The sequence below is a fragment of the Hakea prostrata genome, chromosome 1, assembly GCF_041222555.1.
Source record: "Hakea prostrata isolate BN-2017 chromosome 1, UWA_Hpros_2, whole genome shotgun sequence".
NCBI lineage: Eukaryota > Viridiplantae > Streptophyta > Magnoliopsida > Proteales > Proteaceae > Hakea > Hakea prostrata.
Genome location: NC_142600.1, coordinates 77,746,253 through 77,818,341, shown reverse-complemented (window position 1 = coordinate 77,818,341; position 72,089 = coordinate 77,746,253). Strand labels below are relative to the sequence as shown.

The 72,089-nt window shown below is 37.9% G+C and overlaps 4 protein-coding genes, 5 non-coding genes and 1 pseudogene across 9 annotated transcripts in view; 3 read left to right on the top strand and 7 right to left on the bottom strand.

The window, feature by feature from the left end:
* Window positions 1–1,288, bottom strand: part of LOC149030264 (uncharacterized) — a 2,038-nt gene extending 750 nt beyond the window's left edge. The window contains exon 1 of the mRNA XM_089144858.1: window positions 1,211–1,288. Within this exon, the coding sequence (XP_089000984.1) occupies window positions 1,211–1,288 (78 nt within the window). The remainder of the gene's footprint in view (window positions 1–1,210) is intronic.
* Window positions 1,289–6,345: 5,057 nt separating this feature from the next.
* On the bottom strand, window positions 6,346–6,417 carry TRNAG-UCC (transfer RNA glycine (anticodon UCC)). The gene has a single exon. It is a non-coding gene; the product is annotated as a tRNA-Gly (tRNA).
* Window positions 6,418–9,901: 3,484 nt separating this feature from the next.
* TRNAG-GCC (transfer RNA glycine (anticodon GCC)) lies at window positions 9,902–9,972 on the bottom strand. The gene has a single exon. It is a non-coding gene; the product is annotated as a tRNA-Gly (tRNA).
* Window positions 9,973–23,516: 13,544 nt separating this feature from the next.
* On the bottom strand, window positions 23,517–23,588 carry TRNAG-UCC (transfer RNA glycine (anticodon UCC)). Its single transcript has one exon. It is a non-coding gene; the product is annotated as a tRNA-Gly (tRNA).
* A 4,461-nt stretch (window positions 23,589–28,049) lies between these two features.
* Window positions 28,050–28,120, bottom strand: TRNAG-GCC (transfer RNA glycine (anticodon GCC)). Its single transcript has one exon. It is a non-coding gene; the product is annotated as a tRNA-Gly (tRNA).
* A 900-nt stretch (window positions 28,121–29,020) lies between these two features.
* Window positions 29,021–29,092, bottom strand: TRNAG-UCC (transfer RNA glycine (anticodon UCC)). Its single transcript has one exon. It is a non-coding gene; the product is annotated as a tRNA-Gly (tRNA).
* A 3,391-nt stretch (window positions 29,093–32,483) lies between these two features.
* LOC149030258 (ATP-dependent RNA helicase fal1-like) lies at window positions 32,484–36,584 on the bottom strand. The gene is made up of 7 exons (XM_089142547.1): window positions 36,427–36,584; window positions 36,272–36,320; window positions 36,030–36,167; window positions 35,106–35,339; window positions 34,331–34,370; window positions 34,151–34,251; window positions 32,484–34,080 (listed from the first exon to the last, which is right to left on the bottom strand). The coding sequence occupies exons 1-7, from the start codon at window positions 36,492–36,494 to the stop codon at window positions 34,063–34,065; spliced, it is 648 nt and encodes a 215-aa protein (XP_088998673.1). The 5' UTR covers window positions 36,495–36,584; the 3' UTR covers window positions 32,484–34,062.
* A 4,072-nt stretch (window positions 36,585–40,656) lies between these two features.
* On the top strand, window positions 40,657–42,735 carry LOC149030257 (fasciclin-like arabinogalactan protein 10). Its single transcript, XM_089142546.1, has one exon. The coding sequence runs from the start codon at window positions 40,731–40,733 to the stop codon at window positions 41,991–41,993; it is 1,263 nt and encodes a 420-aa protein (XP_088998672.1). The 5' UTR covers window positions 40,657–40,730; the 3' UTR covers window positions 41,994–42,735.
* Window positions 42,736–46,304: 3,569 nt separating this feature from the next.
* Window positions 46,305–47,098, top strand: NEET (2 iron, 2 sulfur cluster binding protein). Its single transcript, XM_089152649.1, has 2 exons — window positions 46,305–46,673; window positions 46,817–47,098. The coding sequence occupies exons 1-2, from the start codon at window positions 46,426–46,428 to the stop codon at window positions 46,920–46,922; spliced, it is 354 nt and encodes a 117-aa protein (XP_089008775.1). The 5' UTR covers window positions 46,305–46,425; the 3' UTR covers window positions 46,923–47,098.
* An 11,418-nt stretch (window positions 47,099–58,516) lies between these two features.
* LOC149030255 (xyloglucan galactosyltransferase XLT2 pseudogene) lies at window positions 58,517–61,854 on the top strand (annotated as a pseudogene).
* The last annotated feature ends 10,235 nt before the right edge of the window (window positions 61,855–72,089 follow it).

Genomic DNA, 72,089 nt, shown 5'->3' with positions numbered 1-72,089 from the left:
CAAGAGCAAGGAAGGAGTTATGCTGGATAAGATCAAGTTGCCAGACCATATTTATCAGATCAGAACCATTAGCCCCACAAGGAAACATTTAAAGAACAAAATGCAACATCTGAACGAACTAAACATCTAAAGCTACATAAAAATTCTAGGGTACCAAAGGCAAAGGAAATTATAATTAAAGCTTAAAGTAAACTGGAAAACAGACTGGATAGTCTAGAAAGATGGGATACTTTCTTTTAACCACAAGCTCAAGTAGGTCATTCCAATGGCCTGAAAATTAGGTAGCTAAATGAAGGCACAGGTGGAAGTAAAATGAAGCGAAGTGGATTCTGGTTGACATAACTTGAAACCCTAAAACCATATAGATTCAAACCACTCACATGGTTGCATGGGCAGGCCAAGTAACCTCTGTGGTTCAGAATCTAGCAAAAAGAGAAAACCCAAAAAGTTGCAGAATTTACTTGTAAATGCATCTGTAGACTAACATTTATGAGTATTCGTGTAAACCCAAGTTGGGACCAGTCAAAATTTAGTAGAGTTTATCACCAAAACGCTTTTAACAGTCAAACTCGTTGCATACCAGAGAATACAAGGAAATACTTGTCTAACTTGATCTTCGGAGGTTTACTCGACCAACCCGGTCGAGCACATTCTTGCAGGAACATCTGATTATCTAGACTGAGTATGATTTTGCAGCAACAGGCGGCATTGTTGGGCCAAACAGAAAAGCTCCTCTGAGGAGAGAGACATTGAGGTCTTCAAGAGAGTGCCTCACTGCTAATAAAGCACTGAATCTATTCATCTTTGATTCACCTTCTCCTTTAAATGTTAGTTTACACCCGCCCCCAATATTAGTCCTTCATCATAAGTTTTCGCGGCTACAATCACCATCAACGAGAAAGAATCTTCCATTGTGGAAGAGGAGGTACTCATGAGAAAAGAAACAGAGAATGAAATATTTACTAATACTTCCCTAATATATATGAGTTAAAGCATTAATCTCAACGAAATCATTAAAAGATTCCCAGTGTATTTTAAGATGCGAGTCAAGTTCTTAACAAAACCAAAAAATCAACAAATTCTTGGAGAAATATAAAAACCAAAACAGTTGTGTTTCGTTTTGTTTAACACTTCAATAAACGAAGAGATTCTAAAAAACAAAAATACCCAGAACTATCGAAAGATTCTTTCATCTTCCATCACCACCGACACCGACACCCCTGCTGCTGCCGGTCTCTTCCCTACCGTTAAGCCCTTCTGGCAAAGTTTTTGAAGGTGGAGTCGTCATTGTCGGAGGTCTACGTGGAGTTTTTTTTTTTGGAATGTCCGGCACCGGTGTCTTTGGAGTGAGCAGGGAGTTTTGTTTGTAAATTTGAAAACATTAACTGAAGTTTTGTAAAATAAAAAAAACTTATATTTCAATTTAACCCATTGGTAAAAATAGGGGTGTAAATAGATAATCGAAATCCGCTTCGGCATTCGTCAAGGGGTATCCCTATTTGTCTAATTACTAATAGGATGCTGATATGATGTACCCCTTGCTTATCGATTATTATCCGTCTGATTAAGTTACTTATTTAGATTTATTATTCTTATTTTTATAATTTTTTTTAATAGTGATATGTGACTATTCTTTTATATTTTCTACTAAAATAGCTATCAAAGTTGTTAAATTCTTAAATTTCAAACTAGTCCTCACAAATAAAAGGGTAAAGATGTAAACAGGTAGTCGAAAATTTGTATTCAATCTGTATTCATGCTCATTTAGAAGAATCTAGGTAAGAAAATAAATATCCGATTATCATCCGAATCCGACAGAATCTGTCCAAAAACCGATAGGATATTATTCGAATCCGTCTGAATATAATAGGATGCGGATATGGTATTACCACTCTTCGATCCGAATCCGGTTCGTTTACACCCGTAGGTAAAATGGACATTTTAATTTCAAAATTAACTGAAAAGGACTTTAGGTGACTTGTAATTTCTCAAATTGACTAGTGTGGGCAACATGTAATTTCGACCACCTAAGTGGGCAGACTAGAGTTTAGGTCCAACTTAAGTGGACAACATGAAAAAACTCTTCATTTTATCTTGGAGATGTAAATTCATTATTGATTTGGATGGTAGAATTAATACATGTAGAACCCTTAAGGCGGGTATCTTTAATGCGGCTCAAGCCTATCATATAATAGTTTGTTGATTCAAGATATACTGATGGTTTCAATCTTTGTTTCAACTTTTACAAGCAAATTTGTACATAAGTTGCTGTACAATTTCCCAGTCCATCCCAAACCAATAATCCAACCAAGTTCATGCCCTCTACCAAGAAAGTCCAAATCATTTGGAGGGCTTGACTCATATCCTCAAGAGAATATAAAGATGGATTGGGACACCAACCTAATGAAGAATACTTGAACCCTTCGTAGGAGCACTCCCATGAGGATGAAGCTCGGGAAAGAGCATTACTGGGGAACATCTAGAGCCATTACTGGAAGGGGCTCGAATATCTAACACAACATCCACTTTATACGAGATTCTCGATGCCATATCAGTGTGAATGACACGTCAAATAAAGAATTTGCTATACTATTATGGTAGTTGAATATCAGACTGAGACCTATGCCAATTAGAGTCCGATGTGTTAGGCTAAAACAAGATCAATACCAACGTGGAAGATCCAATGGACTTTCTACCACATGTTACTCTATATAAACCCTCTATCTACCTCAGTAGAAGGTACTAAATACAACTAAACTAACTCGCTACAATTTACTTTTGCTTGCTTTTTGCTCTTTCGTTTTTGTAACTTCTCAATTCTAAGCACTTAATCCCTCGTTTAGTGGGGATGGTGTTGCTTTATTAGTCTAACTTGACTATCGAGGGTGGCTACCTGACCACCATAGTTAGCTTGCTCTCACTATTTGTTTTTGTAAATAGGTTATAAATCCCTGAGGTTCGACTGAGGTTCATCGAGAAGGTTAGATTTGAATGTGACACAAGCAGATACTTAATTTTTAGCTTATCATTTTCCTTGAAGTACATGTGATCTTCTATCATCAAACATAACAAAACCGTTTAATTAATTTAGTTAATTATGGGTTAGACACCTATCTTAAGCTAATATGTCACTACTCCATCCTATAATACCCTTGTGCACCCTTGTAACCTGTAAATACTACGTGTACTTCTTCCTAGGCCTGCTAGAACAGCTGCAAAGGCTATCACTACAGTTGAATAGGCCTAAACCTGCCTTGGTTGGAACATAAGCTATGATACTATAGTTCGCACTGTTTAACAAAACTCATGGACTAAGATTACAAAGAACAATTAATCATGAAGAGGAAATGTGCACTAATTTCATGTTTCCATCTAACATGGCCCTCCTAGCAAGCTCATCAACTACTGTATTAGCTAACGAGAAATATGAGAAAAAACACAAAATTGAAGCTGAGACTGTAACATAAAGATATCATCCAAAATGGGTTGAAGAAAAAGATGAGCTAAGTAAGCATTTCTACTCAATGGACCAATCACCTCCATGCAATCAAGACTTCAAAATGATCTTATCCAACCCTTTCAGAATAACCTCTTGTAAAGCTCTTCATATAGAAAGAGCTTCCCCTTCTCTTGCACTGAAAAAAAGTTGCCTTCTCTGCTATAACAAAAATAGGGCAGCTAAGTTCATTCCTACATATCACTCCAATGCCACCAATTGACTCTCCTTTTTTCCAAGAAACATCACAGTTTACCTTAAGCCATTGTTGCCCAGGAGGAACCCAATTTTGCTACCGTGGTGAGTGAACATACTATTGAGTACTGTTGGGCTTTCTTACTTAAGATCTCACATACTCCTCAATTGCCTTTTATGCTCTATGTAAATGTCAATTGGGTCTTCATTTTTCCCAGAAAAAAACCAGATTATTTCTTGCCAGCCAAATATTCCAAGCTATGAAACCAGCCATGCTTTTCAAATCTGATAATTTTTCTTTACCCATATGTTTCCAATCTGCCCAAGATTCTACCAAATGCCTTAGCCCAAAGTCTTGGTCTTCAAGGAAACGTAGCAATAGAAAACTACCATACCAAATTACCTGTGCAAAAGGGCAATGTAGTAGGATGTGCTCTAGGGTTTCCACAAGATGATTGCACCGAGGATAAGAAGAGCTGAGAGAGAGAGTTTCCTTATAGTTAGGCTTTCTCCTGAAACTATACCTCCATCACAAGCCCTCCACAAGAACATTTTAACTTTTGGCAATATCTTTAAATTCCAGATTTCCTTCCAAACAGATGGTGGGGTCATCTCCCATCGACCTTGTGATGAAGTAGAAGGCTGCATAGCTTTCTTTTTGGTTCGCTCTTCAAGTAACATTCTATATGTTGACTTAACTGAATACTTGCATCTTTGAAAGCCCCCCAAACCAATTTTGTCATTTGTTGCAAACTAAGGGAGATGAATTTTAAGGACAGTTGCAACTTCATTTGTTGTAAATAAAGCTTCCAGCAAGACTTTCTTCCATTTTCTTGTAACATGATCTATCAATTCCGAAATTTTTTGATAGGAAAGGTTAGTACCATCAGAATGTTGAACCTTATAGCCTTCCATCGATGGAATCCATTTATTACTCTAAATATCAATATCTTAATCATTACCCACCTTCCATATCAATCCTTATTTCACCACTTTAAGACCTTACAAAATGCTTCACCATCCCCATGAGGGGATGCTCCCAACTGTGCTTCTAATACAGAGGTGCTAGGAAAGCAATTAGTTTTCATCATCAGAGCCCATGCATTCACTATTAAGTTCTGCAAACAATCGCCGTGTTGCTCGAGATAATAGAGCCTTATTATGTAGCACTGTGTCTTTAATCCAAACATCTATTAGCTTTACTTTGGACTATTTTATCCCATGCAATCCAATGTACTGCTTTACCTTCACTATTACCACCCTAAAAGAAATGAGAGAGCTGCTGTCTAGTTTTTTGATGAAATGACTTAGGGATCTTGTAATGCATTCCAACATAATTACTCACAGGTTGGGTTGAGGCCTTGATAAGAATCTCTCGACCAACATGTGTGAGATTGTGCGCATCCTGATAAGTTCTTTGTGTGTCTTTCCTCCAAATCATGAAACACCTAAGCTTTGTTCACTCCCACATCCATTGACATTCCCAAGTATTTAGTTGGGCCCTTCTCATATCTAATCTTTAGAATGCGCCCAAACCACCTTTTAATTTTGGTAGGAGTATTAACACTAATTGTAAGCATTGATTTTTTTATTATTGACTTGCTGTTCACTAGAGTCCCCACTCACCACACTAGACTTTATGTACGCTTCCAATTATTCTTGTTTTGGAGATAGAAGACATGCTTTGACTTGACTTGGCTATCTAAAACAAGAAAACACATTTTGTAGAAACACTTCTAAATTTTAAAACACATGCACTTGCATTGCAATTTACTCACTAACTCCACATCCTCAAAGATCCATAAAACCAAAATGAGAAAAAGGAAAAACTATTTCAGAAGCCCTGTGCTCCTCCTATATTTACTTGGTGAAAAAACATAAGTAACAAAATGCACCAGCCGGGAATCGAACCGGGTCTGTACCGTGGCAGGGTACTATTCTACCACTAGACCACTGGTGCACAGGTGCTAGGAGTTAGCTTGATAAATGTTCCCATTCTTAAACTCAATTATAGAGGCAACAATTGAATTACTTCCAGTGTTTTCAGAACCCAAACCCACCAAATTTAGAGGGTTCATTCATTCATGTTCTAGGAAATAGGAAACCTGTTAATTTCCTATTTACAGAAAAGCTTCTAGTGTTCATATCAAATCTGAAATTGTTGGGAGGATCGGTTCCAGCTCCTCCGGGTCTTAAATTCAGATTTTAACAAAGGTTCAGTAATAATGTTGTTATGATAAAACAGGTGATCTCCATCCATGGAAACCAGAAAGAAGGTCATTCAGATTTCAACCTCTTAAGTCAATAGCTTCTTCCCACATATGAAGAAACTAATCTTACGAGTAAGATTGTTAGATGAGTAAGATTGTTAGATGGGGTGCCACTTTGTCACAGAAGCAACATTTCCCAGGAAAAATAAGAAACCATTGGCATATCCTGGTGGAACATGTGGGTGCGTGAGATGGAATTGGGTTCTTGTTCTGGGTATTGCTCTCTGACAGAAAACAGGTCATGAGGACAATAGCTAAGAGGCATCACAGTAGTAGGTAATAATTTGAACATGAGGGAAAGTGCTACCTATGTATTATTCTCTCAGAAACTTCTTATTTTCAGGTAAAAGTTCAGTTGCACCAAAAGACAAAAAGAAACATGGTTGCGTCTGCCGGGAGTCGAACCCGGGTCTATTGCTTGGAAGGCAATTATCCTAACCGTTGGACTACAAACGCTGATGTGCTTCTTCACCTTTTATTTTAATTTTTGATTACTAATCAATTAAGTGAATCTAAACTTTCCATGTTCAGTTTCACACAGATTGAAATATGAAATATCATCTGTTTCAAAAGCAACCCATACCTCAATATTTATTCAAGCTTCGCTTTGATTAGCACTGCTAAAAAGAAATGACAAGTTGCCATTTAAAACAAGTCAGCTCTGTTACTTTCAAGTATAACAGCATTTGGTCTTAAAAGAGAAAAAACCTAGATAGGTAGTTCCCTCTGCTGCAGTTTAAAGTTTTTTAGCTATAATTTTGACTGGTACTGAGCATTAAAAGCTTATCCTCACTAATGTTCATGTTGTGAAAGTTGTGATTATTACAAACACAACAGATGGAGTCCTGCTATAGTGGATGCTATACTTATCTCATTATCTCATCTTGTTCTTTTCCAAGTTTCCTGCTCTAGTTTGGTCTCATAGTTGTAATAGGGTTCTGTTGTTTTGGTTTATTCCTTTCTCTGGGTAGAAAGAGGATTGTACTCAGATTGCTTCCTATAAATAACATCTGAGAAGAGGCAGCAACCATCGGTTGTTGATCTCTTTGGCAGCCTCACTTTCTTTTCTATATTCCCTTCTTCACTCTTTTGATTTTTGTTTTTAAGTTCTGAAATTTTGCCATGTGATTAAGGATGGGCATTGGCATAATGGTAAAGTTGCTCACTTACGATCAACTTAACTGTTCATGGTCTGAGTTCCGAAACAGTCTCTCTGTAAAAGTAGGAGTAAGGCTGCATACATTATGACCCTCCCTAGACCCTGCAGTGGCAGGTTTCATGCACTAGGTAAACCTTTTTTTATTGTTAAAACACATACAACGACTCCATCTTGTCCAACTGAATGGATTGATTACATGGATCCTCGCCCTCCAATCAGCTTTACTCAAAGTCGTACTAGATACCTAGGTGTCACCTTGACAACAATGAGTAGAACTTTTCAAACATATTCACTATAACAGGCAAGTGATCAACTCCAGGGCAGCTCTCCTATAATTCTAGCTGGATACTGACTCTCTTTCAACAAGTCTACAGTGTTTTTGATATTTTGACTAGTCCATTCTCTTACATATATTTCTTATCTGAAACTATTCTCATACCTGAATCTTAGACCCATCTTATGCTAATATGTCACTATTCCATCCCATAATACCTCTGTTGTATTTCAAATTGCAAGGGCAACTGAATCCCCTTAATAGGTTTCTCCCCCTTTTTTTCTGTCTCATACTAATCCTTTCATAAGCACTTGTTCCACTTGTACAATAGAAGTTGCTTTTAATTGCCAAAAAGAATCAAACAAGAAAATGAGAAAAAAGCAGTTCTCGTGCTCTTGAGCAGATGAAACAACAGAAAGCTCTGCTAGGACGTGTGCTTGTGAAGTTCTAGTTGTACAATATCAGGCATAAGAAATCAGTACTCGTGCATGTGTGGAGGGGAAGAAGATGAAAAGAGAAGAGAGGAACACACAGTCGGGATCAGAATATATACCCAAAACTCTGATCCCCATCCTTAATTATAATACATCATATCTGTTATTAGTTTATTACAATTAAAGGTAGCTTTACTGATTGGCTCCATATTGATGGTTGAAACTCAATGTTTTTGTTTTTGAATATTTACTTACAATCCTTTTGGCTCTGTAGCCTATAAATACTACACCTTCTGCTTACCCCAGAAAAAATACTACACTTTCTTCCTAAGCTAGCTAGGACAGCTGCACAGGCTATCACTGCAGTTGATTAGGCCAAAACCTGCCTTGGATGGAACATAAGATGTGATACTAGAGTCCACACCCGCCACACTACACTTATTTTACGCTTCCAATTGTTCTTGTTTTGAAACAGTAGACATGCTGTGACCTGTTTTGATTCTCTACAGTACCTCAGTTTGGAAAAACCAATTACAAACAAATTAGTTCTTCATAATCATTGCTCAGTATTAACATGAGATCATGTGATCCCATTGATCATGTCACTCCTGTGAACATGTTAAGATGAAAATGCACCTCAAACACTTAAAACTTCTTGTTCTGGAAGAGGGGTGGGGCTGTTTGTGTCAAGGGATTTGTTCAAGCTCTCCTAAGAATTTTTTTTCTATGAAAAGTACGAGGTGATCTTCAAAACGAATGAGAATATCAGTACAGTAAAATAAGCACCTAAACGAATGCATATTGTAAATCATAGATCATCAGGTAAGAACTGGCAGTCCACATTTGATCATTCAGAAAAAGATACTACACTTTTAACTTCTGTGCATTGAGGGAAAATTGTTCTGCACTTACCAAGTTGATGACAAACACAATGCAATTCACCCCAACCCAAAAAAAAAAAGAAAAGGAGAAACCTACCACAGGAAGCTGATAAAGTTCCTTGATATGCAGACCACAGAAGAACAGAAAGCTAATCAGAAATATGTAGTTAAAACCATAAAACTCAAACATCACCCCCTACCTCAACACAGAACAACCAAACCCCCCCCCCCCCCCCCACCACCACCACCAAAAGAAGAATAAAAAACAATAAAAACAAGTCTCTTCAATAATTTCTTATTGCTTATGGGTTTATTAATTACACTAACAAAATCAATTCCATGAAAGAAAAGAGAGCTCCAAAATTAACATCAAACAAGAGTATACTACCAGGTCAAGTTCCTATCAATAAGAAACTAGGAAAGGAAAAAATGATTGACACAACAACAACCAATAATTTTTTGTACCAACTAATGGGGTTGGCTACATGGATTCTTGCCTTCCTGAGAGATGCCATACTGATAATGAAGGTAAATCATCATTAAGAAAATAATTACTCTCTTTTTGCCAAACCGATGAGGGGATGCTCCCAACCGTGCTTGTAATACAGAGGTGCAAGGAAAATAAATAGTTTTCATCATCAGAGCCCATTCACTATTAAGTTCTGCAAACAGTCACCATGTTGCTCAAGATAATAGAGTCTTATTAAGTAGCTCTGTGTCTTTAATCCCCAAACATCCATTAGTTTTACTTTGGATTATTTTATCCCATGCAATCCAATGTACTACTTTACCTTCACTAGTACCACCCCAAAAGAAATGAGGGAGCTGCTGTCTAGTTTTTTTGATAAAAGGACTTAGGGATCTTGTAGTGCATTCCAATTGTTTTTGTTGTGAAACAGAAGACATGCTCTAACCTGTCTATCTAAAACAAGGAAACACATTTTGTAGAAACACTTCTAAATTTTAAGACACACTTACACTTATATTGCAATTTACTCACTAACTCCACATCCTCAAAGATCCATAAAACCAAAATGGGAAAAAGGAAAAACAATTTCAGAAGACTCCATTTTAAACAGCTACAAACACCATATTTTGGCAAGACACTGCCTTTCTGTTTGTACAACTATAAAATTGTTCATAAGAAAGAGAATAAGATATAAGCCCTGTGCGAAAAAACTAAGTCAAAACATGCACCAGCCGGGAATCGAACCCGGGTCTGTACCGTGGCAGGGTACTATTCTACCACTAGACCACTGGTGCACTGGTGCTAGGAGTCAGCTTGATACATATTCCACTCTTAAACTCAATTCTAGAGGCAATAATTGAATCACTTCCAGTGTTTCAGAATTTAGAGGTTTATTATTCATTCATGTTCTAGGAAACCTGTTTCCTATTTACAGCAAAGCTTCTAGTGTTCATAGTCCTTGGTCATATAAAATCTGAAATTGTTGGGAGGATCAGTTCGAGTAATAATGTTCTTATGATAAAACAGGTGATCACCATTCATGGAAACCAGAAAGAAGGTCATTCAGATTTCAACCTCTTAAGTCAATAGCTTCTTCCCACATATGAAGAAACTAATCTTACGAGTAAGATTGTTAGATGGGGTGTTAATTTATCACTGATGCGTCCAAAATCTGCTCAGCCCTTAGATCTCCTCTTGATGACCTGCAAAACGAAAGCGTCAGATGTGGCCCGACCGCTGGGGTCGGGAGTCCACCTCCGAAGGCTAAGTCAGTTGATGAACTTAATCACAAACGGCTCTGCTAGAAGCACAGAGCTAAGGAATGAAGAACTGGGAAAGGTGATCTAGATAGCAGATCGCTAATAGTTTAGGTCTATCAGTATGTATCTGAACCTGAGTCTCAGATAGTATTCTTTTCCATCCCCTCACCTTGTATGGTAATGAGGTTTATATAGAGTGTACCTTCGAATCTCCTTCGTTGGATGCACTTGAGCCTTCTTCGGGTAGTCGTTGGATCTTAACAGTTAGATCCGTTGAGCAATAGACTTCTACTAGTTTGGACTAGTAGAGGACTCTTGAGATAACCTTTAGGTTATGTGATGATTATCTCTTCGATAATGATTATCCGCAGCCGTCAATTCGAGTCTGCCATCAATCCATAAGTAGGATTAGGGCACGCTTGCAGCCGAATAAGCTTTCTTCTTAAGCAAGCCATCTTCTGGATCCGGTTCGCTCGGGAGCGAGTCGGTTCTCTACGTCTCGACCGGGGTCGAGGGTCGGACCAGGTATGAACCCGGTCTGATCATAATCTCTCCGTATCACTAGCCCCCCAGACCAAGCGTTCGGTCGATCCCGAGGGCTTGGTTTTTAACTGGGTTCGTCGTCAGGTGATAATCTCTGCTTGCTTCATTAAATGTCATATCACATTTAATGCGATGGTCACTTTTCCTCCTCGAGCGTTGTGAGTGTAAGGCCACGTATCTCCTTGCAGTTGATCTATCGTGGCTCACGTCATCCAAGCGACGGTTTCCGAACGCCTATTTCGGATTAGTGAGTTCAAACTTTCAAAACGTTTTTCAATCTTGATCGTTGATTTTGAATCAATCTCGATCGTTCAGATTCCCGAACACTCGTGCGGGAGTTTTAAAAGCGGTTCGTTGTCTTCGTAGGTTTCATTCTTCCTGTCTGAAATTTGAACATTTGTTGTCTGCTTCGCGCCTTCTTGCTCTCAAGCTTCCGCCTCACTGAATCAGTAAGTTTACTGGTCTTTTTCTTTTTGTAGTTTACTAAAACAAGTAATGGCGGACGATAGGGCTTCTCTGGTACCCAGTGTTGGTAATAGCAGTGAGGCTTTTGCTTCTCCTACTCCCGAACAGTTGGATAGTGATAACAAAACCCTAACTGTCCTCTGGCGCGAGTTTGCTGAAGTTTCTCAAAAAGGTTTAGAAAGAAAAACCGAAACTTCTCCTGTCCTTCTCGAGTCTGGATCTTCCAAGATTGTCGAGTCTTCTAGGCAGCCTCAAACTTCCGGGTCCGATGTGGACCTGGCTCTGTTCCCTCTATTTACAATGAGGAAACCCTTCTTTCAGCTGTCCAAGATTTTGATTTTCCTTCCTCTTATCAAGTTAGGGCTCCCCACCCTGATGAGAGGGTTGATTCAACCCTTTCGGGTGAATTTTCTCTGTATATAGATGCATTGGAAAGCGGGGTTCGCTTTCCCTTTTTTAATCCTTTGTTCTCCGCAGTTCTGAATCATTGGAACATTTGTCCCGGAATGCTCCTCCCCAACAGCTGGCGTCTCATCGTCGGCTTTAGTGGGTTTGTGTTTTGAACTTGGCATTACGCCATCTCTTTCTCTCTTTGTACATTTTCATGTTCTTTCTATCTCCCATCCTCTCGGATGGGTTTTTCTGTCCAAACGCAATAAGGCTGAACTTGATTGGAGGGGCAGCATCCTTGTCAAAGGAACTTGCCCTTCTAACCACAAAAGATGGCGCGAACGATACTTTTTCTGTCGAGCGCCTCCATCAGATCTTAACTTCCCAACCACTTGGAGGAGGTGTACTTCTTCCGAGAATAACCGAGGCCTTCCCTTATCCAGAGAAGACGAGGCGGCTGTCAGGAAGATCAAATCCATTCCATGGTATCAAGAGATACATGGACTTGAAGTGGAGTATAACTCCATCCTTCAGTACTGTGGCTTGGCTCATTGTGAGCTTCTAACCACCATCCTTTAATTTTACTGAAGTGATATGTCTTTAATTCTGACTCTTGTCATTCTTCTTTGCAGTGCCTCCAAGAATGAACCCTGAGAGCCTGCGGGTGAAGGCCGCTAGGGCCGTTGTGACAGCCGAGCAACGATCGCCCAGAGCCTTGACCGTAGATCAAGAGGCTTCTATTCCCTCTCGACCCCTCTTATAGGGGTATCAGGAATATCAGGCCCGTGGCTAATGCTTCGGGTAAAGGGAAAAAACCGATGGTTGAGAGGTCTAATATCTCTTCCTCCACCCGAACCAAAAGGAGGCATGACACAATTGATGCTTCCTCCAATAAAAAATTCAAAGCTACAACGGATTGTGAGGAGGTCTTCACCCCCCAGTGGACCCTGAAGCTGACCGACAGGGTGACTCGGGATCCCGAGAAAGCCGCAGAATGGAGCTCCCCGCCTCTTGCTCCTTCGATCACCAGGAATTTGAAGCCCTGGATGACACCTCCCTTGTTAGTCAATCTACAAGGTACTGGTCTTCTTGCTTACTTATTTTTTCATAATTTCTTATGACTTCTTCTGATATTTTCCACCTTCCCAGGAATGCTGTGTTGAGCTTTTATCAACACATGGAAGCATTGAGCCGGGTTGGTCGCACCAGCTCCTTGCTACAAACCTGTGAAGAGAATTTGGCCAAAGCCAATTCTGAAATAGACCAGCTGACTGCAGCTGCCGTGGAGCTGCAGAAAAAGCATGAGGAAGAAGTGATCTCCCTCAAGGAGGCCCTCGAAGCTTTGAAGATTCGTGCCGCTGCTGCCGAGTGCGAGGTCAGGAAGCAAAAAGCAGCTGCCACGTTGTTTGGTGACAAGGCTTGAATTCAAAAGTAGGGAGCTCGAAGAACATCTGAAGTTGGCGATCCCTAGCAAGCCTGAGCATATAAAGCCGAGCTTCGGAAGGAGTGTGTTCGGAAATACCCGAACAGCGTACCTTTTTCCGAGCTGCTAGGTATCTACAACATTCAAGCTTATCGTCAGGGGCGGAAACGACGTTTGGGAGCGAATTCTCGGATCAATCCCTCGCCTTCGACACTGCTCCCCTTTCGTGAGGTGTGCCACAAAGAGGTCTTCGCGAAAGTTGGTATGGATCTCCCGGACTGGGCTCAGGAAGAAGATGATCCTTTTCCAGCTGACCCTCAATATGAGGCATACCCGGGCGACGAGCCGGCACTTCCAGAGGAGAAATCACAAGCCGAGTCTCAAGTTGCTGCTGTAGAGGACTCAGCCGATGCCATTCATGAGGAAGGCTCTTCTCATGATCCTGAGAAAAGTCCTCCCGACCAGGGTCCCTCGGGCAACAATGAAGAAAAGGCTTAGGGAGTTATCTTTTTGTAAAGATTTACCCTCTATTTAATGAATAGACATTTCTTTTTCATGTTGGCCTTTATATTTCCTCGTCTCCTGCCGAAATCTTGCCTTGAATATCAAAGTATTAATGATAAAACTTATCACTTAACTTTACATTCCTCGCCGAATAATAATCTTGTAGAAATATTGTGAAGATGCGTTTCGGAAAGATGCATTAATCTTCCCCACTACTTCATTTATTGCAAAGTCCGCACGTTTCCCTTCTGCGAGCTTCAAACGTTTTCTTGCTTTTGTATACCATTCACTGTTTCCAATGAATCGGAAATACATCCATTATTTTAATGGCGGTGCGACGATTGGAGGTATCTCTTGCATCAGGTGCTCGTTTCCACATGTTTCCATGTGGCATCCCTCCGACCGTTGATCTTGCTTTCTGCGGATTTCGAAGCGTCATTTTGATCTAGGTCGTCGGTTGTCCTTAGCCTTCAACCGTCGTCTTAATACCTGAGGCTATTTAAAGCCTTCATGGGTACTCTCCATCTATCCTGCCTTCTGCAAGTTAGATTTGCTAAAGTGCTAAAGCGACCTTTCGTCCTTCGGCCTGCTTCCGTATTCCTCGTACTCCAACAATAGCTCTATCAACTTCTGAACAAGTGAGTTTCTTAATTACTCATCTCTTTCCCCACTTCCCCCCTGAGTAAACTGCACAGTAGTTATACTTGGGGTTTAGTTATTTGGTTTTGTCGGAAGTGATAAAAAACTAGGGTTTTCCCTCTTGTTGTCGTCGTTTTATTTCTGTACTGATACGGCTTGTTTGTTTGCATAGTGGCTCCCAAGATCAACCCGAACTTTATCAGAGCAAAATCGTGCAAGAAAATCGTTCCGTCGGTGGTGGTTGGGGCCAGTGAGGTGGTTTCAACTAGTGAATCCTCCAAGCGTAAGGCGACTGCTGCCGGTGAATCTTCAAGTCAGATTCCCGCAGTTTCTATTGATGCTGTCCCTGCGCCTCCTTTGCCCGAAGTGATCGCTCGTCTTTCCCAGGAAGATCTTGATCACTCCGTTGCCGATGGTGCTGCCGACGCCCCTGCTGGTGAGACTGTTGGTGCACCCCCGAAAGAGACTCTTCGAGCATCTGAGGCAACTATGTTGGCGTCTGATGAAGGTGTGGTCCCAGCAGGTGCTGCTCCTATTTCCCATTCTAATGCTTGTTTGTTTGACATCCTCCTCCTCTCCTTCCGAGTCGGAGGATTTTGCCATTAGGAAGCGCAGTCGGTTGACAAGTGATGCAGCTCATCCTTCTCTTGGTGTAGCTCATCCTTCTCATCCTTCGCCTGAATTAGGGTCAAACGAGTTTGACAGAGCGTTGGAATGGTGTACTGCTGCTCGAATGACTTTTGAGAGCGCAGTTCTTTCCAAACTTCCAGATGAAGTCTTTACGAAGTCACTGGTGATGTAAGTCTTTCTTCATTATCCTCTGATTCTGAAAAATTACTCTTCTGCTCCTTCTTAACTCGGAAGTTGTTTGCAGGAGTCTTGCTGGTAACTTCCACAACCAAGTGGAAGTAGTTTCTAGGCTCAGTAGGTTGAGCAATGAAGTTTCTAGGCTTCGGGAAATCTCTAAAGCTAAAGATGTTGAGATTGCTCGCCTTCGGAATCTAGATTGGGAGGTGGTAGGAGAAAAAAATTCGATGATTGGTCGTCTTCAGTCGGACTTGGATGATGCCAGGGAGAAGATCCGGCGATTGGAGCAAACAGTTGGAAAGTCAGGAGCCAAAGGATCAGAAACATTACCTGAAAGGCAAGCTGTCGTTCCTTTGCCCGAATCCCTTCCAACTGATGTTCGCAGAGCCTGCGTCTTCAAGTATTTACACAGTAAGCCCTTTGTTGATATACTGAATGCTTATAACTTGCAGGCGTACCGGGATGGTGAGAACGAAGTATGGGAATCAATATTAAGGAAGGATCCTCATTTTGATACGACTCCCTACAGGTCTGTTTGCCATCCTGAAGTATTTACCGACCTGGGAATTCCTCCTCCCGACTGGACCAAGGATAAGATTGATCCTCAACCTTCCGATCCAGATATTATGCATTATCTGGAAGATTCTCATGTTTATTCTCCCCTGGAAGAAGTCAATTATGACGAGCTTGTCCTGAATGCGAGTTTGGTCGAGGACCATACTTCTCCTGGACAAGCTGGACAAAGAGTATGAAATTGCGGAGGATTTTATGCATACCGAAATATTTTTTGTAATCCTCGCTTCTTCTCTTCTTTTCCTTGAATCCACACCAATGGTTGACTCATATGTTTGTTCTAGCAAAGTCGCGTCGATCTTGTATAACTTCTTAACAGTCACCTATGATGACTTTCTTTTTTGACCGAAGATTGTATCCAGCTCTTGTAATTGTTTTGATACTGGCCTCTTTGGATCTTTTGAAGAAATAAGAAATTAACTTTATCTTGAACTTTGCTAGCCACTTGAATCGCTGTTGCATTAGGTCTTAGTTGTTTGAAACAATGCCTTTACTTAAGGATTTCCGGAGAAATACAATAAGTCTGAGAAGGAACTCACTCGGGTTTTAAACCGATGCCTTTACTTAAGGATAATTCAAAAATTCAATAAGTCTTGAAGGAACTTACTCGGGTTTCAAACCGACGCCTTGCAAAAGGAACTCACTCGGATTTTCATCCGATGCCTCGACTTAAGAAAGTCCGAAAAATTTCCATAAGTGTTGAAGGACCCACACGAATTTTCATCCGATGCCTTATGGTTGGATCTTGTTCTTGAATGTGGTGTATGATGCCCCCCAATCAAAAGATAGTTTGTTGAAAGCCAAAAATTGCATTGATTGAGTTGAAAATGATTACATCGCGAACAAAATTGAAATCATCCTCAAGGATAAAACTTTTTGAGATGCCTAGCATTCCACGAACGATCCAACTCTTTCTAGGTGTTGATGTTCTTCAGCCTGTAAGCTCCTGAACCAACCGGTTTCACAACCATATAAGGTCCTTCCCAGGAAGGGTCCAATTTTCTTTGGTGACGTGGGTCGGAAGCTAGGGTGTTTCTCAACACCAAATCTCCGGCTAAGTACCGACGATTCTTCACTCGAGTATTATAATGAGACGCTATCCTTCTTTGATAATGTTGAGTTCGTGCTATTGCCTTTGCCCGAACTTCGTCCAACAAATCAAGACTATCAAGCAGTCCTTGTTCATTTGCTTTTTCCTCGAACTCACGATCCCGTAATGTCCCCGCCATTATCTCCACTGGTGCCAATGCTTCGGATCCATATGCCAACCTGAATGGAGTTTCTCCTGTGGGTGTTCGAACCGTAGTTCTATAAGCCCACAAGACATTATGAAGTTCTTCGACCCAAGAAGCTTTGTCGCTTCGAGTCTTCTCTTTATTCCTTCCAATAGCATTCGGTTAGTAACCTCTACCTGTCCATTGCTTTGGGGGTATGCCACCGAGGACATACGATGCTCGATCATATATGTTCCACAGAATTGCTCAAATTGTGGACAGTCGAACTGAGTACCATGGTCAGTGACGATAATCTTTAGAATTCCAAAGCGATATATGATTAATTCAAGCACGAATTTCTCCACTTTTTTCTCAGTAATTGCCGCCAGTGCACTGGCTTCTACCCATTTTGTGAAGTAATCAATTGCTACTATCGATATTCCCGTCCGCCCGATGCCTTGGTGAATTTGCCTATGATATCAATTCCCCACATCGCAAAGGGAATGGGATTTAGAATTGAAGTCATAGTTTCCGCCGGGCGCTTCGATCTCAGTAGCATGAATTTGACAGTTACCACATCGACGAACGTATTCCATAGCAGCCTCTTGGACCTTAGGCCAATATAACCCAAGTCTCAGAATTTTGTGAGCCAGGGCTAGTCCACCCATGTGAGCTCCACAAATTCCTTCATGAACCTCAGCCAAAGCTGATTTTGCTCCTTCGGGGCCTATACATCTCATAAGGGGTCCAGCATAAGATCTTTTGTATAGCCTCCCATTCTGAATGACAAATCTAGCTGATCGAATCTTGATCAACCTTGCCTCTATTGGATCCTCGGGTAATTTGTCATCCCTTAGATACTCGATTATCGGATCCATCCAAAGAACGTTCCGCTTCAATATAAGAAATTTCTTTCTCATGATAACTTGGAAAAGTTATCTCTTCAATGTAGACCGAAGGGTCTAGATTCTTTTCCTTGGCATTGGCTAGTCGGGATAGCTCATCTGCCACTGAATTTTCATTCCTCGAAATCTGAGATATCTTCAAATTCCGAAATTGGTTTTGAAATGCCTGCACTATCTCTTGATATTTCTGCAAGCGTGGTTCTTTAATACCATACTCCCCCTGGACTTGGTTGACTATAAGTTGAGAGTCACTATAAATAGTAACATCTGCAATAGATTATGCTTTTGACAACCGAAGTCCTGCTATCAGAGCCTCATATTCTGCTTCGTTATTACTTACTTCAAATGCAAATCTCAAAGCATATCGAATAATAAATCCTGCTGGACTTTTTAATAGAATTCCAGCTCCTGCTCCGTCTTTATTACTCGAACCATCCACATATACCTCCCAAGTGGTTGGTATAATGGGATCCTCAATGGTGGGTTCCACCGGTGCAGTAGTTTCTACTACAAAGTCGGCTAATGCCTGAGCCTTGATTGCAGTTTTGGGCTTAAAGCTCACTTGGAACTCGCTGAGTTCAACCGACCAGGACACCATCCTTCCAGACAAATCAGGTTTGTTAAGAACTTTACTAAGAGGAAAAGTTGTAAATACCTCAATTGGATGAGCTCGAAAATATGGCCTTAGCTTTCTCGGCGGCCATCATGAGAGCCGAGCCTGCTTCTCAATCTGTGAATATCTTGTCTCCGCATCTAGCAACACGTGGCTTACATAGTAAATCGGCCACTGTTTTTTATCTTTTTCACGAACAAGTACTGCACTGACCGCTGAAAGGGATGTCGCTAGATATAGCTGTAATATTTCCCCCTTCTCTGGTCTGGACAGGATCGGTGGTTGTCCAAGTGCTTCTTTTAACTCCTCGAAAGCTTTCCCGCACTCTTCAGTCCACTTTGCTTCCTTACTCGCCCTTCAGGTCTTTAAGTGCCTTGAAGAAAGGCAAACATTTTTCTCCGGACTTGGAGATGAATCGGTTTAAAGCAAAGAACTCTCCCTGTTAAACACCGCACATCCCGAACAGTTTTGGGAGCCTCCATATCAATCGAGCTTGTATTTTGGCAGGATTAGCCTCAATTCCCCTCTCGTGATACCATGAAGCCCAAAAATTTGCCCAAGGAGACTCCAAAGGCACATTTTTCTGGGTTTAGCTTCATTTGATATTTCCGCAGTACTGAGAATACCTCAGTTAAATCTGTAATATGATTTGCTTTTGTAAAGCTTTTCACTAGCATGTCGTCAACATAAGCTTCAACATTCTTTCCTAGCAGCTCTTTGAAAATCTTGTTGACGGCCCTCTGATATGTTGCTCCTGCATTCTTCAGGCCAAAAGGCATGACCTTGTAATAATAGCTTTCACGATCAGTCATGAAAGCCGTATACTTCTCATCCTCCTTATTCATAAGGATCTGATTATACCCTGAGTAGGCATCCATAAAACTTAAAGTTTCATATCCTGCAGTTGCATTTATCAAGAGGTCAATCCGAGGCAACGGGTAGCAATCTTTTGGGCAAGCTTTGTTAAGATCTGTGTAGTCTGTACACATCCTTCACTTCTCATTCGCCTTTTTTACCATTACCACGTTGGCCAACCAAGTTGGGCACTCAATTGGTTCTATGAAACCAGAATTCTTAAGTTTTTCAACTTCGCTTCGAACGGCTTCATATTTTTCAATGGAGAAATTTCTTCTTTTTTGTATCACTGGTTTCGCCTTAGGATCTATCCAGAGTTTGTGCTCTGCAATGGCCTGATTGATTCCGGGCATGTCCTCAGCAGACCATGCAAATACATCTTTATTCTGTTGAAGAAATAACTTCAACTCATCTTTAAATTCTTCCAAATTGTTCGGACCCGATATAAGTAATCTTTTTCTCATCCTCGGTACACAGCTGGATTTGTTCCAGCTTCTCCACTTTGGTTCGGGTCTTTGCATCTCTGTCTCTTCCCGATCATCTCGAACTTTTATGGGCAGGGCAGTTACCTTCCTCGGGCCCTCCTTGTCTTTTAAATAGGCAATGTAACACTGCCGAGAGATCTTTTGGTCAGAGGAGACTTGACCAATTCCCATATCAGTCGGGAATTTTATCTTCAGGTGCTTTGTCGAAACAATAGCACCTATCTTGGATAAAGATGGTCGCCCGAGGATCATATTATAAGTGGCGGCAGTTCCCGAACCACCAAAAAATTGATTCGGACGGTTGTTTCCTTAGGAAAACTTCCAATGGATAAATCCAACTGGACCGATCCTTCCGCCACCGCAGATGACCCCCGCAAAACCATATAGATGTGTGGATGAAGGTTTCATCAAGTCCCGATCCACCTTCAATTTTTGATACACTTCGTAGGAAATTAGGTCACCTGCAGACCCTGTATCAATCAAAACTCTATGCACTTCCCGTCATGCAATCTCTACCTTGATGACTATAGCATCATCATGAGGTAAACAAACATCTCTTTCGTCTTCCTCGCTAAAGGTGATAGAATCTTCACCATTCAGCTTCTTCCGCTTCGCATCTCTCCGGTTCCAACAAATTTGGATTTTGTTTTCGAGACTCCGGAGTGATTCGGGCTCTGGTCCCCCGAAGATGGTAAGGATTGGTGACCGAGTAGCTTCAATCACCTCCTTGCCCTTCTTAGACTTCGGGGCCTCCCTTGATCGTTCCGAACTAACCGAACATTCCCTTTTAGGAGCAGCCGCACGTGGCTCACGTGGCTCCTCCCTTCTTCTGCTAACGAAACTGGACAGATGTCCCTGAGATATTAATCTCTCAATATCTACATTCAGATGACGACAGTCATTAGTATAATGACCATAGTCCTTGTGGAATCGGCAATACTTTTCTCGATCCCGCTTTGCTCTCCGGGTTTCAAAAGAATTTTAGGCGGCAACTTTAAAATATTTTTTCTTTTGAGGATATTTAAAATATCAGCCCGAGGAGCATTCAATGGAGTGTACTCACTTTTACAGGGGGACCTTTGGCGCCAAGCCTGAGATTTTCCAACCCGATCACGGACATTTTTCTTTGGCTTCTACTTCTGCTCAGGAGCCTTCTATTCCTTATTGGAGACTTTATTATCTCTTTGGCGCGCATCTAGAATCTCCATGACTTCAGCCTCGCTTCGGCATCTCTGTACCAACTCAAAGATAAGTCGCAGGCATATCCCGTAGTAATAACTCCAGGAGTTTCCGATTAGTGAGTCCCGTGAATAGAGCAGTTTTGGCAACTTGTTCATCCAAATTTTCTATCTCCATCGTCACTTTGTTGAATCTTTTCAGAAACTCTCTGATTGATTCGTTCTTTCCTTGTTTGACAGTAAACAAGGTTTCTTCCGTTTTCTTGACCTGTATTCCACTCTGGAATCGCCCTATGAATTGGCGCGCCAATTCGTCAAAGTTTACGATCCTTCCAGAGGAGAGGTTCGAAAACCACTTTTGTGCTGCTCCAGGGAGAGATGAACCAAAAACCCCGCATAAAATTTCATCGAATTACTCGAAACGCCATGGTCTCGTTGGTAATAGTCGATGTGAGCTGTTGGATCTCCGGAGCCATCAAATGTTGAAAAGGTAGGCAAACGGAAGTTACGGGGAAACTGATATCCCGCAATTGGCTCGGCAAAGGGAGTCTTCCGAATGACTGAGTAAATATCTTCAGTTATTCTTCCCTTAGCCAACTCGCCCTAATTTCTCATTGATGTTGGCCAATTCCCGACCAACTGCGGTCGGGTGATCTTCAAGAATATGATCACGACCTCGATTAACACGATCATCCCGTGCTACTCGATCATCACGAACAGCCCGTCCTTCCCGAGCATTCCGCTCGTCGCGAACTGCTCGATCATCACGAACGGTTCTTCTGACAGTGGGTGAGTGAGTTCTTACCCATGTATCCAACCTTGTATTTGAATCAGTTGTACTCTCTTGCGGTCTGTCGAACCGATCGTCTCGCCTCGGTTGATCATCAATCCTCCTAAGTCCTCGGTCCCCTTCACGAAAATTCTGATCGATATTCCGGTCTTCAGCAAAATCTCTCGGTCACGTGGCAATGCACGTCTCCCCGAATCGCGCTACGATCGGGTTCTTGTGGTAAAACCACTCGTCCGGTGAGCATGCGAGAGTGCTTGGCTCACCTCCAAGAGTTGAATCTTTACCCGATCCAATTGATCTTGGAGTGTATCGGGGAGGAGGATTACGTCCTCCCTGGCCACCATCTACCTCGATAGGATTTTGGCTTTCCTGGGGAATATTTGGATTATTCACTCCAGGGATCTAAACACCGGAATTGCGTTGTGCAGCGGCTGCTGATCTAGTCACCATGGCTTTTCAAGTTGTTTCCCACAAACGGCGCCAATTGATGCTTCCAAAATCTGCTCAGCCCTTAGATCTCCTCGTGATGACCTGCAAAACGAAAGCGTCAGATGTGGCCCGACCGCTGGGGTCGGGAGTCCACCTCCGAAGGCTAAGTCATTTGATGAACTTAATCACAAACGGCTCTGCTAGAAGCACAGAGCTAAGGAATGAAGAACTGGGAAAGGTGATCTAGATAGCAGATCGCTAATAGTTTAGGTCTATCAGTATGTATCTGAACCTGAGTCTCAGGATAGTATTCTTTTCCATCCCCTCACCTTGTATGGTAGTGAGGTTTATATAGAGTGTACCTTCGAATCTCCTTCGTTGGATGCACTTGAGCCTTCTTCGGGTAGTCGTTGGATCTTAACAGTTAGATCCGTTGAGCAATAGACTTCTACTAGTTTGGACTAGTAGAGGACTCCTGAGATAACCTTTAGGTTATGTGATGATTATCTCTTCGATAATGATTATCCGCAGCCGTCAATTCGAGTCTGCCATCAATCCATAAGTAGGATTAGGGCACGCTTGCAGCCGAATAAGCTTTCTTCTTCAGCAAGCCATCTTCTGGATCCGGTTCGCTCGGGAGCGAGTCGGTTCTCTACGTCTCGACCGGGGTCGAGGGTCGGACCAGGTATGAACCCGGTCTGATCATAATCTCTCCGTATCAATCACAGAAGCAACATTACCCAAGAAAAATAAGAAACCAATGGCATATCCTGGTGGAACATGTGGGTGCATGAGATGAAATTGGGTTTTTGTTCTGGGTATTGCTCTCTGACAAAAAACAGGTCATGAGGACACTAAGAGGCATCACAGTAGGTAGTAATTTGAACGTGAGGGAAAGTGCTACCTATGTATTATTCTCTCAGAAAAATGATTCCACAAAATTTCATGTAAAACTAGAACTCCCATGTAAGAAGCTTTTACGTTTTCTGCTGGATTATATATTTATATGATAATCTGCAGTCAATTACAAACATAACAGTGCAATCAAAGCAACAAGAAAGGCGAGACACATAGGCTAGAAGCAATGAATTGCATCAACAAATACCAAACAGTTTGGTCTTTTGTTGCAAATATATATTTAAGGCCTGCTATTTTACTTATAATAAATAGGATTAGCTTTGCATCACATATATATCTCACAGATATTACTTCAGTAAACTGTGTTCTTGTAAGCTGGGTGCTTTCCCAGACCAAAAAATAATCAACTGCGTCTGCCGGGAGTCGAACCCGGGTCTATTGCTTGGAAGGCAATTATCCTAACCGTTGGACTACAAACGCTGATGTGTTTCTTTTACTTTTTGGAGATATTTGATGATTAATCGACTAAATGATTCTAAACTTTCCATGTTCAGTTTCACACACATTGCAACATCATCTGTTTCAAAAGCAACCCATGTCTCTATATTTATTCAAGCTTCACTTTGATTAGTACTGCTAAAAAGAAATGACAAGTTGCCATTTAAAACAAGTCAAAAAAAACTAGATAGGTACTTCCCTCTGCTGCAGTTTAAAGTTGGTTAGCTATAATTTTGACTGGTACTGAGCATTAAAAGCTTATCCTCACTAATGTTCATGTTGTGAAAGTTGTGATTATTACAAACACAACAGATGGAGTCCTGCTATAGTGGATGCTATACTTATCTCATTATGTCATCTCATTCTTTTCCAAGTTTCCTGCTCTAGTTTGGTCAGGTTCAGTTGTTTTGGTTTATTCCTTTGTCTGGATAGGAAAGGGGATTGTACTCAGATTTCTTCCTATAAATAACATCTGAGAAGGGGAAGCAACCATCAGTTGTTGATCTCTTTGGCAGCCTCACTTTCTCTTCTAAATTCCCTTCTTCACTCTTTTGATTTTTGTTTTTAAGTTCTGATATTTTGACAAGTGATTAAGGATGGGCATTGGCACAATGGTAAAGTTGCTCACCTATGACCAATTTAACTGTTCATGGTCTGAGTTCAGAAACAGTCTCTAGATCTGTAAAAACAAGAGTAAGGTTGCATACATTATGAACCTCCCTAGACCCTGCAGTGGCAGGTTTCATGCATTGGGTAAACCTTTTTTTATTGTTAAAACACATACAACGACTCCATCTTGTTCAACTGAATGGATTGATTACATGGATCCTCGCCTTCCAATCAGCTTTAATCAAAGTTGTACTAGATACTAGGTATCACCTTGACAACAATGAGTTGAACTTTTCAAACATCTTCACTATAACAAGCAAGTGATCAACTCCAGGGCAGCTCTCCTATAATTCTAGCTGGATAGGATACTACCTCTCCTTCAACAAGTCTACAGTGTTTTTGGTATTTTGACTAGTCCATTCTCTTACATATATTTCTTATCTGAAACTATTCTCATACCTGAATCTTAGACCCATCTTATGCTAATATGTCACTATTCCATTCCATAATACCCTTGTGCACCTGGTCTGTTGTATTGCAAATTGCATGGACAACTGAATCCCCTTAATAGGTTTCTCCCCCTTTTTTTTTTCTGTCTCATACTAATCCTTTCATAAGCACTTGTTTCACTTGTACAATAGAAGTTGCTTTTAATTGCCAAAAAGAATCAAATAAGAAAATGAGAAAAAAGCAGTTCTCGTGCCCTTGAGCAGATGAAACAACAGACAGCTCTGCTAGGACGTGTGCTTGTGAAGTTCTAGTTGTACAATATCAGGAATAAGAAATCAGTACTTGTGCATGTGTGGAGAAGAAGATGAAAAGAGAAGAGAACAGAGGAACACACAGTAGGGATCAGAATATATACCCAAAACTCTGATCCCTATCCTTAATTATAATACATCATATCTGTTATTACAATTAAAGGTAGATTTACTGATTGACTCCAAATTGATGGTTGAAACTTAATGTTTTTGTTTTTGAATATTTACTTACAATCCTTTTGGCCCTGTACCTATAAATACTACACCTTCTACTTACCCCAAAAGAAATACTACACTTTCTTCCTAAGGTAGCTAGGACAGCTGCACAGGCTATCACTGCAGATGTATAGGCCAAAACCTGCCTTGGTTGGAACATAAGCTGTGATACTAGAGTCCACACTCGCCACACTACACTTATTTTATGCTTCCAATTGTTCTTGTTTTGAAACAGTAGACATGCTGTGACCTGTTTTGACTCTCTATAGTACCTCTGTTTGGAAAAATTAATTACCAACAAATTAGTTGTCCATCATCATTGCTCAGTATTAACATGAGATCATGTGATCCCATTGATCATATCACTCTGTGAACATGTTAAGATGAAAATGCACCTCAAACACTCAAAACTTCTTGTTCCGGAAGAGGGGTGGGGCTGTTTGTGTTTAAGTGATTGTTCAAGCTTTCCTATGAATTTTTTTTCCTGTGAAAAGTATGAGGTGATCTTCAAAACGAATGAGAATTTCAGTACAGTAAAATAAGCACAGAAATGAAAGCATATTGTAAATGATAGATCATCAGGAAAAACTGGTAGTCCACATTTGATCATTCAGAAAAAGATAGTACACTTTTAACTTTGGTACATTGAGGGAAAATTGTTCTGCACTTACCAAGCTGATAACAAACAGAATGCAATTCACCCCCCCCCCCCCAAAAAAAAAAAAAAAAAAAAAAAAAGGAAAACCCACCACAGGAAGCAGATAAAGTTCCTTGATATGCAGACCACAGAAGAACAGAAAGCTAATCAGAAATATGTAGTTGAATAAAACCATAAACTCAAACATCACCTCCTACACCAACACAGAACAACCAAACACCCCCTCCCCCCAAAAGAAGGGAAAAAAATAAAAAAGGATAAAAACAAGTCTCTTCAATAATTTCTTATTGCTTATGGGTTTATTAATTACACTAACAAAATCAATTCCATGAAAGAAAAGAGAGCTCCAAAATTAACATCAAACAAGAGTATACTACCAAATCAAGATCCTATCAATAAGAAACTAGGAAAGGAAAAAAATGATTGACACAACCAATAAGCTTTTGTACCAACTAAATGGGGTTGGCTACATGGATTCTTGCCTTCCTGAGCTCTATTTGATGCCATACTGATAATGAAGGTAAATCATCATTACAAAAATAATTACTCTCTTTTTCCCAAACTGATGACAGAGAACAAAGGGAGTAGAAAATAAATGTGAAATCAACGTTTGGTTCCCCCTTGTCGAGTGGTACCCCCTTGTTTGGTTCAGAAGCCATATTCCCCGCCATTTCTTTGCTGTTTGGGGAGCCTTACTTTGCCTTCCCACCAAGGCCTTCCTCATCCATCACCACATCCATGTCAATCCTAATTGCATCCTTTGTTGGAACAGCCCTGAAGATGTGGACCAACTTTTCTTCTCTTGCCCCTTATCCCGTTCCTTGTGGATGAAAGCCATCACCTCCATTTGGCCCAGTTCTAGACGTTCCCTTGGTTTCCCTAGTGACTGAACCTCGTTTTTAAGGCATTTTGCAGGCAGATCTATTTGTGATTTGGTTGGCAAATTGGTCTTCAATGCTTTGATTTCTCACATTTAGTGAGAGTGGACTCTCAGGAGATGGACCTCCAAAACCAGATCCATCGACTTGATTTGGAATGCCATCCATTTTGAGATCTCTGGTTGGCTGCAGTCTCTCCCTCACCTTCCCTGTTTTGATACTCCAAGGAACAGAACCATTGTAGATTTCTGGGGCCTTGAGTCTTCTTTTGTACCTTCTAGTAGATTGTACCCCCCCCCCCCCCGCCCTCCCTTTGCAACTTTCCTCCTCTCTTGCCTTGTACATTCTTTTTCCCCTTCTTGGCGCTTTGGTTAATGATGAGGGGGATGCTCCCAACCGTGCTTGTAATACAGAGGTGCAAAGAAAATAAATAGTTTTCATCATCAGAGCCCATTCACTATTAAGTTCTGCAAACAGTCACCATGTTGCTCAAGATAATAGAGCCTTATTATGTAGCTCTGTGTCTTTAATCCCCAAACATCCATTAGCTTTACTTTGGATTATTTTATCCCATGCAATCCAATGTACTACTTTACCTTCACTAGTACCACCCCAAAAGAAATGAGGGAGCTTCTGTCTGGTTTTCTTGATAAAAGGACTTAGGGATCTTGTAGTGCATTCCAACATAATTACTCACCAGTTGGGCTGAGGCCTTGATAAGAATCTCTCGACCAACATATGTGTGATAGTGTTGTGCCCATCCTAATAACTTCTTTGTATGTCTTTCCTCCAAAACTTGAAACACCTCAGTTTTGTTCGCTCCCACTTCCATTGACTTTCCCAAGTATTTAGTTGGGGCCTTCCCATATCTAATCTTTAGAAGTGCGCCCAAACCACCTTTTAATTATGGTAGGAGTATTAGCACTGAATGTAAGCACTGATTTTTGGTTATTGACCTGCTGTCCACTAGAGTCCCCACTCACCACACTAGACTTTATATACACTTCCAATTGTTTTTGTTGTGAAACAGAAGACATGCTCTGACCTGTCTATCTAAAACAAGGAAACACATTTTGTAGAAACACTTCTAAATTTTAAGACAATTACACTTACTATGCAATTTACTCACTAACTCCACATCCTCAAAGATCCATAAAACCAAAATGGGAAAAAGGAAAAACAATTTCAGAAGACTCCATTTTAAACAGCTACAAACACCATATTTTGGCAAGACACTGCCTTTCTGTTTGTACAACTATAAAATTGTTCATAAGAAAGAGAATAAGATATAAGCCCTGTGCAAAAAAACTAAGTCAAAACATGCACCAGCCGGGAATCGAACCCGGGTCTGTACCGTGGCAGGGTACTATTCTACCACTAGACCACTGGTGCACGGGTGCTAGGAGTCAGCTTGATACATATTCCACTCTTAAACTCAATTCTAGAGGCAATAATTGAATCACTTCCAGTGTTTCAGAATTTAGAGGTTTATTCATTCATGTTCTAGGAAACCTGTTTCCTATTTACAGCAAAGCTTCTAGTGTTCATAGTCCTTGGTCATATAAAATCTGAAATTGTTGGGAGGATCGGTTCGAGTAATAATGTTGTTATGATAAAACAGGTGATCAACATTCATGGAAACCAGAAAGAAGGTCATTCAGATTTCAACCTCTTAAGTCAATAGCTTCTTCCCACATATGAAGAAACTAATCTTACGAGTAAGATTGTTAGATGGGCTGTCAATTTATCACAGAAGCAACATTACCCAGGAAAAATAAGAAACCAATGGCATATCCTGGTGGAACATGTGGGTGCATGAGATGAAATTGGATTTTTGTTCTGGGTATTGCTCTCTGACAGAAAACAGGTCATGAGGACACTAAGAGGCATCACAGTAGGTAGTAATTTGAACGTGAGGGAAAGTGCTACCTATGTATTATTCTCTCAGAAAAATGATTCCACAAAATTTCATGTAAAACTAGAACTCCCATGTAAGAAGCTTTTACGTTTTCTGCTGGATTATATATTTATATGATAACCTGCAGTCAATTACAAACATAACAGTGCAATTAAAGCAACAAGAAAGGGCGAGACACATAGGCTATAAGCAATGAATTGCATCAACTAATACCAAACAGTTTGGTCTTTTGTTGCAAATATATATCTAAGGCCTGCTATTTTACTTATAATAAATAGGATTAGCTTTGCATCACATATATATCTCACAGATATTACTTCAGTAAACTGTGTTCTTGTAAGCTGGGTGCTTTCCCAGACCAAAAAATAATCAACTGCGTCTGCCGGGAGTCGAACCCGGGTCTATTGCTTGGAAGGCAATTATCCTAACCGTTGGACTACAAACGCTAATGTGTTTTTTCTACTTTTTGGATATATTTGATGATTAATCAACTAAATGATTCTAAACTTTCCATGTTCAGTTTCACACACATTGCAACATCATCTGTTTCAAAAGCAACCCATGTCTCTATATTTATTCAAGCTTCACTTTGATTAGTACTGCTAAAAAGAAATGACAATTTGCCATTTAAAACAAGTAAAAAAACCTAGATAGGTACTTCCCTCTGCTGCAGTTTAAAGTTTGTTAGCTATAATTTTGACTGGTACTGAGCATTAAAAGCTTATCCTCACTAATGTTCGTGTTGTGAAAGTTGTGATTATTACAAACGCAACAGATGGAGTCCTGCTATAGTGGATGCTATACTTATCTCATTATCTCATCTCATTCTTTTCCAAGTTTCCTGCTCTAGTTTGGTCAGGTTCTGTTGTTTTGATTTATTCCTTTGTCTGGATAGGAAAGGGGATTGTACTCAGATTTCTTCCTATAAATAACATCTGAGAAGGAGAAGCAACCATCAGTTGTTGATCTCTTTGGCAGCCTCACTTTCTCTTCTATATTCCCTTCTTCACTCTTTTGATTTTTGTTTTTAAGTTCTGAAATTTTGCCATGTGATTAAGGATGGGCATTGGCACAATGATAAAGTTGCTCACCTATGGCCAACTTAACTGTTCATGGTCTGAGTTCGGAAACAGCCTCTCTGTAAAAGCAAGAGTAAGGTTGCATACATTATGAACCTCCCTAGACCCTGCAGTGGCAGGTTTCATGCATTGGGTAAACCTTTTTTTATTGTTAAAACACATACAAAGACTCCATCTTGTCCAACTGAATGGATTGATTACATGGATCCTCGCCCTCCAATCAGCTTTAATCAAAGTCGTACTAGATACTAGGTATCACCTTGACAACAATGAGTTGAACTTTTCAAACATCTTCACTATAACAAGCAAGTGATCAACTCCAGGGCAGCTCTCCTATAATTCTAGCTGGATAAGATACTACCTCTCCTTCAACAAGTCTACAGTGTTTTTGGTATTTTGACTAGTCCATTCTCTTACATATATTTCTTATCTGAAAATATTCTCATACCTGAATCTTAGACCCATCTTATGCTAATATGTCACTATTCCATCCCATAATACCCTTGTGCACCTGGTCTGTTGTATTTCAAATTGCAAGGACAACTGAATCCCCTTAATAGTTTTCTCCCCCTTTTTCCTGCTCATACTAATCCTTTCATAAGCACTTGTTCCACTTGTCTAATAGAAGTTGCTTTTAATTGCCAAAAAGAATCAAATAAGAAAGTGAGAAAAAAGCAGTTCTTGTGCCCTTGAGCAGATGAAACAACAGAAAGTTCTGCTAGGACGTGTGGTTGTGAAGTTCTAGTTGTACACTATCAGGAATAAGAAATCAGTACTTGTGTGCACGTGTGGAGGAGAAGAAGATGACAAGAGAAGAGAACAGAGGAATACACAGTCGAGATCAGACTCTCCTATGAATTTTTTTCCTGTGAAAAGTATGAGGTGATCTTCAAAACGAATGAGAATTTTGGTACAGTAAAATAAGTACAGAAATGAAAGCATATTGTAAATGATAGGTCATCAGGTAAGAACTGGCAGTCCACATTTGATCATTCAGAAAAAGATAGTACACTTTTAACTCCTGTGCATTGAGGGAAAATTGTTCTGCACTTACCAAGCTGATAACAGAATGCAATCCACCCCCCCCCCCACCCCAACCCAAAGAAAAGAAAAGGAGAAGCCTACCACAGGAAGCTGATAAAGTTCCTTAATATGCAGACCACAGAAGAACAGAAAGCTAATCAGAAATATGTAGTTGAATAAAACCATAAAACTCAAACATCACCCCCTACATCAACACAGAACAACACCCCCCCCCCCCCACCACCAAAAGAAGAAGAAAAAAATGATAAAAACAAGTCTCTTCAATAATTTCTTATTGCTTATGGGTTTATTAATTACACTAGCAAAATCAATTCCATGAAGGAAAAGAGAGCTCCAAAATTAACATCAAACAAGATTATACTACCAAGTCAAGTTTCTATCAATAAGAAACTAGGAAAGGAAAAAATGATTGACACAACAATAACCAATAAGCCTTTGTCCCAACTAAATGGGATTGGCTGCATGGATTCTTGCCTTTCTGAGCTCTATTTCAGGTCATACTGATAATGAAGGTAAATCATCATTACAAAAATAATAACTCTCCTTTTGCCAAACTAATGACAAAGAACAAAGAGAGTAGAAAATAAATGTGAAATCAATGTTTGGTTCCCCCTTGTCGAGTGGTACCCTCTTGTTTGGTTCAAAAGCCATATCCCACGCCATTCCTTTTCTGTTTGGAGAGCCTTCCTTTGCCTTCCCACCAAGGCCTTCCTCATCCATCACCACCTCCATGTCAATCCTAACTGCATCCTTTATTTGAACAGCCCTGAAAATGTGGACCAACTTTTCTTCTCTTGCCCCTTCTCCCGTTCCTTGTGGATGAAAGCCATCACCTCCGTTTGGCCCAGTTCTAGACACTCCCTTGGTTTCCCTGGTGATTGGACCTGGTTTTTGAGGCATTTTGCAGGCAGATCTATTTATGATTTGGTTGGCAAATTGGTGTTCAATGCTTTGATTTCTCACTTGGGTGAGAGCAGACTCTCAGGAGATGGACCTCCAAAACCAGATCCATCGACTTGATTTGGAATGCCATCCGTTTTGAGATCTCTGGTCGGCTGCAGTCTCTCCCCCACCCTCCCTGTTTTGATACTCCAAGAAACAGAACCACTGTAGATTCTGGGGCCTTGAGTCTTCTTTTGTGCCCTCTAGTAGATTGTAACCCCCCCCCCCCCTTGCATCTTCCCTCCTCTCTTGCCTTGTACACTCTTTTTCCCCTTCTTGGGGCTTTGGTTAATGAATTTACTCATTCATCAAAAAAAGAAAATGTGAGTCTCTGAAGATGGATGCATTATTAGCTTCAAGAAGAGAGGAAACAGGATGAAGATGATAAAGATGCAGCAGTAAGGAATGTGGTCAGCACCAGCAATCTGCAGGTGAAAAAATAAATTATAAATGAAAAATCAACAATATCATAGACACTCCATGCAATGCATGACACCAAACTGATAAACAGAAAGAAAATAGAAGTGCCTAGAATGAGAAGGTTGTAACAGGTTTAGAAACAACTCATAGACTAAATCTAAATATCCATATGTTATGAGAACCCAAAATAAAATATCAAAAACTTAAACTAACCATGCAGAACACCTTTGAAGTCCTCCCATGAAAAAGGCGATTTCCACCAAAAGCAGGGAGAAGAGAAAACTGTACACGCCGACAGTATAATCCCGAAATAAGCCAGCTTGGGGGGGGGGGGGGAGGGATCATGTAGCCCAACAGAAAATCTTTGCAAGTCAGTCTATTATTCAGTTATAAATAATTAAATACAACTTGAAAATAAATAGCTGCAACAGATCCCTGAAAAATAAGAGCTCCAATTGTGAGTTATGTTACAAGGAAGAGGAACACCTTGAACTTGGTAAAAGATAGCAATCAAGGAAGAAAATGCAAAACATAAATTGGTTAAACAGACATAAAAGGATGACAACTGCAGTAGATGCCATTAACAAAAAGAAGCCAACGATTACACAGTCTGACAATTTTGCACCACATAGCTGCACCAGATATACAGGAACTTTTCAAACTAGGAATTTATTTTAATAGAAATATGAGCTTTGTATTTCTATATAGCTATTTCAGATATAATTTCCACCAGGACACATGACATAATAGAGTATTTTTTCATTGTAACATGGAAATCATGCAACAGAAGCACATCAATATGATAACTAAAAGTAGCCCTCCAAGAACAGCAACAGGTCCTACAACCTTCAACTGAACCAATAATCAGGGTTAGATTGACTCTTCACAGAAAATGAAAGAAAAGAAAACTACAGTGACTGAACCATTGCAGCATTTGATGCTCTCATCCTTTCTTAAAAACAATTACTTTGTCAAGGTGAAGCAAAAACAAGAAAGACAACACCAAATTACATGGAAGTCTCCCCCTGGAGAAGGGAGAAAGAATCATATTATTTTATTATCAGTGAGAGAAAGTTCAACGCAATATATTAAACCATAGAGTTTCCAACTAATTTTCAACGGATCCAAGGAAAAAATAGACTAAAATAGAAGTGAAGTATAATGTAACCCTAACCTTGAGGTTGGTCACTATCAGGGAATTCCTTCACGAGCACCATCTCAAAGATCGTGGCAATGCTTCCCTCCCCTGAATCAGGAGGTGAGGCGCTTACAGGTGAGACAAACACTCTTATGTAACCTGGATCGTTCATAAGGCATTTTCTCAATTTAGATTTGAGGAAAAGGTTAGAAGTAAGAACACTCGAGTGGAAACAGGAAATCAAATCTGCCCGACCAATTTTGATGGGGTTTGGGTTAAATTGGTTAGAATCAGCCCTAAGAACCCAGACTTGACTTCAAAATCCAAAAGTTTTAGTGACCTTAAATGCTTTAAACATTAATCAACCATGACTAATCAGCAAGAATAATGGCCAATGTTAGCATAGAGCACCATGAAGGCCTTTCTGGGATTGATATAATCATGGAGTAATTGTGTTGTAATGTTTGATGGACTGCTCATTGACTTAGATGTGAATCAAAAGAGAGCTGCAGATCAAATTCCAAGAGTATCTTTAGTTTAGCCAACTATCTTCACATTTGAAACCAATACATCACAGCTTTCTCTGTAACACTGGTTCCTGAAACCATAGTTTCAGATGTAATGTAATAAACTGATTGAGCATTTGAATCCCATATCTGCGTCTCATTTCTGGGAATTTACATGAACAACCATGTGAATACTCTTTGCCTTCAAATGGATGCATTACATGGCCATAAAATTACAGTAATTCATGAAATTTCTCAAGTGCATGCCTTGTTGCAATCTGCCTCTGTCACAGCATCTCAAACATCTGCATCACAACCGCATACAAAGTTAGTATTAGTCCGTAACTAACAGACAAGGAAAATCAAAGAACTCACATTGATGGGCATCTCCTCTATAACTACGCCCACGCTCTTGTCAATGTTTTGCAGGGTCATTACTTCACCAGCCCCAGCAACCAAGTTGATCACAATCCCATCTGCACAAATTTATTTCAGTTAGTCAAAAAGAATACTACCTACCAAACTCAGGTTTGTTGTTGCTAAGAAGAGAAAAACCTGCTGCCAAACAAGTTGTCATGCGCCTCAAGTATGTGTCCTGCAAATAAATCATCAAAACAAAATTAAGAAGAAAACAATAAAAGTTCATAATAAATTTGAAGTTTTGCTAACAGGGGAGTCACTGTTTGACCACATGAACCAGGTAATAATTATTGAAGGACACCAAAGAACTAGTACCAGTTATCCTTGTCTATGAAAAGCACAGTTGTTAATCCATAATATACAGTAAACCAAGTTGGAGAACCAATAATCTTTGCACCAATTGATGATGAATAATTGATCAACGTTAATGGGACCACATTATGATGAATTAACTAAGTAAGCTACTTTCAGTAATTGCAGTGATAGGAGAAGAAGCAGATGTAAATTACTCTGAACAAAGAGCACCGGAAGGATAAAACCCAAAGGCACTATATGCAATCCATTTCACATCCCTATCTATTTTTCTTCTCATTTGTTGGATCTGGGAATCACCCGGTCTTGAATGGTAAGTATTTGATACAATGACTCAGTAAACAGTAAACAGCAAACAAGCGGTCCTATGAATGTGCAAGTCACACAAAATAACAACATGCAAGTCCTGGATATTGGCAAACTGTCCTAAACCAAATAAACGAATCAAATGCAATCATGACAATTTCTAGTCTGAAAGATGTATCGAGATACCCCTACGAGCTTGGAAGCATTCAATGCAAATAAAATGTTTCAAATAAAGTGTTGAGTGTATAAAACATGGAATATATAATCTGCAATGAACCAACAGAAGTTTCACCTTTTTAGCTGGCAAGTCATGATTTATCAAAACATGAGCACAAATGGATGACTCCCCCAAAGATACATGAGGTAAGCATGCATCTGTTACAATGATCATAAACAATTCATGCTCTTCATTTCCAGTTTCATGGTTTACTTCAGCATCAGCAGCAAATTTGTGGTTCAATTTCACAGTTGCTTGACGGAATTTGTCCAATTTCAGAATGCGTTCATCTTCAGCCAAGTCACTGTACTATATTGTGAAAAGAAAATATTAGAATACACACCAGACAAATTATTCAAGATCGAGGAAGGAGTTATCCAGGATAAAATTAAGTTGCCAGGCCATATTTATCAGATCAGTACAATTAGCCCACCAAAAATAACAAAAATGCACCATCTGAAGGACTAAACATCTAAAGCTGCATAAATTCTCAGGCAGCAAAGGCAAAGGAAATTACAATTAAAGGTCAAAGTAGACTGGAAAACAGACTGGACAGTCACAGAAATGGGATACTGTTTTTCAACCACAAGCTCAAGAAGGTCATACCAATGGCCCGAAAAACTGGATTAGGTAGCCGTATGTAGACACTGGTGGAAGTAAACGAAGCTCAGGTGGCTTCTGGTTGAGACAACCTGAAACCCTGAAAACCAATTTTGGTTCTTTCAAACCACTCACAATGGAAAATTTTTGTGTAACATTGGCATAAGAATTCAACATTTCCCAGGTTGCATGGACAGAGGCCAAGTAACCTTTGTGGTTCAGCAAATTAATTCCCTGGTGTTTAGCAAAAAAACCCAAAACATGATCCCAGAAAAAATCCACAGCTTGCAAATGCAATCGTAGATTAACTTTCAGGAGCATTCGTGTAAACCCAAGTTAAGACCAGTCAAAATTTAGAGTTTATCACCAAACGCTTTTAACAGTGAACTTGTGGCATACCAGAGAATCCAAGGAAATGTTAGGAAGGTTGGAGACTGCAGCGCAGACAGCATCAAGCTCGTCGCGGGAGCTACAGCAGAGCACTATTGGTAAAGAAGAATGTTTCCTTGCCATGCGCAACAAATCCAATAACGTCAACTGCAAAATTTTAAAGTTTAACAAAACAGCACGCTTAGGAACTGAACTGAAGCTCAAAATCTATCAGATTACAGGAAAATAAATAAAATAAACTGTGTTTTCACCATCTTGAATTGGGGTCTGTCCACGGCTAAATAGTAGTGACGTGATTTACTGTAAATTTAGAAAAACAAAAATATTAGAAATGTGTATTCAATCTCAGCCCATTCACGAAAAGATCATTCAAGGATGTCAGAAGTTAGGGTTATACTGATCAAACCTGAAATGGGAACACGAAGGAGAAGGAGAGGAAGACGAAGGTGATTTTTCGAGGGTAACCATCGCCATTCTTCCCCGAGAAGACGAAAATACTGTGATACAATGAGCTACAAGAATTGTGGGGGTATCAAGATATAAGTGCTCGATCAATTTTCTTCTAATCTTCTGTACAGCGTCGTTACGAATGAATTAAGATGTCTTAAACAGATGCGTTAATCGTTATGGCGAATATTCCCGCGCAAATTCTCAATCGAATATACTACCGTTTTCATAACCAGATTCTTAGCTGGAGTGCAGCTGTGCAGTACTATGCTTTCAAATTTTATATTTATTATATATTCATTTGAATTTTCTCTTAATCCTTGTATTCATAAATGTTGATCTCAAATGATCCAGGGGAGATACTCACATGATTAAGAATGAAAATTCGAATGTCAGAAGATAAAATTCCACAGTCAATTTTGTGTGAACTGATTGGCGTAATATATTCGAACATTAGGATAATATTCTATTGATTTTCCGAACAGAATCTGTTTGATTTTACAAGTTTTTTTTATTAATTGATATATTTTTATCATTTTTTATGTGAATATTAGATTTGAAATTTCAAGAATTTAAAATTTTGAGATTTATTTTAATATAAAATCTAAAACAATATTCACATGTCTCAAAGTTAAAAATATTCACATTTTAAAAATAAGAACCAATTTAAATAAGTAACTTAATCTAATAATTTTGAATTTAAATGGATAAATATTTGTAAGGGTTAGGTTTGAAATTTAAGAATTTACTATTTATTTTAATTTAAGAAAAAAAATTTTAAAAAAAATCACATGTCTCAAGTTAAAATTTTATTAAAACAAGAAAATAAATTCAAATAAATAACTTAATTTTGATAATTTTATTGGACGGATAATAATCAATCATAAAATGTATTATCATATTAGCATTCTATTAATAATCGAATAGATTTAGATATCCCTAAACTAAAATAGGATTATGAAAATATGAAAACAAATTCAAATAAGTAAATTTACACTCATTCTCATGGACTGACAATAGGTGTATTGATCAGATTAGCTTCTATTAATAATCAAACATCATTTGTTCCCCGATAGTCTATGAATTTGAATTTTTAACCAAGTTTAGGTTATACATTTGCACTCCTATTCTCAACAACAATTGGGGTAATAATTAGTTAGTTAGTTAATTAGGCTGTCTAAGGCTTTTTTTGGCTTTACCCAAACAACAAAAAGAAGGCCCAATATCAATTCTAAATCTCTATTATACCTATTTAAAAGAAATGAGTACAAGAATTCATTTTGGTCAAAAATGAAAAATGGTTTGGTGACTTTTAGTGAGAATAAATTATGGAATGGAAAATAAATTTTGTAGGTTTAAATGAAAATTACTAGAAAAAGATAATAAATTTTTGATAAAAAGAACCCCTAGTAATTCAAATATTAACAATCAATTAATTGATTTGGATTGTAATCTCATTGCAACTACAATCTATGTAACTTGAGATTTGTTTTATTTCATTTTATATCTTAGATATAGAATCATAGATGCATAATTGCTTTGGATTGTAGAATTAATACATTCAAAACCCATGAGGAATTATTTCGTTGATTCTGTTTTTTTTGGTAACCCTATTTCATTGATTCAAGATACATCAATGGTGTTTATTAATGCAAAATCTTGTTCGACCATTCGAATGCATGAACCTGCAAGAATGTGCTCGACCGTGTTGGTTGAGTAACGCTTCTAACGAGCAAGTTAGCTAGAAGTAGAGACTAAAAGAACGAGAAGCCTAATGTGACGAATGCATTGCCAAATATAGATTTTCTAGAGGAATTCACTTACTTGTCAAGTGATAGAGTATGCATTGAACTATTTATAAATTTTAACTTTTGGTAGAGTATTCCCCGAACTACGATCTAAAGTGATAGACTTTTATGGATGTTAACCTTTAGGTAGAGTGAGTGAGTTTTATTTATTTATTTATTTATTTATTTATTTTTTCTATTGAACTGACCTGAAAATACATTGAATGGATGCGAACCTAATACCCCCCCATGGGAATCTAAGTTTATTAAAATCACCTAAACTAACCCACCATTGGCTTTAGCTTAAGTATTTGTTGAACTATGATTATAGAGTTCACTTGGAATAAGAATTCAAACCGTTTATCTTATTTGTTGAAATTAAATTCTTATCCTTGTATTTGAGGAATTTGATCACAATTCGTTTTGTACTTATGGTTGATTTAAATATCTCCGAGTCGATTGTGGTTGGACCGCTCGATTGAGCAACGGTCAACCCATCAAACATGAGTTGATAGGGTAGCCACTCCACTCGTAATAGTGTCAATCTCTATTTCAACTAAAACAAGCAAATTTCCATAAAGGTTGTTGTGCAACTTGCTGTTGAAATGGCCTAATCAAGTTCATGCCCTCCAACTAGAAAAGTCCAAATTGACCAAGGGGCTCGACTCACGTCCTTGGGTCAATATAGATCGGGACACTAACTAAATGAGGAACACTTGTACCCTTCTCAAGATTAATCCCATGGGGATGAAGCCCCCTAAAAAAGCATTGTTTGGGAAATGCCCAAAGTTGTAATTGGAAAGGACTCGAGAATCTAACACCATATCTATCTTATACGAAAGACTCGACACCACATCTGTGTGAAATGAAGTGCCAACCGAAGAATTTGCCATACGATTGAAACTAACTCATTGCAATTTACATTTCTCGCTATTTCCTATTCCTACTTCTTCAAATTATTATGAACTCCTAGGAAAGTCCAAGTTGACCAAGGGGCTCGACCCATGTCCTTGAGGAGCACTATAGACCCAATTCTCAAGATCACCCCCAAAAAAGGCATTGCTTGGGAATGCCCAAAGCTGTAATTAGAAGGACTTGAGAATCTAGCACCATGCCTATCTTATACAAGATACTCGACGCCATATCAATGTGAATGACGGAGTCAACCGAAGAGTTTACTATACAACTGAAACTAACTGCAATTTCTTTCTATGGAAGTATTACGAACCTAATTTATAGCTGCCTAAATGGTGAAGCATAACAAAATTCAGGTTATAGACTAATATCAATTCAAGGTAATTAGTTATAGACTAATATGAATTTCCTTTTGGGTTAGTTTGGTCAAACTCAAATTCAGGCTTGAATCTCTATGGAAGGCTACACACCCCCCCCCCCCTTTTCGGGTCCCCCCCCGGAATGCTCACCTCTAATTTTTATCTAGGATTGTGACATGTGATAGTTAATCATCCAAGGGTTAAAAGAATTAGAACCCAATTACAAAGTGAATCTAACTAAGGGCCTATTTGGTTACTTGAGTCTATTTCAGGTTTCAAATATCTAGATATTTCAAATCTATAGAGTCATAATTCATAAAATTAATTGTTTGGTTCTAGAATGAAATATGTGGATTTACCCTAAAAAACTATTTGATTTAAGTGATTTTCGTGATTGTGCAAATATTTAGTGTTTTTATATTAGCTGGATTTCACCCCATACCCATAAATCTATTGATTTACACTTTTAGTGTAAAAAAACAAATCTCTAGATTTCATGAATCTAAAGATTTTCCAACCAAACGGGTATAAATCTTGCATTCATGAATCTAGAGATTCAATCTCTAGATTCATGTAACCAAACAAACCCTAAAATAATATGTTGTAGGAATTACAGGGGTGGAAATTGTAGAGGATGTGAACCATTATAACCTACAACATGTCCTCTATAATCAATTAACCAACCATATGGTATATAAGAAATTGCTTTAAAAGCTAAGAAGCCTTCTTGAAGGAAAGGTGAAGAACACCTCCTTATGATAATAATGATAATAATTAAAGGAAAAGCCCTCCACATTCAAAAATCATTAAAAAGAAAAACAATCCACATACCGTTCATGGGCGGCAAATTTTCCAGCTGTTTTGAGTGGGCCCGAGTTGCCAACGGGCCTGATGTCCTTGTTTTCCATGTAGGACCTGCACTACCAGAAGAGAACGCCCACGGCCCACCATCACTGTATCACATGCCGTTTCAAAACCTCCTTAACCATGGTTTATCCTTTGGTTAAGTCCATTCTTTATTCCACTCTTTTCTGCTTAACCATGGTTAACTAAACCCTACCTCCCCACCCAGGTAACTACTACAAACACAGGTCCCCATGAAATGAATAAGAGCATTCTTCTCCCACATTTCACTTTCACTTGCCACTGCTCTTGTAGTCTCTGTTCAACTACTCTTCTCTGCAACTGGAAAAAACCTAAACATGGCTGCTTCTTTTCTTCTCCTCTCCCTTCTCGTTCTTGCATCACTTTCTCTTTCTTATTCCCATAACATCACCGACATCCTCTCTGCTTACCCAGAATACAGTCTCTTCAACAGCTATCTTACTCAGACGAAGCTCTGCGATGAAATCAACAGTCGCCAAACCATAACCTGCCTTGTTTTACCCAATGCCGCCATGTCTTCTCTTGCCGGAAAACACCCACTCTCAACCATCAAGAACGCTCTCAGCCTTCTCGTCCTCCTCGATTACTACGACCCCTCAAAGCTCCATGACATCAACAAGGGCACAACTCTCACCACTACTCTTTACCAAACCACCGGCAATGCCGCCGGTAATCTTGGCTTCGTCAACATTACCGACCTCAAGGGCGGCAAGGTTGGTTTCGGCTCTGCCGCACCTGGATCCAAACTTGATGCTACTTATACCAAGAGTGTCAAGGAGATCCCTTACAACATTTCTGTTCTTGAGATCGATTCTCCGATCATCGCACCGGGGATCTTGACTGCTGCTGCTCCTTCCGCCTCCAACGTCAACATTACGGCGCTGCTCGAAAACCACGGATGCAAAACATTTGCTTCGCTCATTCAAAGCTCTGGAGTTGTCAAGGTTTATCAGTCAGCCATGGCAAAGGGTTTAACCTTGTTTGCGCCGTCGGATGAGGCGTTTAAAGCTCCCGGAGCACCGGATCTCAGTAAGCTATCGAATGCCGAGGTTGTAACGCTGCTGCAGTACCATGCATTGGCTGGATATACACCGATTGGTAGTTTGAAGACCACCAAGACTCCAATCAGCACTCTTGCAACCAACGGCGCCGGTAAGTATGACCTCACGGTGAAAACAGCCGGAGATTCTGTAACCTTGGACACCGGTGTCGATTCCTCGAGAGTTGCTGACACGGTGATTGATAACACTCCCGTATGCATTTTCACCGTCGACAATATTCTTCTTCCGACCGAGCTGTTCGGGAAGGCGCCTTCTCCAGCGCCAGTTTCTTCTCCATCTCCGACCCCCGCAGCATCTCCAACCCCAGCTCCGGCAGCCGTTGAAGCACCAGGTCCAGCTGCAGTATCACCAACCGCGCCAGCGATATCCTCGCCGGTAAGTTCTCCAGGAGAAGCACCAGCGGCGGAGGCAGAGAACAGTACAGCAGGTTCTGGAGCTGCGGATTTGGGATCACCTGGATTGTGGAAAACCCTAGTGACAGTATCTGCAGCTTTCGTTGCCTGGGCATTTTTATTGTAAGAAACCATCTCTTAAATGGCGGTTTCTTAATTTATTTTTTTTCATGTTTTATTTAATGTCGAGAAATTCGCTGTGATTTAGAAATTAAAGCCAAAATTGCTGCTATTTGTTAAGCAGCAATGGTGGTTCACTAGTTCAGTTTAGAGTGGGGAGTGGAGTGGAGAGAGACGGATACTGAGAGTGAAGATGTATGTTTGGATACAGTTCTATGGATGCACCGCTTTTTTTCTTTTTGGGGATTCAGTTTGCTGTTAGGGTCGTGTTTGGCTTTTTAGATGTATCATGAACAAGTACGAGTAACGGGTGCTTCTAATTGCTGTTTGTTGTTTGCTAGAAGCCCAACTTTATTAATTAAAGATCCGACGGTGGGATTTTGAATTGGGGCTCATGAAAAGTGACTGGGCGTGAGAACCGAAAACAAACCCACGTGGACGTGGGGCCCGAGTTCGTACCGTTGTAGTTGGATTGGTTCGTTAATTTTGTTTTTGTTGTTGCGAAAGTGCGATGGATCTTTCATTCTTTCCTGAAGCGCGATGTCATATACCTAATGCGGCACCGGCACCCGCACCCGCACCCGGCACCGAGGTGTGGAAAACGATGGACTCCACTTCGATGAGTTACGCGCCAACGTTGTTGGGTCTATTGATTTTGTTGTGTAAGGGTTACATGAGTTGAAGTTAGGTGGGACCAACTGTATACTGGGTTCAGGTTCGGTTCATCAGTGTTTACCGAAAAACAAGTGGGTTGCAAATGCTTTTTTTTTTTGGGCAAGGGGGCAGCGCCGACCGGCGCCGGACCCGTCATCCGTTCATCCCTTCGTCCGTCGCTTTAGGCTCCTCCGCCACTTTTCGGTTCCGTTTCCGTTTTTTGTTGTCTTTCTTTTTTTATGTTTCTCCGCCTCCCCCGCCGTTTCTGTTTTTGTGTTAATCTTTCTCTTCGTTTCCGTCGTGTTTCCTCCGTCGCGGTTTTTTTCGTCCCTTCCGTCTTGGGTTTCTTCCTTCGTCTGCGTCCGTGGTTTGGATCAAAGAGAGGGGCTTCTCTCATTCAATGAGACACGAATTTCTTTTTTTCTTTTAGAAGCAAGGTTTGCCCTTTCACGCACCTTGACTATATATTATCAGAGGATAGCTATTATATGTAATGTGGGTCTCCCTTCTGACTAAGATGGAATTTGAACTTTGTTTTTCCCTCTTACCGAAAAAGTGTTGGTTTTTATCAATTGGATTACCCCAGAGTAATCACGTGAAATATTCTAATGCAATGAGTGTCTTTTATATACATATATGTTTTAATTGTGTCTTTTATTCTATGGTTTTATTTAGTCCCACATTGGGTTGAGAGGATCTGATTATATAATAATGGCCCATTTAATATTAATTTGTGCGACAAGAATCGAGCCTAAATCCTGTTGTGACACTATCATGATTATATATATATATATATATATTAATATTAATAAATCTATATGACTTGGGACTTGGGTTGTGGGCCCTATTGTGGAAAGCCTGCTACTTGGTGAAAACGTAGATATGCCATTAGAGAGGCACTCTCATGTAGGGAGGTCAGCTGGATAGGTATCTTCTTGAAGGGAGTTGAGCTGAAAGGTACTCTCACAAAGAGAGATGACCTTATATTTTCACCCACAGCATTTGGGGCTCTATATAAACCCATTTTCATGTTCATTTTTTACACTGAATTTCCTCCTCTTTCTTTCTTTCTCTCTCTCTCTCTCTCTTGTTGTTCTGTTAAGCAGTGAACATAACTTGATACACCTTAAGTAACCTTTATGGGGTTGATACACCTTAAGTAACCTTCCTGGGGTTGATACACCTTAAGTAACCTTTATGGGGTGTAACTTTAAAGGTTGAGTGACTGATCTTGGGGTGAAGACACTATAGAACCCGTATTGCACAAATCGGAGTGTCTAAATACTTTAAAAAAAGTAATTCTGGTACGTTTCAGCTCAAAAGAAGTATTATGAGAACAAGCATTCGATGTGTATTTGTAGATTCCTCAACAACGTTTCAACAGGATCTTCCATCCATCTCACAAAAGAGGGCTTATCTTTGAATTCTGACAATGAATTAGAAGTGCGATCTCGATGGGTCTCTAACTATAATTTTTCCCTAATGTGTAGTGGAGAGATGTGAGGAGAGCACAAACTTCGATATTGATAGATAGAAAATTTATACTCCAATTGTAACCAAATACCACTATTCTACTCTCCTACTTTAATTTCTCAACCCCAGCCCTTTACATTCAATGTTGAACAAATTGAGTCTTCCTCTGAACACTACTAAGCAGTCAGCCAAATCACAAGGGATTTCATGGTCTAGTCCAAACTCTCCGAGTCAAGAATCAGCTTGCAACTTGCCATGCTTTGCCTTTGGCCTTTGGCCTTTGGCATCCCTGTTTCCTAAAGTAGCAATATGGTTCTTGAGAAAAAGATAGATTCCTAATGAATTATAATATATTTGTTAGTTACTTTTACCTTTTTCTATTGATATTAATACTACCTTCTAAGGTTGTTTGTTTGTTTCTTTTTTTTTTATTTTTAGGGGGTGGGGTTATAAAGAATAGTACCTTGCAAGCTAAGAAGATATGATATCTTTGATAGAAATGGACTATGCAAAGGTCCAAAATTCAAAAAGACACCTGAAGGGGAAAGTGAGAAGGTGAAAGTGGAATAGGGAGGTAGAAAAAGGAATGGAAGTGGGTGGAGCACTGCATCTTCATTGTGTATCTTAATTAATCCTAGGAAGGAAAGAAAGATTTACTGGCCAAAAGATTTGAACTTAAGATTTTTCACTGATGAGGTGTTGATCTTTGTCAATTGAACAAACCTTGAACGCTATGTCATGATATGATTTATTTACCAAAATAACAACTACAACTCTCATATGGTTTCAGCATACCATCATCAAAAGAAATTATAGCAATTAAAATGGTGGATCTGCTTGGGCATATTATTTCAGCCACTTACATTTTTTTGGGTAGGAAGCCATATATATCATCATGTTCAGAAAATGAGAGTGAAGCCATTTATATAAAATGAACTATGCATTTTTTTTTTTTTTGAAAAATAGATTTGTTCGTGCGACAAAACTGATGAAACAAGCACACAATGAGACTACAACCAAAGAGCAGAAATGGACCAACTGGTTAAGCATTTCATTGACCTAGCCTAGGTGACTGGCTGCATAGTTGATCTCCTTAGAAATATAATAAAACTGCCATTTCCATTAAAAAAATAAAAATAAAAAACCTGCCATGACTCTAAAGTGATGCCCCAGATCCATTATATCTAGGATCAATGGGCTAACGGTGTAATGTGGTTACTTGTACCTTGGGAGTGAAGCACCAGCTCTCTACATTCGGACTAACATCATATCAAAAAGTTGAGGTTCATTTATAAGTCATATCATTTTTTTTTTAAAATTTAATCACAAATATTTGATGTAACTTATGAATGGATTTCAACTATTTGATGTGATATTGGGACACATGTCATATATCCACAATAAAATGATGGTCCATTGAATACATTTTCCTCTACAATCTGACTCCAAAGATAGCGTTGTAAGAGAGTAAATCATTGACATATTCTCGCATAATTGTAGAAACTGAAGATTAGTAATTAGTCAAACAGTTAGAAGCTCAACTCAACGAACAGGAGTTGGTCCAAGTGGTAAGCAGCTTGGTCCGGTTAAGCAAGGTTCCGGTATCCAAACCTTGTGGATGCAAAAAATCCCTGTTGGGAGACTCACCATTCCGGTATCGAAACCTTAAATCCCCGTTGGGAGACTCACCCTTCTGGTATCGAAACCTTGTGGATGCAAAAAATCCCCGTTGGGAGACTCATCCACCACAGCCAGGTGTGCAATCCGGGTCTAAGTGTCTAACACCGGATTAGTCAGGGTACAAAGCCTTGGATCCGGGGTTGGCAACCAAAAAAAAGAAAAAAGCTAAACTCACATAAATAACTTGTACAAGAAATCTACAACAACATTAGGGAGTTCGTATTTTACTCCCTCAGTTATGAGTGAATACTACATTTTTTTTTTTAATATCTCCTGAACCTTGTAACTCCAAAACAAAAAGATACTAGAAAGTATATTACCAAAAAAAATGCAGAAAAAATGTTTGGGTTGAAGCAGAAAGAAAAGTGAAGTAAAACAGAAACAAGTATTTTGCCTTCAAACCGTTTTTCTTTTGGTAGAACCAAACAGAACGTTAACACACAGCAACAGAACGCAATGACGTGTCGAATCCAGGTTCACCCATCTCCTGATCCCCAGCAATCTTATCTATAACACAAAGAGCGTGTGTTCTTCGGATCAGCGCCACACTCCTCTTCATCTACCCAGAAAACCTAAACCCCCAATTTCCACTCTTTTTCTCTCAACTCTCCAATTCGGTTCTTAAGGACACAATGGCTTCGTTGATGAACATGGTGGGAGCTAGTTTCTCCTATCGTTCATCATCTATGGTTCCTGATCGCAGTGGAGCAATTGGGTTAGAAACTCTTTCTCCTTCTTCGATGAGGCAAATTCAGAAGCAGAGGCGTTGCGTAGTCGTCAAGGCCGAAACCATAAATCTAGAGATCAGGAAAACCGAAGAGAAAGTGGTGGATTCGGTGGTTGTCGAAGAACTCGCGAAACCCCTAACCGCCTATTGCAGGTTTGCCTAGTTTCCCTCTTTTGACATCTCTGTGTTCATATATACTGTATTTGATCGAACTCTCTGTTTTTTTCCTTTACAAAATACAGAGATAGAAAAAATAGGAAGAAATGTAATATTGATAAGGTATGGATGGTGTGCAGGTGTTGGAGATCGGCTACTTTTCCCCTCTGCGACGGAAGCCATGTGAAGCACAACAAAGCTACGGGTGACAATGTCGGTCCTTTGCTCCTCAAGAAGCAGAAGTAGCTACTGTTTTTGATGAACAATAACCTATGGTTCCTCACCTCCTTTCTTCTCCAGATGAGTGGATTTTATTCACGTTTGAGTTGAAATGTAGCGGTTTCTATATGTATATCAAGATTTTCTATATAAAAACTCCATAGAGAAATGCATACTGCAGTTTGCACAGTGTTGAATGTTGATTGTTATCTGTTATGCTGAACTGCTTCTGGGCTAAAACCGATAACTAAAACTCACCTGTCCGTAAGAAAATTGAAGAGGAACTCAGAAAATGATGCTCTTTAAAATTAAAAAATGGGTCTTGGTTCTTGAGAGCTAATAAAGAAAGTGGAAATTGATCAAGCAGCATTAACAATGGAAGGAAATATTCAAGACAGATGAGATCTTGTGAATATTGAGGCGTTGGGGGATTTATCTTCCAACAACACAATATGGTGATTCCCCATATGTATTGTAGCTAGAACTGCAGGGGAAGAACTGCAGTTTCCTGACAGCAGGATCTTGATCATGAAGGTAGAGAAAACCATTATACTTATTGGGTTCTGGAACTAAGGGTCCAACGTTTCCTTAATAGGAATTCAGAGGAAAAATGTACTCTGAAGTTTCAGTTTTTTATCCAAGAAACGATCTGAGATGAGATGGAAACAATTAGTGGATATTCTATTCCAAATTGATATTGGTGAAGTGATTATTTTAGGGAAGGCCTAAAATGATCATAGATGAAGTTGTGAATGTTAAGGTATGAGGTTCAAGCACACGGTCGCACTGAATATCTAATTTGTAATATCTAGATGGCTACTTTCAGTTAGTAAATGTAGATGTGAAGGGTTGATCAGTAAATTTCAGTTTTCATGTTGGACCCTCATTTGGCTTAAGGATGCATTTTTGGTTCACCTGTTTTGAACTAACGTCATGTTTATTGAATGTTGGATCAGTGTATATATTCTTTTGATTGGGTTCAGTTCATTGTACTGTTGTAACTTGTAGAGTTCTGGGTTATGGTTGAGGTCTCTCTTCTCTGTGTACAGGTTCTTCTTCAAGGTTCAAAGCTGTAATCTTGGTTTCTCATGGAGTTTGTCATGGGGGGGGGGGGGGGGGTGTTTGATCTAGGTTGTTAGATCTTTTGAGTGCACATGTTGTTAGTTGTAGAGTTTTGAGATCATCTATGGTGCATTTGAGTTTTGTTCTGAGCTCCGGAGACATAGGCTTTACAGCTAAATTCTGTTATCAAACTTTGTGTTGTTCTTGTTCTTCTCTTCTTTTTGATTACCTATTTGAGATTGTGAGTGATTGAGCCAACAGTGGCATCAAAGCTATGGTTTTTAGGGTTTTTTTTTTGCTCGATCTTGAGGTCTTTCAGTTTGGTTTCTTCTCTATAGCCTTCGACTGTGGCTATTTGGGAAGATCTTTGATTGGTGTAGGGGTTAGGTTTGATCTAGGGTGTTCTAGCCCTGTTTTGGTTCTTGCAATTTCTTTGGGGTTCTTGTTCCTCTCTTCAAACTAGACTTGTAAACGGATCGTATTTGGCTTGGATACACTAGTATCCGAATCCGAATCCAATTAGCAAATCCGCTCTCCGAATCCGAATCCGAACCTGGAAAAAATTTAGAGTAGGCATCCGAATTCAAATCCGAAACTTTATCGGATATACGATAATAATCCGATCCGATAAACTATCTGATTATTGATTGATAATTGTCAATTTTTAATATTTTTTATTATAAATTTCTAATTTCCGATTATCGAATACCGGTTTCCGAATCTTATTAACAGTATTCGAATCCAATTATCATCTATTTTTAAAGAAAAAAGTTAAATACTTTACTATATCCGGATATTATCTGATCCGATAAGCAATTATCCCAATCCTAATCCGGTTGCTTAGCGGACGGATACGGATATTTTCCGGTAAGAAAAATTCCGGTAAGAAAAATTCCGGATACGGATGCCCTTAAACGAATACGAATGCGAATTCGAGGTGGATTTCGACTATCCATTTACAGGTCTATTCAAAACGGAGGATCCTATGGTGTGTCATCCTGGTTCTCCAACCTTTGAAGGCACAATGGAGGGAGTTGAAGGTGTTAGGGATTATGTTTCTACCAAATTGAACTCTAATTTTAGTGATTTGTTTGTTCCTATGGGAAGCTCAAAGATTGACATTGGAAAATTCTATGGTATTGGTGATTTCACTATCTGAAACGAAAGACTAGGGCTTTGTTAGCTAAACAGAGACTCCTAAGGGCTATTAATGATCTTGAGCCTTTCTTTGAGAGTTGAATTTGCCCTGAGAAAAAAAGTGATGGAAAATGCCATCGGTTGTATGCTCTGGAACGCTAAAGATGGTGTGATTCGAGACCTAAAGGATAACAAGATATGGTCAAAACTTGAGCAAATTTTGTTGGAGTAAAATCTAATTTATGAGCAATATATTAACTAAATTAATGTGTATTTATGCTATCTTATAACATAACATATTAAAGTTATCAATTTAGTTATAAAGCATTGTAAAGTGTGGCCTCCTATGTGTAGAGACCAAAATGCAATTTAGGGATATTTATGAAATTAAACTAATTACTAAGCTTTATGATGGGTTAAGTTAGTAATTGAAACTGCTCATATTGAGTAGTATATAAAGGGGTCATGGTCCTCAAGCCAAATGCAATGTTTTTCTTTTTAACTTCCGTCATTAGAGAGAGAATAGAAATATCAAAAGATCTTCTTAAAAGGAGGGCTTGCATTCAAGGCTTGGAAAATCAACGATCATTATTCATCTTAAGGATTTAGATCAACGATCCCAATCAAATCTTTTCTAATTCTTATGGATTCGGGTGAGTTTTCGCACTTAATATTTTCTCGATGATTTAACATATTTGATCATGAGTTTAATTAAGATTTTACAAATTGCATCAGAGCCATTTCATGTTGAATCATTGGGATTAAATCATGTGAGAATTAGGGATTTTTTTTTAATTAAAGAAAAAAGGTTTTAATCATAAACGAAATCTATTCATGGATTACTAATCTTCTTGTTGGCTACACATTTATGACTAATCTAGATATGATTGTTTTTCATTATTATAGTTAATCTGTTATGACTTTGTTCCTTTTATTCATGACAGTTAATTAAGTTATTGTTTTTAAGTGATTAATTAATTATGGAAGTACATTTCCTAGTTAATTAATGTTAATTTCATTTGAAAATTCCGTCATTATATTTGGTAAACCAATTCCATTATTAAATTCTAGTGATTAATCAATTTAGAAGTTATGTTTTTCTATAAGTACAAAAGTAGTTTATTATAATATTGATAGTTAATCATTTGAAGATATGTTTCCTACATATTTCAAAAATGAAGATGCATTTTTTTTCTTCTTATATGATATAAGTATTTGAATTTTGGTATAGTTTATAGTTCAAATATTGGTATATGTATTTTGGAATAAATCGATTGAAACAATATGTCGCCAAAGTGACATCTTTTGTGGAGATTAATTTTATTTCAAATTACAAACAACTATGTGCATGTAAGTTATATAAATATTAATCCGCCCAAAGGAAGATTGATATTCAACAGAATTCCATACACATTTGTGGTAATAAGCATATGACAATTATTCAGTTTTACAAGTGACTGATAAATCGGCCCAAAGGAAGATTTATTGATTTGACGTGTTCTTTATTATCTGTGTTTGATTACCGCATCAAGATATCAATTATAAATTAATATTTATGTCCAAAGACTAAATATTAATGGAACATTCGATATCTTGTGATGTATTACTCTTATTTAAATTTATAGATTAAAGTTATTATTTATTATTATTAATATTATATTATTTGTGAACATGTTTATTTGAATTTGTTATATTCTCTGTTTCAACTATGGGTTTTGCTTCTAATATATCAATCAATATTAATTTTATTTTTATGTTGAATGGTTCTAACTTCAAATCATGGCAAGAGAACCTCAACATAGTTCATGGAGTCATGGATATTGACCTTGCATTAAGGGAAGACCCTCCAGCACCTCTTACAAATGAAAGTTCCTCTAATGAAAAAAGGAACAAGGAAAGGTGGGAGAGGTGAAATCGCATATGTCTCATGATCATGAAGAAGGCCATTCCCAAAGCATTTAGGGGCACAATTTCAGAAAAAAATAACTATGGCCAAGGAGTTCTTTAAAGATATTGAACAGATATTTGCCAAAAATGAAAAGGCTGAAACAAATACACTCTTGGCAAACCTAATCTCAATGAGGTATAAAAGCAAAGGAAAAATTAAGGAGTACATCATGAGATGTCTCATCTTGCTTCTAAATTACGAGCACTTAAGCTTATCTCTCTGAAGATTTGTTAGTGCATTTAGTTCTTGTATCTCTTCCCACACAATTCAGCTAATTCAAAGTGAACTACAACTGTCAAAAGGAGACTTGGTCTCTTAATGAGTTCATCTCTCATTGTGTGCAAGAAGATGAAAGGTTGATGCAAGAGAAGATGGAAAGTGCTCATTTGACTAGTATTTCCAAGGACAAAGGGAAGAAAAGGAACAAGGATAATAAGGTTGTAAACACAATACCTAATAAGAAATAACAAAAGACACCATATGGCAAAGGTTGCTTCTTTTGTGGAGCTGAAGGTCATCAAAGAAGCATTGCACTAACTATCACGCATGGCGTGTTAAGAAAGGTATGCTTCTTAATTTGATTTGTTTTGAGGTTAATTTAATTTCGATACCACGACACACATGGTGGATAGATTCTGGTGCAACAACTCATATCAGTGTGTCTATGTAGGGTTGCTTGAGTTGCCGAAAGTCAAATGATGGTGAAAAATACATCTATGTAGGCGATGGTAAGACGGTTCAAGTTGAGGCAATAGGAAAATTTAGATTATTGTTAAAAACTGGATACTATTTGGATCTTGATGAAATGTATATTGTACTGGCTTTTAGACGAAATTTGATTTCTATTTTCTACTTTGGACAAATTTAGTTATTCTTGTTCATTTGGGAATGAGAAATTTATTTTGTTTCATGATTCAAAATTGGTTAGTTTCGGTTCTTTGTCAGGCTATGACAATCTTTATTTAATTGAATTAGTTGCTTCATTTAATGAATCCCTGCAATTAACTATACAATGTACTAAAAGAAACTTAACCAATGAGGATTCAACTGTGCTTTGGCACAAGAGATTAGGTCACATCTCCAAATGGAGAATGGAAAGACTTTTGTCAGATGAAATTTTTGCACCTCTAGATTTTACAGATTTTCACATTTGTGTTAACTGCATTAAGGGGAAACAAACCAATAAAAGGAGATTTGAAGCCAATAGAACTTTAGATATCTTGGAACTTATACATACGGACATTTGTGGTCCATTCCCTATAGCCACTTGGAATGGTCAACAATATTTTATAACATTCATAGATGATTTTTTTTTTAGATATGGCTATCTATATCTCATTCATGAAAAAGCACAATCTTTGGATGTGTTCAAAAGTTTCAAAGCTGAAGTTTAAAACCAACAAAATAAAAGGATTAAAAATGTCAGATTTGATCATGGTGGTGAATACTATAGCAGGTATGACGGTTCAGGTGAACAACGTCCAAGACTGTTTGCTAAGTTCTTAGAGGAATGCGATATTGTCCCACAATACACTATGTCAGGTTCACCCACTATGAATGGTGTTGCTGAGAGGTGAAATAGAATGCTTAAAGAGATGGTAAGGAGTATGATTAGTCATTTTACCTTGTTTAAATCACTCTAGGGAGAAGCACTTAAGATTGCAACATATATCCTTAATAGGGTTCCAACTAAAGCAACTACCAAAACCCCTTATGAGCTTTGGATAGATAAGAAGCATAGCTTGAAGCATCTACGCATTTAGGGATGTCCAGCTAAGGTGAGGCCTTATAAGTCTAATGAAAGTAAACTAGATTTAAGAACGATAAGTTGCTATTTTGTTGGATACTTTGAAAGGTCTAGGGGTTATAAGTTTTATTATCCCACTACTAAGACAATTATTGAAACTGGATATGTCCGTTTCTTTGAGGATGTTGAGGTTGCAAGGGGAGATAAGGTTGGAGATTTTGTCTTTGAAGAAGAAGAGGAATACGTTGAAATTCCTACAATTTTTATTGACATTGATCAGGGTCCTATTCCTAACATTGTTCAAGAAGCAGACCAAAATCAAGACAATATCCAAGAGCCTCTTATTCCAGAAGAACAACCTCCACCACCTCAAGAACTTGTGCCACCAAGGAGATCCACTAGCTAGAGAGAGGAGAAGTGTAGTGCCAAATGATTACATCATATTTCTCCAAAAACATGAGTATAACATTGGTGCGGTGAAGATGATCTAATCAACTTCCATCAAGCCATGAAAAGTTCTAAAGCTCAAAGTGGATTGATGCCATGAATGATGAGATAAAGTCAATGAAGGGCAATAATGTTTGGGATATTGTCCCATTGCCTATAGGTGCGAAACCCATTAGTTGCAAATAGATATTTAAAACCAAAAGGGATTTGAGAGGCAATGTGGAGAGGTACAAAGCATGTGTTGTTGCTAAAGGTTTTACATAGATAGAAGGCATCGATTATAAAGAGACATTCTCTCCAGTTTCAACGAAAGACTCTTTTAGAACAGTAATGGCATTTGTGGCACACTTTGATCTTGAGCTTCATCAGAAGGATGATAAGACTGCATTTCTCAATGGGTACATTGATGAGGCAATCTATATGGTGCAACCAGAAAATTTCGTATTTGGAGATGCGAAGAAGATGGTTTGCAAGTTAAAGAAATTCATCCATGGACTTAAGCAAGCTTCTCGTCAATGGTATTTTAAATTTCATCAGGTAATCACATCTCATACATATTTGAGATAAATATCGTTGATGAGTGCATATACCATAAGTTCAGTGGGAGTAAATACATCTTCCTGGTTTTGTATGTGGATGACATAGCTTGCACCAATGATATAGGCATGTTGCATGAAACCAAGAGATTTCTATCAAACAAATTTGAAATGAAAGATCTTGGTGATGCCTCTCTTGTGTTAGGTGTACAAATACGTCGGGATCGTCCTCGGGGTGTGTTTGGTTTATCGCAAAAGCGATATATTGAAAATGTACTTAGAAGGTTTAGCATGCAACATTGCAAACCAAGTAATATTTCTGTTGTTAAGGGAGATAAATTTAGTCTCAAACAGTGTCCCAAGAATGATTTTGAGACTTATTTCAGATTGTAACTTTTTCTTTTCTTTCTAATACACAGCTACCTTTTACAAAAAAAAGAAAAAAGAAAAAAAAAGAATGATTTTGAGAAAATAGGAAACGCAAAATGATTCCTTATATATCGACAGTAGGGAGTTTAATGTATGCTTAGGTTTGTATGCGTCCAGATATTGTATATATTGTTGGCATGTTAGGCAGAAGGATCACTGGAAGGCAGCCAAGCGAGTCATGAGATATTTATAGAGAACAAAAGACTATATGCTCACATATTGGAGGTCGGACCAGATTAAGATCGTTGGTTATACTGACTCTGATTTGCCAGATGCCAAGATAGTATGAAATCCACTTCATGCTAGATTTACCTGCTTGCTGGAGGCGCTATCTCTTGGAAGAGTGCTAAATAGTCTCTTATTGCCTCTTCCACCATGGCAGTGGAATTTATAGCTTGTTATGAAGCATCCAATCGTGGGATATGGTTGTGGAATTTTGTCATGGGGCTGTGCATTATAGATGGCATTGAAAGACCACTAAAGATATTTTGTGACAATAAATCAATAGTATTATATTATAACAACAATAGGAGCTCGAGAAAGTCGAAATTTATAGACATCAAGTTCTTAGTTGTTAAAGAAAGAGTTCAGAGTGGACTTGTGTCTATCGGTACAAACTCCATGATTGTGGATCCGCTTACTAAAGCATTGCCACCCAAAGTGTTTCATGAGCATATTGCTTGTATTGGTGTGATTTCACTTGAGGATGTTCAATTTTAGTGGGAGTATGTAACTTTGGATGGTTTCTTTCATTATAGACATATTTTAGTATTATTTTGGTTTATGGATATTTTAAAAGTTGCTTACTGTAGTAAATTATTCAGTTTATTTTCTGATTTATGTGTGGTTTGATCTCACTAAGGTTTAAGGTGATCCAGTTGGAAATAGGCATGTTAAGTCACATAACATGATATTTCCATGCTACACATCCACACTTGATCTTCACCATCGTTGTATAGATATATGTGTCTATATATGTGATCATTGATGAGTCTAATCATGACATATAAATGATAAAGATTGCCTTGGTCCCATGTCTATATAATTAAAGGAAAGGTTGTTATGATGCATAATGTTTTGATGGCAAAAATTTCATGAGCTCATAAGGTATAATATTCATTTATAAAGTTAAATATATTGCCCAACTGGAAGATTGTTGGAGTAAAATCTAATTTATGGGCAATATATTAACTAAATTAATGTGTATTTATGTTAATTTATGACATAACATATTAAAGTTATTAGGTTAGTTGTAAAGCATCGTAAAGTGTGGCCTCCTATGTGTAGAGACCAATATGCAATTTAAGGATATTTAGGAAATTAAACTAATTACTAAACTTTACCATGAGTTAAATTAGTAATTGAAACTGCTCATATTGAATAGTATATAAAGGGGTCATGGTCCCCAAGCTAAATGTAATGTTTTTCTCTTTAATCATTGGAGAGAGAATACAGAGATCAAAAGATTTTCTCAAAAGGAGGGATTGCATTCAAGGCTTGAAAAATCAACGATCATCATTCATCTCAGGGATTCAGATAACTGATACCAATCAAATCTTTTCTAAATCTTATGGATTTAGGTGAGTTTTCACACTTAATATTTTCTCGAGTGTTTGATCCTGGGTTTAATTAAGATTCTACAATTTTATCATAAAAAAATTTTGGGAATAAAATCTATCTAAAGGAAAAATTATATGGGTCTAAAATGGATGTTTTTGCTAGTTTGGACAAGAATCTTGATATATTTAAGAGATTAATTAATATAGGATCTTACCAATTCCGGTGAAAAAGCAAATTGGATTATACTAATTTATCTATTATTCGGCTAAACTTGACCTAAGTTTTTTTTATTGAGAAAGTCTTATTTCGGCAAAGTGGGCGTGTTACCTTTGGACTTACATGTTATAGGGGAGGTATCGCTTCTTTTTTTTTCTCCTCTTTTAAATCTAAACGATGAACAATGGATCTTTCACTCATATTTTGCTTTGGATTGACAATTATTTGTGAGTGCAATTTTTCTTGATTTTCAAGTTTACGCACTAAAGATATGAGTTGACTGATTTGATTCTCCAAGTTTTAAGTATGATTTTTACTTTATGAAAAATAACTTGAGTTAAACCTCGAAAGGTCTGAAAGAAAATTGCTCCAAATATAAACATCACCATTAATCTTTAATGGTAGTCTTTTTTGTATTTATTTGATTAAATTTATAAAAATTGCTACATTGAAATAAGGACGCAAACCCCGAAAAGCATGAACTGGAAAAATATTGGAAGTATTCGATGTCTCTTTCAACGATGAAAATAATGAACTGGAAAAATATTGGAAGTATTCGATGTCTCTTTCAACAATGAAAATAATGAACTGGAAACTTTGGAAGTATTTTGTTTTCTGCATATGTTTCTCTCTCTCTCTCTCTCTTTCTTGTGTTTCCTCTCTCTTGTGCTTGAAAATAATGAACTGCATGTGTTTCCTTTCTTGTTTTGTGCATGAAAATAATGAACTGAAAATATTGGATGTCTCTTTTTCTCTCTTTCTTCGTGAAGACTAAGCCCACACATTCATCAGAGACCTCAGATCTGGTGTCAAAAAAAGTTCAAACCTTCCTTCTCACAGTACCAATTCAACCCACCTGCACCCAAAGCTATCAAAATAAAAAAAGGGTTTAATTATATGTATGATAATTTATAAAAGGATGGAAAAAAAACATATAATATGGCTTTTGATACCTTGAAGACTCATTTTTGTTATTATCAAATGCCTCAAATAGGTGGATGAGAGGTTGATGCCATGATTGTTTGACTAGCAATGCACCAGTTCATCATCTACAGTTGCTTTTTCTTTGTCTTTACAAGAGAATTGGTTCAATATAAAGAATCCATATGTCCCCTTATGAACCGTAGTGAGATTAAAAGGCATAGCTTTACAGTCTGGAGGGATTTGACCTTCATTCTCTCCTTACGCAAGGATTTGTTCTTTAAAAGAACCTCATAACACAATATTAATTGTTATCTTTTGTTGGAATAACTTGTTGTAATAATATAAGCTTTCTTGGTAGAGAAAGATCACGTCTTCTGATAAGGGATCGATAAAATAACTACCCACACATGAGGTTTATAATGGCAACACAAATGCTTATCAAGGTTCTATTCAAGACTGGTCGAGGAAATTTGCTGCATGTATACTCTGCATCTTGTGAAGAACTATGATGTGCATGAGGAGGATTTCATGAGACTGAGCAACGGTTTGACAATAAAAAAAGAGTATTAATTATTGGCGGGGAAGGCCTAGAAATTCTGCCGTAACTCGGTGGTTCGATCATTAGGTAACAGGTTGAACTCCAATTAATGTCGGGGATGGTAGAAATGCAACATCAATGTTGTAGTGAGTAAAAGAGGAGGCTTTAGATGGGAGGAGTGTTTATTGACCCCTAAAGATAGATTCTGTGGATCCTTAACGAGGCAAGTCGAGAGTAGTCAAGTTCTTGAGGTAGAGTTAAAAGCTCATATTAAAAAGTACCAAGTTGGTGATGGAGATGGAAATGCTACCCACTCTTAATGGAGTCGGTGATAGTCTTTTAATTGCATTAATATTATATCAGTTCTTTTCTATTTCAATTTGATTAGTTGCTTGTTTATATATGTTTTTGGGTTTTATGACCGAGTCAAGAAACAAAATGGTTTAGGCCAACTCGATGGCCGACTCTCTAGTCATTCAAAGAAGAGAAAAATTACAAGATAAAGGAATTGGTGAAGATATAACTAAAATAACTACAAAAATTGTTAAATTCTTAAATTAATCCGAAACCCTCACAAATAAAAAATAAAAAGGTAAAGATATACTACTGCCCGATCCGAATCCGACCCTACATTCTACCGATAAAAAAAAAAACAAAAAAAAAAAACCGACACATTGATGCTTACTACGATGAATAGGTAATTATTCAATCCAATCGTACGGAAGATTCATAAACAATGGTACATTAGTCAACCATCTCATTAATCGAACGGCGTGTGTTCCATCTACGCCCACTATCAAACAAAAGAAGAAGATTCATAAACTTCAGGTCAGTTATCAGAATATGCTATGGGACCCACACTCGTATATATATATAATAGACCCATACGTGGCGTCTCTACACCATATTGCCGCGTTCAGCGGAGATACATACGGAGGCTACCGCCATCTGCCCAACAGAGTTGTCGGTCGTTCCCGTTCCCGGTCACCTCCACCGACACGTGTCCATACCGTTACAGAGTGATCAAAGCTAATTCAACCCCGTTTTATGTGCCCCATTCTCAATCTCTAGATTCATTTCTCATTAGCCGCAACAGCACTGCAGTCCACAGTCGATTTCTCTGCAAAAAAAACAAACAAAATCCTCAGACAGTGATCTAACATTGCTGGGTTTAGGCACCAGACACCATTTTTTCCGGCAATAATTCGCCGGAAAATCCACGGGGGTTGCTAGGGGAGAATAGATAGTATCTGATGCTTCCCAAAACTCCAGAATCAGGAAAGAAAGCAGCTCTGTCTTCGATCCTCTCTTATATCTCTACTCACCCAAAGGCATGGCTCGCCTTAAGCTTTCTTATACTGCAATTGCTCCTGTTTTTCGGGTTTCGCTCCTTCCCTGCTGTTCCTTCCTCCCTCCATTTTTCACTTCCCAAAAACGCTGTTATCAACAATTGCAGCCTCAACGGTACCTCCGGAGATCCATGCGCCTCCGGCAAGGCTAGGAACCCTGTTAACAACAACAGTTCCTCTGGAGATCATCCATCTACTAAAAACTCTGTCAGCAACACCAGTTTCAACAGTTCCTCTGAAGAAGATCCATGGAGTTCCTTTCCCGAAAACCCTGTTATCAACAAGAGTTCCAACAGTTCCTCTAGAGATCCAAGCATTTCCTTTCCCAGAAACCCTGTTATCAACCACAGTTCCAACAGTTCTTCTGAGGATTTATGCACTTCCGGCAAGGTCTACGTTTACGATCTCCCTCCCATGTTCAACACGGAGCTCCTCGATAACTGTCAAGACTTTGATCCTTGGAGCAACGGCTGCGCTGCCCTTGCCAACGACGGATTCGGCCGGAGAGCGACTGGGCTTGACGGAATTGTTCCTGAAAATCTAAACCATGCTTGGTACTGGACTAACCAGTTCGCCTTAGAAATCATCTTCCACAACCGCATTTTGAAGCACCAGTGCCGGACTCTTGACCCAAATGCCGCCTCTGCTTTCTTTCTTCCTTTCTACGCTGGGCTTGCCGTCGGTAAGTATCTCTGGAGCAATTCCAGCATTCACTACCGTGACTTACATTGCGAGATGCTTCTCAAATGGGTTCAGGAACAGACATTCTGGCACCGATCGATTGGTGCCGATCATTTCATGACTATGGGTCGCATCACTTGGGATTTCCGTCGGAATTCATCGAGAGACGATGAATGGGGTTCGAGTTGCATCCACATGCCGGCGATGAAGAACATCACGCGCCTCCTCATCGAGCGTAACCCTTGGGATCATTTCGACGTTGGTGTGCCCTACCCAACTGGGTTCCACCCCAAAACCGAATCGGACTTACGAAATTGGCAACAATTTGTGAGGTCACGCAACCGCACAACCCTCTTCTGCTTCGCCGGAGCACCGCGTAAAGCTTTCAAGAACGATTTCCGAGGGATCCTGTTAAATCAATGCCGTAACGAGTCGAACTCGTGCCGAACTCTGGACTGTGCCGGTTCACGTTGCGCGAACGGGTCGTCGACGATTCTGGAGATGTTCTTGAGCTCAGATTTCTGTCTGCAACCGAGGGGTGATAGCTACACCAGACGATCCATATTCGATTGCATGGTTGCCGGTTCCATCCCAGTTTTTTTCTGGAACAGATCGGCTTACGAACAGTACCAATGGTTCTTGCCTGATAAACCCACAAGTTACTCAGTTTTTATCGATAGTAAAGAAGTGAAGAACGGAATTTCCATTAAAAGGGTTCTTGAGAGGTTTAGCAGAGAAGAAGTGAGGAGAATGAGAGAGACGATAATCGATTCCATACCCAAATTCGTATATGCTGAACCGAAGGAGGGTTTGGGTAGGATTAAGGATGCATTTGATGTTGCCATTGATGGAGTTTTTAGAATATTCAAGGAGCGTTCGCTGTACAACAGCGAAGAATGGAAGTATCTAACTGGTGAGATCCATTGATGTTTCAGATTGATTTTTGCAGGGCAGAGTAGAACCTGACGGAGCTCAGCTGCAAAATTTTATTTTATTTTTGTTTCCAAATTTGTTTCAGGTATTTTTTCCCTTCCTATTTTTAATTCTTTTTTAAATTCCGAATATAGTTTGTACATAAAGTAAGAACATGGCACTGGAATTTATGTACCAATATTTATAATGATTGAGCTAAAAGAAGTTTCCATTATTTTGTCTTCTCATATGGGAATGATTTAAATATTATTGAACCTTAAAAATGTTGATTCCAAAGGCGTTTTTGATATCAAATTTCATTCTCAAGTAGATAAGAATAGTCATTTTTGTTGAGAAATGAAAATAATTTAATGACTTCTTCTATTAGTGGTTGTGGGATAAAAAATAAGTTTGATATTTATTGTTAAAAAATGATAATAAAAATTAATACCAAATAAGCTTTCAAAAGAATAGGTTTTTCTTGGTTTTGAATTTACTTGAAATTCAACTCTTTCAAGCATCCCTGTTGAAGGAATGGGTGCTTTAGAAGCTCATGAAGTATCTCCCTTTGAATGTCTTTTAAGGGATTTCCTTCTTTTTCTTCTTTGGATAGAAACTTGGAAATCCAATTGTAACAAGTATGTTCACCAAGGAAAAAGAGGAAGAGCTTTCTTCCCTAAGTGAATATCTTTTGCTCACCATCCCCATCTAATTTATTTTTCTGTTTTTCAGTAAACATCTTTTTTAGTTTTCTTATCTCTTAGTCACATTTTCTTGCACTTTGAAGGTTCATCAGTTATTTAAATTTTTATAATTAATTAGATATCAATGTTAAGACTAGATTTGATGAATATTGGTGTGCATATTATTGAGAATTGATGCATCTAAATATAAGAAAATATTGATTTTCTCCACAAGAAAAATAACCTACTCATAATAGAAAATTACATTGAGTAACAAATCTACCTATAATAGAAGATCACAAGAAAATATTACAATGAACAATTTACTTAAAATACATGATATATACAGATATATCTATATTATAATAATTGACTTTCTAATATTGTAGATATGCAAAATAATAATTGTAAACTACATAATATTGAAGATATGCAGAATAATATCAAATAACAATCAATTTATACTAAGGCTAAATATTTTTAAATGGATATGGATGTGGATAAGTACTGAAACTTGTCTAATCATTGGCATTTTATAGGAAATGGTCACTATTTCAGGCTTTGAACCATAAACAAGCCAAAAATGTTTTTTATGAATTAGACCAAGCATGAGGTTGAGGTGCATAAATGATGATCGATTCTTCTCACAAAATAAGCATTCCCAAAACTAGTTCATTTTATTGAATATGAGGATTATCTATAAATGTACCAATATTATCATTCTTCTATCATGGAATTCTATAGATATTAGGTGACATTGAGACATGGGAGGAAACTAATTGAAAGATGTTGGTGCAAGAAATGTTATCTTGGCTTCAATATTCGCTCCCGATCCAGCTCCAGCTCTTCGAGACCAGAACAAGGTGAAAGTGGGCCGCCTCTGACGACGGGAAGCCACCTCCGAAGACCTAGTTAGCTCAGGCCAGCAAATGATAAACTCCGTTGAGGAGGAAAGACCCCAAGAGATGATGAAGATCAAGCTCTTAAAGGGTTAGAATGCTAAAGAGTGTAGGCTGGAAAATGTAGAGCTTATCCCGTTCATGCTTGATGAGGGATTATATAAGTGAATCATACCTAAAAGGATAGCATGCTTCATGGCCCTTAGATGTTGATTTGAGGAGATGGAAGGTGGAGATGGCCACTTGAAAATGTTTGCTCAATAAGTTAAGTTATGTGACCAGTTAGAGACTATATTGGAGAGTTGAGATGTCAACATCTGACTTGTCCTTGATTATGACACATGCCCATCGCTTGGGGACAAGAAGATGGATGTAGTCTCCAAGACAAGCTTGGACAATGTGAAGGGCTTCCTTTGTCAACATGATCATTTAATGCCTCATGAGGACCTTCAATACTTAGGCTGAAGACATCTGGGGACAGAGATGTGCTGAGTCCATTCAATGCCTCTTGGATCCTCTTTGGCCCAAATTTTAGACCTTGGTGCTAGCCTAATACTATGGTCCGGTTCCTTAATTGGAACCATAATCTTTGACCATGATAGTAATTATATGATATTTATACACCGTACATTTAATATTAAGTGTTTTATATTTGTCTAGTTTAATTGTTCCTTTACCTATATCCATCGATTTAATTTACAATTTTTTTTTCTTCTGTGCAATGCTCTTATGGAGTCTAATGACAAGTCTTTTAATTGCATTAATATTATATTAATTCTTTTTTATTTCAATTTGATTAGTTGCTTGTTTATATAGATTTTTAATTTTTTTTTATGGACAGATCGAAGCATTTGGATACAAAGTTAAGAAATATAGTGGTTTAGGCCAATTTCAGTTAAGGAACAGGAGGTTGTGTAATTTGGAGGGAATAGCACCTTTGCAGTTGTTAATGGTTTGTAGTGCTATCACTCTCCACTAGCAGGTAATTCCAGCTGTCGGCCACCATTTCCGGCAACCCCTGGTGAATTATTAAGGCCTCACCCACCTCCATATCATCGAATTCAATAAAATACATCGCTAGGAGCAGTGGCATTCCTAATTAAAAATTAATTCATTAATTCCTATTTATTCTCTGATCTTTTCTTCATACCCTGAAACCAAGGGGGTACTGTTTTTTTTTGTATTATAAACGGGGTTAAAGGAAATTTTTGAAAAAAATATCTTATTAAGTATTCAAAAATCAAAATGTTATTTCTAATTAGAAACTAACTCTTCAATCCTTATTTATTCTCCTATCTCCTGTATCATTTTTTCTTCCTATTTATTATCTTCCCTTTCTATAAACGTGGTTAAGAAAATTTGGGAAAAAAAATCTATTCCACAATTAGGTCTCTTTCTCAATTTATTTAGGGATAATTACTATTGCCTCCCTGTACTTTGATTTTATTATTACTGTATCCCCTGTACTTTTCAAAATTACTAATCCAAGCTTTTAACTTTGTCTACAATTACTATTGCCCCCCTACCATTAAGTTCCGTTAGTTTACTGATAATGTGGCATCTTTATATTTTCTCAAAAATCCCAAAATACCCTTATACTTATCTCTTTGCTTATTTATCATTTTGTCAATTTACAGTAATATCCTTAATTAACTGTTATAATCCATTTTATTCTATAAAGAAAACACCAGATAAAGAAAGAATGATTGAATAAAACTCAAATAGAAACCGAAGAAGAAGGAAAATCGAATTCAACTCAAATTGGAAACTGAATATCACATAAAATATTTTTAAGGTGGGAAACCAAATTGGATTTGGATTTAGCTAATTTCTTTAATTCAAAAGAAATGAAGTTCAGTGAAGATGGGAAACCAAATCGGATTTGGATTTTGTCCATTTCTTTTAATTCAAATAAATTAAGCTTCGTGAACGCGGGAAACCAAATCCGATTTGGATTTTGCCCCTTTCTTTAATTCAAAATAAATGAAGTTTAGGGTAAAATTGACATTTAATCTGGTTTTTATAAATGGGTAGCATCTTCTTTTAATTTCTTAATTTTAATGAAGGGCAAATTAGACATTACATATTCAAACTTAACGGCTACTTAACACCGTTATAAGGAAAGGGGGCAACAGTAATTTCATAAAGAACAGGGTTTTATTAGTGATAAAATTAAACAATAAGGGGACAACAGTAATTATCCCTTTTATTTATCGTTTCTCTTTTTCTCTTTTTTTGGTTATTCTTTTTATTTGATTTTATATTCTATGTTTCTTTATTTATTTTGCAATTTTTGTTATTTGATTTTGTATTATGAATAAAATGTCTATAGCTATCATTGTTTTGCATCTCTTACCTCCAAAAAAAAAAAAAAAAAAAATGGTTTACATCTCTTATCAAATCAAATTTTGGCTTGCATCTAACTTTTTAAGGTTGGAAGTCATGTGTATATATTTTTTTATATTGTTGTTTTAATTTTACCTATATTTTGTTAGAAAAAACATATCATTATCAATAATTTACCCCTTTTTTTTCAAATATGTGTGGGCCCCACAAAATATATGTGGGTCTAATCTTTAATTTAATAAAATAGTTTAGAGGTGGGACCCTAAATGGGTCTTATAAGGGCCCACGCAATATGTGTGACAAAAAAACATTAGCGTTTCTTCAATGGGAAGGTTATCTGGCTTTCATTCTTGGGCCCCCCACTATTGCATCCTGGGTCCGCCCCTAGCTAGGAGGTCGCAATGAGTCTACGATAACAAAACCCAGTCCAACATTTCTAGTCTTTGGATCCATTGAGGCATCGGAGTTCATCTTCATGTAAGGTGGGGTCGGAGGAGTCCAATGGGCATGGGGCTTTCTATTATGAGAATAAGATTGTGTTCCCAAGCGCGTTGATGCTCTTCCATTGGCATTATTTTCACTTATTAGAAATAATGTTACTGGTAAGAAGTATATGATGTAATTATACTAGTTTTTCTTTTTATTATTTAAATTAAAAGCTCCTTATCTTTTAAAAAAAAGAAAAAAAGGAACTAATTGAATGGTAAACAAATAACTTTTGTTACATACTCAAATTTTTCTTTCACGGTCGCGTCCATTTCAGAAAGTGGTTTCACATTTTTTGAAAAATGGATGGTCGAGCTAAGTCGAGCTCTCTCTCAACAGAAGAGACTCCACATTGAGTGAACGCAATTTTAACACCCTCTCCGTCGTGATTACATAAAATTTATGTAGACAAGTTCTAACACAAATGAAGAGATTTATTCATAAAAAGAAAATCAAATTCAAATATCACCATTTGTCAGTAGCAAACTTTTTTGATAGTTAATTTGCTACGATGACTTTGGGAAGTTATACAACCAACAAATGCTAACATTACTCACAAATTCGCTTGGCCAAAAAAAAGTAACTTTACAAACTCATGGGAATGAAATAAAAACAATAATACAATCGTATCTTAAATATCCAATTGACAACGAAGAAGAATGAGAGGCGAAATTTAGAATTCAAAAGAGTAGGATAAAAGGAGAGATAAGAGTAGATGAAGAGCCACCAAGGGAGATAAAATACTCTTCCATTAAAAAAAAAAAAAAAGAATGAGAGAGAGAGAGAGAATTAAGGTAGATAGACACATTTGCTTGCTTAAGAAAGTTAAAATCTTAATTTCAAAAGATTATAATGATGATAGTACAGTATACTTTTGTGAGAGTCCAATTTTTTTTTTTTTTAATTTTTAATTTTATGATTTTCTAATCTCTAATTAAAAAGGAATGGAGAATTCTAGCTTCAAGTTGATGGCATTAATCAACTAGTTGAATACAAAAGTAAGTAAACAAATTTGACCTCATAAAAATTTCAAATTTTTTATTTTGTAATAATATTGTAAGTAGTCTTTTAAGGTAAGAATTAGGATAATTTGTCTATGAAAAGATTAATTTGCCACAATAGTAAATGGATAAGGTTGATATTACCAGAAAGCTAAATTCTTATTTGTAATAATTTTGTGTATAGTTATTGTGAGTAAAAAATAGAATTATTGCCAATGTAAAGTTGGTAGAGTGTTACAGACCTATACATCTTTGTGAAGAGGTTATGGGTACGACCGTGGTGTATGTAAAACCTCAATCCAAGTTACAAAGTCAATCTTTCATGAAATGGAGGAAAGAGACATAAACTTTGATTATGAATGTGTGACTAAAATTTCACTGGTAAGCGTCTTAGGCTTTTAAATGATTATCTTAAGTTCTTTCAAACATACAAAAAAGAGCAATGTGCACATAAATAAGTAAATAACAAAAAATAGGATCATTTTGTCTAATGGAAGAGATAATAATATGAAATGATATGATATACATATTTTTCCGGAGGTATAGTGACCAACACTTTAATCTCTATGTTCATGCATGCCAGTTCATTTATTTATTTTCTTTCTTAGATGTCTATTAATGTTTGGTATATTTTCTCTAATTTGAGTTCGTGCGCACGTTTTCGTTAATTGGAGCAGGAGCTAGATGAGAGACATTTTGAAGTTTAGATTTATGAGATGAAATGGTAGGGAATCGAGGAAGTACTCCATCCAAATTACAAAGTCAATCCTTCATGAAATGGAGGAAAGAGACTTAAAGTTTGACCATAAGTGTGAATAAAGTTGCTAAGCATATTGGTGGTTTTTAAGAAACGTTTTACGCCGAGTTACTTAAAGTTCAATTTACTAAAAGGCTTCTGCAATGAGGAGTAAAAAAACACCGGCAAGTGTCTTAAATTCTTAAATGATTGTCTTTTAGTTCTTTCAAACATACACAAAAGACCACTAGTGTGCACGTAATCCGCCATTTGGGTTAAAAAATCCGGCCGGATTCAAACAAGGCTCAACGTAGGTTTGGGATAGTTCTGGTCAACAAAGTTTTATTGCTACTTCAATTTTAGCTGAAATTATGGAATATGAAGCTATTCGGGTGCTATAGTTGGTCAGCAACCACGCTACCACTCAAAAAGAAGAAGAAAAAAAAATCTATTCATCATTTGTTCATTTTTCTTTAAAAGGTTGAATCAGACTTATTGTTAGTTTCACAATCTCATCTCTCTTAAAAGTGACACGTATGAAACCAATCAATTGTCATTTAATCCAAATGATTTAAGTAGTCATTCTATTCATATGAAGTTTGGTTTACAGACGTTTATTTTATTGACATCCACTTATCATATCAAAGAATAAAATTTTCAAATATCATCAAATTTTATCTGTAACGAATGCAATTCCATTATGAGGGATTTCTTTTTTGGTAAACATTCTAAGTGATTGGAGGAAACCAACATGATTTATTTCCTGAGCATAAGGTATGTTTTTAATTTGCAATAAAAAAAATATACTCAAGATAAAATATAACATTGAATTTACAAATAAATTTGGTTTTTGATTTATTACAAACATCTTAGTTCACAACTTTATTTCTTGTGTTTAGTAGTTAAATTTTTTCATTGTCTCCCAATCATTTCCCAATACATATATATTTAGAATAAGGGTATTAATTTTTGGAGGAAACCAACATGATTTATTTCCTGAGCATAAGGTATGTTTTTAATTTGCAATAAAAAAAATATACTCAAGATAAAATATAACATTGAATTTACAAATAACTTTGGTTTTTGATTTATTACAAACATCTTAGTTCACAACTTTATTTCTTGTGTTTAGTAGTTAAATTTTTTCATTGTCTCCCAATCATTTCCCAATACATATATATTTAGAATAAGGGTATTAATTTTTGGGGATTTTGCTTGGAAGTAGTGCCTACGTAGCACTGCTCCAAGCAGCCAACGGTTGGATTTTAAGTTTGATACCTAGATTAAATCTTCACTGTCCATTACGAATATGTGCATTAAACACCAATTTCAGTGAAAATAAACCGTTATTGTTTCAAGCGAACCGAATCATTTGAAGTTCAACTCAAACCAAATTTTTTTAATTTTGATTGCATTAGAACGGATCTGCCCAAAGCTTCGCTGCTCCGGTAACTGTGATGAATCAACACCGGAAAGGGCTCTCCATCTTTTCAAACCCAACTGAAACGCCCTTGTCCTCTCTTTCTATCCCGTCTCTCTGCTTTGCAACTCTGCTGAAAGCTTCCTGGGTTATTTGTTAATCGATCAATTTGGAGTGCAGAGAAGGAGAAGCGAAGAAGGAAAGGAGACTTGAGGCTTTGAAGGTTTTTGAAGGTTTTTGTCAAAAATCAGAATTACCTCTTCTTCTTCATCTTCTCCTTCTCTGCCCTCCAAATTGATCGATTAACAAAAAACCCAGGAAGCTTTCAGCAGAGTTGCAGAGCAGAGAGAGAGAGAGGAGATAGAAAGAGAGGACAAGAGCGTTTCAGATGGGTTTGAAAAGATGGAGAGCATTGTCCGAAATAAAACCCTTTCTCACAATCATCCGATTTGCCCCGCAACTGCAGGTAGAAGATCAATCGATCGCTTGAAAATGGGAAATGGCGAACACTTACCATAATCGCCATATCAATCGGTTGTAACCATACGAGAAAATAGACACAGAGACAAAGAAAGGAGGAGCATTGATTTTCCTTTTTCTTCTTTGGGTAAAATAGAAAAGGGTTTGTGACTGAAACTTGAAAATAAAAAAAAAAAAGCCAAATCTCTTATTCGAATTTCTTAGGATCTCGGTTGAAACCCACTTCAAAGAAACATTCCTCATCCCCAGAATCCAAGTAATGAAGATATTTCAAAACCCAACAAATCTCAAGAATTGTTTCCGCCATCAGCTCCAATAATTCCTCTCCTAACCCACCACATGACTTCGCTGCTACATTCCAAATCTGAACTCAAAAATGATGATGACTGTTGGCACAACCAGCGCTAGAAATGGCTTTGCTCAGCCCAGGCAGAGAGTAAAGAACCTCAAAGTTAGATTTTGACCGGTAACATTAGTCCAGCCCCTTACTGTAAACCACCTTTATATACTTTGTTAATTCTCAAATTATCCACTTTAAGTATAAAGATTACCTAAATACCCTTGCTAAATTTTTTTTTTCAATCCCAATAGTTTATATATAGGGTGGGGAGAATATTACTGATATAGGTGCTGCCGGATGTATATGAACCCAAGATCTTCCCATGAGAGGTTGGGCTTTTAACCGCTCTCTAATCCACCATTGGTGTCCTTACTTAATTGAAAGGGTCATAAATATGGGTATCTTTTATAAATCATTTTTTTTTCTTTCTTAGATGTTTATTAACGTTTTGTATCTTTCTCTATTTTGAGTTCATGAGCATGTTGTCATTAACTGAAGCAGGAGCTAGACGAGAGACATTTTGAAGTTTAGATTTGCAAGATGAAATGGTAGGAAATTGCGGACTTACTCCTTCCAAGTTACAAAGTCAATCCTTCATGAAATGGAGGAAAGAGACATAAAGTTTGACCATGAACGTGTGATTAAAATTGCTTAGCATATTGGTGATTTTAAGAAACGTTTAACGCTGAGTTACTTAAAGTTCAATTTACCAAAAAGCTTATGCAATGAGGAGAAAAAAAACACCGACAAGTGTTTTAAGTTCTTAAATGATTGTCTTTTAGTTCTTTCAAATGTACACAAAAGACCACTAATGTGCACATAATTTCGACTTGTTCAGTAATGGATGTTTTTCTTAGGTCAGTTTCAAATTAAGCAAAGTCTTGTTTTTTCAATTAAAAGTGATAATTGAAACAATCGTGTTGGGGGCACTGTGCCGGACTCTTGACCCAAACTGCATTGGGAATACTATACTAATCAATTCATCGGCTAACTTTGTGCCAGTAGCCGTGGTAATATAGAGGATGCAAGCATTATCTGGAATGATTTAGCGTTCTCCAAATAATTTTTGCCATTATTTTGCTTTTTCATGTGGATTTGCTTTACTCACCATTGGACTATCTTAATCATCCTTGGGTTATCTTTTTCATGTAAAAGAATTTAAGGTATCATTGCATCATTGTCGGTAGAGGAATTTTACCTTGTAATATTCCATGACATTGTATTTCTTGTTAGGTGTGTTTGGTAACTTTATCTCCTTTTTGAGGGTCCTCATGTGACATGTCTCATGTGAAGTGCCTGGATGTGACTTAGTAAAGATACCGACAACAAAGTTAAAGAAGGTGGAACAATTGGACAAGTTATACAAATGATGCTCAACACATATAATAATATGAAACATCTTATTCTCTTCAATCAGTTGAGCTTCTACTAAGAGCTTCTGTGTGTGGCATTCAGTTGGTTACTTTTTTTTTTTGAGTAGGAAAAAACATTTTATTAAAAACAAAAACCACGATTACAACCTACAGATAAAACATCAAATAACATAAGTTGGTTACTTGCGGATTCATAAGTTGGTCAGGTATAAATTATAACGTGCTCAAATCACCAATGGAGAATTTCAAGTTATAGAAGGACTACTTTAAAATTAATAAAATAATTTTCTTGAAATCATAGTGATGGAGGATGGATCCCTTGGTCCCCCTTCCTTTCACTTTCTCCTAAAACTTTTCATATTTTTGAAGTTTTTATTGGTGTGCTTGGAAGGACTTTTATTAAGGTTGCAGAAAGCTGCATTATTAGGACTAGGTTTCTTGGCAGCAAAGAGCTATGGGAGCTTCAATCGGGTGTCAATGTACTGGATCAATATTCAATTTTGTCTTAGGGACCCATATTCTACTATTAAATGCTTTCCAACTAGACTTGTAAACAGATCGGATTCGGCTCAGATACACTAGTATCCGAAGCCGAATCCGATTAGCAAAAGCGCCAAATTCCAATCAGGCAGAAATTTAGAGAAGTTATCTGAATTCAAATCCGAAAATTTATCAGATATCCAATAATAATCAGATCCGATAAATTATCCGATTATTGATAGGTGACTGTCATATTTATTATTTTTTGTTTTCGATTTCCAATTTTCGGTTACCAATTGCCAGTTTTTGAATCTGATTATCAACTATTAATACTTTACTTTAACCAGATTCGGTTTTTCGAATATGATTATCATCCATTTTCAAGAGAAAAAATGTAGAATACTTTACTCTATTCAGATAAGTATTTGTTCTAATCTAAATCCGGTTGTTAGACGGATACAAATATTTTCGGTAAGAAAAATTCCAGATACGAGCATCCATTAATGAATTCAATACGAATTCGGAGGCGGATTTTGGTTATCCATTTACAAGTCTATTTCCGACCTTGCTTGGTAACCCAAACCCAAACTCCACTTGCCCTGAATTTTGATATTTTAAAAATAAAACAAAATGTATGAGAGTTAGTGGCACCAACGAGACTTAACCTCTTAACCTCTTATTAGTTATGAAGTGTTGGTGTTTGCCAACTAGACTAATCCATTGAAAAAATTAATTGTATGCTTGATTAAATGGTCACTCAACTCAATTCATATATAATTCTAATTTGCCTAAATTAACATAGGATCGGCTATGGCCGAGCTAGGCTGACCCAAGGGCTAGATCACAACTCTACTTAATCCTACTAGGGCTAGTTATTTTAACCCAAATCTGCCCTTTGGGTTAAAAAGTTCGGCCGGGTTCAAACAAGGCTCAACGTAGGTTTGGGATAGTTCTGGTTAACAAGGTTTTATTGCTACTTCAATTTTAGCTGAAATTATGGAATTTGAAGCTATTAGGGTACTATAGTTGGTCAACAACTGTGTTACCACTCGAAAAGAAGAAGAAAAATCCATTCCTCATTTGTTCATTTTTTTTTAAAAGGTTGAATCAGACCTCTATTGTTAGTTTTACAATCTCATCTCTCTTAAAAGTGACACATATGAAACCAATCAATTGTCATTTAATCCACATGATTTAAATAGTCATTCTATTCATATGAAGCTTGTTTTACAAATGTTCATTTTATTGACATCTGCTTATCATTATCAAAGAAGAAAATTTTCAAATGTCATCAAACTTTATCTATAATGAATGCCATTTCATTCCCAGGAGTTTTTTTTAGTAAACATTCTGAGTGATTGGAGGAAACCAACATGATTTATTTACTGAGCATAAGGTATGTTTTTAATTTGCAATAAGAAAATATTCTCAAGATAAAATATAATTTTGAATTTAAAAATAAAT

What these genes read in the sequence shown, in the direction of transcription:
- LOC149030258 (XM_089142547.1), bottom strand. Translation starts at nt 36,494, where the DNA reads ATGGCGATGGTTACCCTCGAAAAATCACCTTCGTCTTCCTCTCCTTCT. An exon ending in ACAGACCCCAATTCAAGATG is followed by an intron (nt 36,168 to 36,271) that starts GTGAAAACACAG and finishes AAAATTTTGCAG; the next exon opens with TTGACGTTATTGGATTTGTT. An exon ending in ATGACTTGCCAGCTAAAAAG is followed by an intron (nt 34,371 to 35,105) that starts GTGAAACTTCTG and finishes ATTTATTTGCAG; the next exon opens with GACACATACTTGAGGCGCAT.
- LOC149030257 (XM_089142546.1), top strand. Translation starts at nt 40,731, where the DNA reads ATGGCTGCTTCTTTTCTTCTCCTCTCCCTTCTCGTTCTTGCATCACTT.
- NEET (XM_089152649.1), top strand. Translation starts at nt 46,426, where the DNA reads ATGGCTTCGTTGATGAACATGGTGGGAGCTAGTTTCTCCTATCGTTCA. An exon ending in CCCCTAACCGCCTATTGCAG is followed by an intron (nt 46,674 to 46,816) that starts GTTTGCCTAGTT and finishes GATGGTGTGCAG; the next exon opens with GTGTTGGAGATCGGCTACTT.